Source organism: Cyanistes caeruleus, chromosome 10, assembly GCF_971803275.1.
Source record: "Cyanistes caeruleus chromosome 10, bCyaCae1.hap1.1, whole genome shotgun sequence".
Taxonomy (NCBI): Eukaryota; Metazoa; Chordata; class Aves; order Passeriformes; family Paridae; genus Cyanistes; species Cyanistes caeruleus.
Genome location: NC_141710.1, coordinates 854,299 through 926,387, shown reverse-complemented (window position 1 = coordinate 926,387; position 72,089 = coordinate 854,299). Strand labels below are relative to the sequence as shown.

The window sequence follows — 72,089 nt, the reverse complement described above, 5'->3', positions numbered from 1 at the left end:
TCAATGCCCTGATGCACTGTTTTGAATCCAAAACCAGAGCCAGAATCTTGAAAGAAGATCCACAAAATCTGATCCACTAAGATCCACCCAAAATATGTTTGGATTATAGATGCACTGAAAAATAAGTATAACTGCAAAATTCAAACTTTATACAATATTAGACTTTCTCATTGCTACAATGTCCAAGCTCCATCATTCCTATCCCTACAAATATCTTGTCAAAGCACCCTCACTAACAAATTAAAATGTATTCTAAAATATTTTTTAGTGATTTCTGCAAGATTTTTCCACATGTGACCCCTACAAAAATATTTTCCTGAGCACCTATTAAACCTATTGGTCCTCTCTTAAAAAAGTATGAGTTGCAGTAGTTTTTACCATTTCCAAAATCCAAAAGCAGTAGCCACTGCAAGTAACAAGACAGTCTGGCAAACACAAGTGTCTTAGGGACACTTAACGATTTGCTCCTGAAGAAACAAAGACTATCAGGACAAACCATTAAAGCCATCACTAAAACTGACTCAATTTTCCCCTAACTTTGAGATGCAGAAATGTTTCTGAATGGAAAAAAGGGGGGAAAAAAATATTAACTTATACTATGAAATCTAGTGGGAGGTTGAAACAAACTCTTGGCTTGCACAGCCTTCTTGTCTCCCAGACCTAATCCTTACAGACACTGGAAAAAGTACACTTCATGTTCACTGCCTTGAGATAGTCCAGTGTAACGGCAGTAGGCTGTCAATAAAGTTGGAAAAAAATAAAAAATCAGGTGAAATGAAAAAAGTCTTACATTTTTGGGAAAAATAAGAACTTCTCACAGGTTGAATATAAAATGTAGCATGAATATTAGATACAGCCCTGCCCAGCTAGATTAGACCTAAAGGTTTCAAGAGGCCTTGTTGGAATCCTCTGAAGAAAATGCAAGAAATTTCAACTGGGAGATGAGGAATCTTTTGCTTTCACTGGATCACATATAACTGTTAAAATTCCAGGTCTATAGCTTAGTAGCCTTCTGGAAAACATTAACACCACAATACTGACATTTCACAACCCACATCAATTGCTGCTCTCCAGAGCTCCCAACTTCTATAGCTCCCTGGGCAACAAGTTTCACGGGCTAATTCAATACTATGTTGTCTTTGCTAATTTCATTCAAGCTCCTTATTGAGTTCACACCAAACTGCCACCTCCTGCTCTCAGCACTCCCAAATCTTATACAGTTTTTAAACTTTAGGCGTTGTGTAACTTCATCTTAACCATCTAATGAACTGTAAAAGACTCCTATATAAAACAGCCCTTTGTGACTAAGACTCCATAGGACCATGAAACAGGAACCATGGAAAAATAATTATTAATTTTTCAGCTTCCAGGAACATTGCTGATTCCAGTGCAGCCCACAGAGGACTCATGGATGGTGTTTTGCTAAATTCCTGACTGACTGCAGTCAAATGTATCACCCTGGGCAAAGGTGGGCTCTGGCAACATCACTGGGTGCCTTTGCCTGACACACCATCATTTCCAGCTGCAGCTTGCTGGGGTTTCTGCCAGCCCATTCCCTGCAGATTGTGCTGTATATTATTAGCAGCAATGGAAAAGAATGTTCTTCACACACCATGACAAACGGTTACAGAGAACAAGCGAGCAATTTTCTTGCTGGGCCAGTATCAGTTTGTCTCAATTCAGCTTGGACTCAGCACCCACAGAGAGTGCAAGATCTACTGCTCATATACTGTGGTAAGAAGGTCAGTGTCTGGTGAGCAGGTTTTATGCTGTCTCTACAAAACATTTATCAGATCTGCAATTCCTAGTGCATTTCTCTTGGTCCCATTATGTGCTGACTGCTTTTGTTCCTCAGACACATTATAGAACAGCACAGATATAGGTTAGCCAGAAGTCCATGAGCTGTTCCCAAGGTTTGCAGTCTCATCATATACAGAGAACCCTGACACTTCAGTGGGTAATTTGGTGAATGGAGGCATTACATGGAGCTCAGTTTAGGCTGAGTCCTTGCATTCTGGAAAGATTTCCAAATTCCTGAAGCAACCAGAGCCTAAGTGACCACTCAAGTTATTAACCTGATCCAGATCTTTAAAAACCCTGTACATTTCTGTCTATCCCCATTCATGCTGTATTCCAGCAATCCTTCCAGTACAAGTGCTGTTTCCTATCACATGTTCTGTGACAGAGGTAATTCAGCTTAGAACATCAGCCCTGAAGAAAGAAGTTTAGTGCCTGGTCTCTGTATAAAGGATGAAGGACAGCAGGCTACTCCAGGAGGCAATTTGGTTTTGACCAGGAAATGGCTATTTTATCTCTGTCTCCACATATCCCATTTCTTCAAATGAAGAGTCAGATTTTCAGTGAGACTTAATTGCAAATTGAAATTTGCTTTTTTATTAATAAGAACAGCACAAGATTAGGTTAAATTAGCTGGTTTATTGAATACTTATGCTATCCAATTAAATTTTTTTGAAATATATTAAGAGAAGATCACAATCAAAGCTGAATTAATTTCAAAGATGAATGCCACTTTTTATGCATTGAGTATTAATCTATTAGCAACCCCTGTGAAATCAACTGGGCTTCTTGTAAGGTATAGCAATACTTTGCAGAAGAGGGTAAAGAATAGCTGGATCCCTTGAAACTCACTACATATTTGTGAAGAGTATTTTATGCTGCCATACAGTTAAGCTAAATTATTTACACTGTTGCTAAGAGACTCAGTGGGAGATTTTTTTATCCCCTACCCACAGGATATTGAGGAACCTTCCAATATTTCCAAATGGAAATGTAAGAACCAGGCTCACCAATAAAAGCCCAAAGCAACCACTGACTGTGCACACACAATATTTGCATGTTGCAATGTGCACGTTTGATGTCTCAGCAGCCTTTCCTTTAGCCAGGGTGCAGCAGCTCCTGCAAACACAATTAGCAAACTCAAATTAATTTCACTGCACAATAAAAATCTCCCAAAGCAGCTGACATATGGAGGTCAAAACCAGCTCCCAAAAGCCCCTGGAGTACCTCAGCTATAAGTGCTCCAAGGGCCCTGTTTCAGTACATCTTCTCTGACAACTGTCCCTCTACCCCTGATGTGCTTTAACAGCTTAGCAGCTTCTGTATTTTGTCTGTTATTTTCAATCCCTGGAGGTGGCACCTCTAAAAAGAAGACGTAACAGGTGGAGCAGAATCCTAACCCAGTATAAATCCAAAGAAGTGAATCCAGAATAGTTGAGAACATGGCTGGGAAGCACAAACCTCCCTCCTGGAGGAGGCTCTGTTCCCTTTGCTGAAGGAACCCCAGTAGCACAAAAATGCCAAAGGCAGAAGAGCATCAGCTGCTAAGTTTCCAAATCTAAATAAGTTTCTAAATAAATCTAAATAAGTTTTTAAATCTCTGCCCCTCCACATACAGCTCCCAGCACACAAGCAGATGCAACAGCCCCCCAGACCAGGCCTCCGTTGTCATTGTGGAAGCTCTGGTCCAACAAGACGAAACTCTTCCCTTGTATATTTTTTCATTATATCATGATATCCAAAGGCATTTTAAAAATCCACCCAGAGCTCGCAGCAACCTTCTGTAAAGAATGGCTGGAAAAACCCCAAACTGCCACAAATAGCAAAAAGAACAAAATAATATAATGAGCTGAAGTGACTCAGATCCCCAAGAGATTTATTTCAAGACTGCCAGTAAAACTGTAAAACCCTAATTAGGGGAAGGATATACCCATGCACAGATACCTCTGTATCAGAAGCTATGCTGACCTGGATGTAGGAATTGTATGTAGCTGCATTCCCTGGCCTAAGCTTCTGCCTGTCTCCTACTCATCCCTTCACATGAAAAAACATCTGTCAGACAGGAAAACCAAGTTTTCAGAGGTAAAAAAACCATACAAATAAACCCACATCCAGTGTTAAGGTCTGAAATGATGCAGCAAGCCTAAATCCATTAGGTAAACTCTTGTTCCAGGGACTGCTTCCCTGGTTGAAGAGGAAGGCAGACTGAGGAGATAATGGGTAATGCCCAGCATACTCACTCTGTGGACCACAGTCTGCACACACAAGACCCAGAGCAGGAACTGGGCTTTTGATAAAAATGATATTATGGAAACATAGAGAACAGAGTTGTTTCTGAGACAGTTTAAGGGGTTGTTTTTTCCAGTCCTGCCACAGAATACACATCTGACACTGGGTATCTTGTACTGTGTGATACCTTCTCTTTTTAAAAGATCTTTGTCTGGTCTATTAAAATCATCAGGGTTCCAAGGCAGGATATGATCTAAAATGTGTCTGTGCATGTCACTCTTCCTCCCTGTGCCTCAGGTAAGCACGTAACCTTGAGCTTGGAATGCTTGTTATCACACAGTTATTCCCACGGGCAGTGCTCTGACTTGAGATAAGCAGTCATAATGTGTTCTTCTGATGTACAGGGTGTTCTGAATGGTCAGCAGAATGCTGTGCTGATATACAGCTTTTCCAGAATAGCACTAGGCATCGAAATGCTGTTTCAGGAAATCTGAGCATGAGTTCAATTTTAGAAAGCGACTCTAAAAGCAGTGCCTCCTCGCACAACACGTCTGTCAATGAGTTCCAGAGTTATTTTTTTGACAAGGATAAATTGGGGGGGGGGGCTATCTTCTGCTCCTGACAGTGCTGTGAAAAGCTTTGGGAGCGAGTCAAATGTCACCTTCTGCCAAACAGTTTGCAAATGTGTAGTTCTGTCACAGAAGATATTAAGGGAATCACCCAGGATATCACAACAACTTAGTAAGCCATCTGGGAGAAAATTTAACTCCCTGGGATGTGGCAATAGCTTTCTGCAGAGTAGCTGTGCTGTCAGCAGGGAATAGGTGTGGTGCCTCCACAGGGGAGCCAGTTTCCCTGGTGGAAACACACCCCCAGATTGCAGCAGCCCCAGCCACCTCGTGTCCTGTCCCCAGCTTGGGCTGCCTTTGCACCTCAAAAGCTGCTCTGCTTTGTACAGCAGTGATCAGACCTGGACACCCAGCTTGTACCTTGCTGCAAAATCACTGAGCTATGTGGGAACTATAGCAGCAAGGAGCCCCTTTAGGAGCCTCTCTTGTGCAAGTCAGTCCTGTCAGAAAGGTTAGAAAGAAGTGAGAAAACCATCCACCCAAGGCACACCAGCAGGTGCAGTGGGCAGGACTGAGCCAAAACTCTTGTGTGAGGTAGCTGAGTGTACCTGCCTTGCTCCAGGACAAGCAATGGGAACTGGCAAACCATTTACCTGTGTGCAACTTTGTTCAACCCTGCCAGCTGCAGCCGCTCAGGAAGCAGTGCCAGTGCTTGTGGGGACAGGCTGAGCAGGCACTAAGGAATTGAAGAAAAAATGGTCAAGGAAATTTCCCACTTGCAAGTGTCTCACTACATTTTGGAGCAGCATTTTCCTTCAGCAGCCCAATATCCCTGGCAAGCAGCCACTAGATCACGCCAAATCCCCACCTGCGAGATGCTTAACCCTAATTTGTCACTTGCAGGAGTCCTGGCACCACCACAGTACAACTCAGCTTTTGTGCTGGGGTCATTTAAACTGTTTTGCTATCTCTCAGCTGAGAGAACAACCCCAAGAAAGAATTCTTTGTGCCTGAAGGCACCAACTCAAGATGTTGCTGCTAATCAATGCACCATCTTCACTTCTGTATGGGAACAAAGAGCCAGTTGTGTCCCTAGAAAATTCTTCTGTGTGTTGTATTAAAACACAATTAAAATATTCATTTATCCTGATTAACAATTTACAATCAAGAGAAATGCCTTCACAGTCTCAGGAGCCACCATGTCAGGGGCAGCCAAATCTGGCTCACTGCTGTGCTCTACAGCCTGTTGGACATGAACCAGGCCAGGGGGATCAGGTCTACAGGCACAAATAACTAACAGAGCCTTGACTGGTGACTCTGAGATGCACCTGACTGGGCTTCCAGAGTGCTCCTGTGGCTGCAGAATGCGTGGGCAGGTGTGACTCAAAGGAAAGAAACACCTGCAGAGCACTGTGCAAGCACTGTGGCCTTGGCAGGAGCAAGCTGTCTGCTTCCAGTAGTGTTTGCATCCCCCAGCAGAGCACAGGGCAGCTGTGTCACAGCCTGGGGTCACTCCAGCCTTTCTTTTCTTGCAAACAGCTGTGATTGAGTTAATTTAAACCATTTTTGGCTGTGAGATTGTGTGGTTCTCCTAGAAAAGGAGCAGGAGATGCAAGAGTGATTTGCCTGGCTGGGAGAGCAGAGCACACCCAGCTCTCACTTTCCTTCACTTTGGTATCACCCAGCATCTTTGAAGATTCAAACATTAGAGTAACCCCAAAATTATCCATGTGAAGGATTTGCTCATAGCTATAGAATTAAGTCAGTGAATGCAAAAGGCAGTTTTCTGCCTAAATAGGGAGACAGCTAAAAACTACAGCTTAAAATTCTTACTTAAATTCCATGGAAGTTTCATGAAACTTGAATGACTTTCTGAGAGCAAAATTCTAAAATACTTGTAAAACAAAGTCCAAGATGAGTTTTGTGGTTTAGGCTTGTTGAATTATTTTTTCCACACCCCCCATGCCTTATTCCTATGCCTTTTCCATAACGCCCCATGCCTTATTCTGAATCTCCCACCAGGACTTTGGCACCAGGGGAGACAAAGGTGACGTTTTCCAAGGTCTCTGACTCTCAGGAGACTTGGCCAGTGGGGCTTTGGGGCTTTGGGGTTTGTTGGGTTTGTTTTCTTTTTTCTTTTCCCAGCCCTTATCTCCTGGTGGCAGGAATTCACTGCAGAGCTCCGACCCCTGCCCTGCTGGCCCAGGCACAGCCTGGAGTAACAATTTAAACCTTGAGTAGCTCTGTAGTAGTTGGCAGACTCTCATGGGAGATTTTTTGTGCAGAAGCTGTGCCCAAAAATATTTTTTGACTTCTTTAAAAGCTTTGATTATAAACTCAGGTGTTTTAATCAGAATTGGGGTTTACTGTGGCATCTCTGTTGTGTTTCCCATCTGGAATTGCTGAAGATTTTAGCTCATGGCTTGAGTTCCTAAGTTTGGGGAAGCAGAAACCATTTGGCTGATATTTTTTTAATTACTTTGGTATCTGAAAAGTGTTTCTATGTATCCAAACAAATATATATACCTAATTTATATAGGAAAAGCAGCATTTGGATGGAATACCAAGCATCTGTTGTGCTTCAAATTCAATTAGCAACTCAACAACGTCATAAAAAATACCCAGGACTGTTTACAGTTAATGAATATTTAATTTTATTAAGGTGTACACTTGGGGTGTGTATGGGCATGTGAATCCAGAACATACTTGGAGTTTGCTAATTGTACTCATACTGTATTAAAAATCAGTGTTTTTAGAATTTGTACTGTGACTTTGGCATTTCTGAGGTGTTCATTTTTTTGGCAGCAGTGCTGTTTTTTAATATTTTTTTCTGTATTTGAATTGGTAAGTAAAACCAAGAGGAGTAAACAATCCCAACTATTTTAAACTACAGTAATGATTTGTATTCTAAGATTGCGTGAAAATCAGCTTAAACCTCCTTTGTGCCAACACTGGAATAGCAAGTAAGAGAAGAATTGCCATTTAAAAAAGTGACTATGAAGAATCTGCAAGTGAATTGTTTTGATTAATTGGTACCCCCTTGAGCTGATGGGACTTTATATTAAAATATATTCCTTAGTTTAGAGAACAGATTTTTCCTTGACAAGTGTTATTGTGACTGTAATAGTGCTTTTGCTTTAGAAAATTGCCAGTTTTGTTGTCTTTCATGCTCTCTGTAAAATGCCAGCATAATTTGGTGTTAATCCACCTGGATTTTTTATTTTCTTGTAAGAAAAGATGGAGCAAGTGGAATGGTGATAAACATAGGAAAGGTGATGGGAGCTGGGAGCAGGGAGCTGGGGCAGGACAGGCAGAGCCTCCTCAGGGAGTTGAGTGGTGATAAAAGGTTTGGAGGAGTGGCTGATCTCCTGAGGGTTGTGCAGCCCTCCAGAGGGGCCTGGACAGGTGGGAGAGATGGGCAGAGAGGAACATTTGGAATGCCAAGAAAGGCAAAGACAGGTCCTGCTCCTGGGAAGGAACAAACCCAGGCAGCAGCACAGGCTGGGGGGGACCTGTGGGAGTCACCTCTGTGGAGAAGGGCTGGGGTATGTGAGTACATGGGGTGGAATTTCAGAAATCAGGTGTCCTGGCTGAGACTGAACACTTTGGAGAGCTGCAAAGACAGAACAGTTGCAGTTATAAAAACCAACAGAAAACAGATTTTTTTGGTGTAAAGAATGAGTGTTACTCATTCTTTAGTCAAAGGCAGGACAGGAAATAATGTGTATTAGGGAAGGCAGGCACTTTGTAGGTATAAACCTACTCAGAGTTTGGTTGCTGTCTTGAATTTTCCACCCAGATCTTCCCCTACTCAAAATTTGGCTTTAATATATGCTGTTTATACCTTTGGCTAGAAGTCAGGTGGACACTTCTGGGAGAGACTGGTCCCAGGACAGGAAAATCCTGCCAAGGGTTGCTATTTCCAGTTAAAAGGTTGGTTAGACTCAAACACTGAGGAGGCTTTACACAATCTGTGGGGAGGGAAATGAATGATCCAACAGTGTTTCCAGTTAAAAAGTCATTAAATATTCTTGGCCTTGTCCCTTCATCTTCGGGGAGCAGCTGTTCAAATCCAAGCAGGCATAACTTGAGCAGCTTATCTAAACCAGGTGGCAGGAAAGGAACTGCAGTGTGGAGAAGAAAATAAGTTTTGTCTCTAGGTAAAGGGATTGGTGCAGGGTTTATCTGTGTCCCTGTGCTCCTGTAGACCCTGAGAGCAGCCAGGTGCTGATAACTTTCAAAGAGAGCTGGGGCTGGGTCAGACAGCCTGGTCCTAACCCAAAATACAGCATTTAGTCTAGAGGAGAACTGAAGGGAAGGGGAAGGGATTTTCTGAACCTGAGAGAGTTTCAAGCTCTCAGGGGCTGATCTGTTCCCAAGGGAAAGTCTTTTGGGAACTTTTTTCTCTCTCAAGGACTGCTGTGAAAAACAAGGTTTGGTTTCCCAAAACAGAGACACAGATGTTCTGAGAGTGAAAAAAGTTCCCAAAAGACTTTCCCTTGGGAACAGATCAGCCCCTGAGAGCTTGAAACTCTCTCAGGTTCAGAAAATCATGTTCTCAGGGAAGCTCCTGACAGAATCTGGGAATGCTTGAGGCTGGAAGGGACTCCTCCCATGGATGCCATCACAGAGAGACTCCTCTGCTTCCATAAAGGTGCAAATGAGACCATAGGAGGACAACATATGGATTTCATTGAACATGGATTTTATTGAAGAAGAAATGGCAGAGAGAGAGAGACAGAAATAGGAAAGAGGTCTCAGAGAAAAAGCAGAAGAGACTGAATAAGTAGATAATTTTTACGATCCTTCTCTGCATGCACGGATTCTAGAGGTTGTGTGGATGTGTATTTTAGTTTGATATAATTATTCTAATTTCTACTTACTATGTCTTTTTCTTCATCTTAGTCTCCTTATTCTTCTTATCCTTTCTCTTCTTCTTCTTTTTAGTTACTTTTACTTTTTCTTCTAGTCTTACTCTTCTTATTCCTAGTGCTATTTTTATTCTTATTTACTACTTCTAGTTTTCCTTCTTCTTCTTGATCATATTCTTCTTATTCTTCATCTAATTGTTCTTATTCACTTGCTATGCTTATTGTTATTCTTTTTTCTACTCTTAATATTTGCTATAATTTTTTATTCTTCATCTTATTCCCATTCTAGTTACTATTATTATTCTTCAACCTATTATATTTATTATTATTCTGATCCTTTTTCTTCTTTGCTACTGCTATTTCTTTTTGCAGGAGGCAGCTGGGAGATTATTTTGTGATGGGGGTTTTCTAGTTTGGTGTTTTTTTGTTTTTGTTGTTTTTTTTTTTTTACTACCACTATTTCTTCAACTCAGCTTCCATTTATTTTTTGGAAGAATGGTGTGCATCACAGCCCTTACATCATATCTGTTGAGCGACACCTCCCATCTGTACCCATTCCTCATGGACATAATCCCAAAGTACCTGCATGGAATCATTTCAGGATGAGAAGAAATGGCCCTTGATGCCACCAGCAGAGGTTCTGATTGAGAATTGGAGGATATTTTTCCCTGACAGATGCGTGAGGCACTGGAAGAATTGCCCAGGGAGGTGGTGGGGTCACTGTCCCTGAGGTGGGGAAGAGCTGTGTGCCCGTGGCCCCTGCCGAGTGTTTTTGGGGTGATGGCGGTGCTGCCAGGGTTCCAGTGCCACTGGCTGACCCTCAGGGTCTCTTGCCACCCTGAGGACTCTGTGGCCGAGCCCCCTGGCCCCACGTGTGCCCCATGGGTGCTGTTTGGGGCTGGCCACAGCCCAGACTTTGGGTGTTGGGAGGTGCCCCTGGGCCGCTGCAGAGCGGCCGTGGCTGCTGAGGCCGCGGGGCCGTGTCCAGGCCGAGGCTCCCTGGGCCTGGTGCTACTCCTTGGCCAAAAATGCACTCAATTAACACCTCCCCCGTGCAGGACTTCCACGGGATTACCACGCTTTTTGTTATTTGTTGCAATATTGCAATTTCGTTACAACAGGAAAAATAAAAACCAGCAGGAATGGGTTAAAAGCTACAACTGGCTTAGGAAAGGGAATCTCACCAGACAATGTCTCACAACATTCAAATGTTTTCAAGTAGGCTTTTATCCTTTTACCTTCTTACATCTTTCTGCATCCCGTTGTTAATTCAGTAGTTCACACTGTGAGGAGGCTGTTTACAATCACAATTTATTTTATTAACATATTAAATGAAGTGTCTGAAGTAAGCTTCTAAATTAGTTTTGATAGAGTAGTTTTAATATTATCAATAAATTTCATCATATTCCATAGCACAAAATTTGCTTGCTATTTTGACTATTATCCCTAGGATGATTTGCAAAAGATGCAGAGGTATGACTTGATTAAATATATTTAAATGGCTAAGATTTATTTGAACTTAATTTCATTAAAGAAAATATCAGTTATATATTAATTAACATATCTACTACATGCTATTGTTTGATTCAAAGATCATCCTTTATCTAAATGCATTTGCTTTTGGCATTAAAGCACAAATCCAACAGAGTAACTTAAAATTCCAATCATAGCACAGATGAACTACAATACTGTCCTTGCAGCTGTAAGCTTGCAACATTTGCAGCAAAAAGTAAAAATAAAAATAAAAATTTACTCCTTCCTACAGAATGGGGAGTGCAAAAGGTCTGCTGGGAAAGAACACAAGCTGGGAACCCCCTGAAAGAGCTCAATCAAATGGCTTCTGAAAGGTTTGTCCCTCCGTAAGAATTTACATGCACCTCTGGGACCAAATTTTCTAGAGGTGAATCACCATTCAGGCATGCACAAACTCTTAATTTCTACTGTTAATAGAAGCAGCCTGTGGGGAGAAGGAAAAGCATATCAGATGAAGTTCTGATGCCAGACCCTTAGATAGAGGCAGGATACCAGTTCAGAAGCAGGTCTGTGGAGAGTTAACCCTGGATCCTCACAGAAATCCCTGTCTGCTGTACTCTCACCCTCATGACAGGGCCCTTATTCCTACAGCTTTCTATCTCTAATCCTATTTACTTCACCTCCAACACGGGGGTAAAACTATTAGTGAAGAATAACTAGGGCTGGACTGGGGGCTCGAGCAGGAGAGCTGGCTACTCACCCTGCCTTTTCCAATGGAGGGAAGCTTTTAACATGTCACTTCGTCTGGGCTAGAGACAAACAGCTTCCAAGCTACTGTATGTGGTCTCCACAGTTCCTAGGTGCTTTCCTTGCTATCTGTAATCTGTCTTTTCTGCCTCATCTCCTTCCCTCTCTGCATCTCTGTTACCCCCTGCCCGTCATGGAGGGAACAGGACCAGTTCAGCCTGTCCACACCACACCACTGCTGATCCCCATTTTCACCCCAGACTGAGCTAAAGCCAAACCTTCTGGCCCTGCACTGACCCTCTCCAATGTGCCATCAAAGGGAGATGGGAATGGTCTGCAGAAGGGAAGGAAGGACCATGGGCCAAAATTCCCCATTCCAGGCCTTTGCAGCAGGCAGAGAGGCAGCAGGGCCTCTGAGGATCCTTTCTTGAATTTTTCTGCTTGTGAGCCACTGCTACAGACTGCTACATCTACATAAGGACAGCATTTTGTACTAAGCATTTTGTACTAAGCATTTTGTACTAAGGCCTTAGCCCAAAGAAACTAAGGGTTTCATGTAGCCTGAATAATAACAGCCAAAAAGTGTTTCAGGATGTATGCATTACAAAACTGTTATTTTTACACACCCCAATGAATACACTCTGGCTGAACCTTTCTCTTGGTACCCAATAATTTGCTAGAGTAGTTAAGATCCAGAAGAAAGTTAGAGTCCAAAATTCCCATCAACATCAGCACAAGGGACACAGCCCACTGCTGGACCATCGCCTTGGTCAAACCATAACATCAAAAACCACTTTAACCTGACTCACATCTAGTGACAATACTGCCAACTCTAACACAAAATGTAATTACAAAACAGTCCCTTCCACAGTAATTAATATGACAGAACTGGTGAGGGAGTGATCAAACCCCTCCACACCTGAGGGAAAGTAGGTCCTCTGCCCAGACTTAACCATCCCATGGAATAATGCACACAGTCTACCAAAGAATCAGACTGAGCTGATATTTTCACAGATAATTTCACAGAAATAAGAAAATCACATTGATTAGAGCCCTGTACCATTTTCTAGACAATAATATTCACATTTGCTTAATACCAACTGTGCTACTTAATTGTCAGGGAGCATAATTTTCTACAGCTAAACTGTAACCACCACCAGGAAGCTACAGCATCCAACAACCTGGCAGCACCTTCTGCTGCTCACTGATGGTGAAAACAGAGCCAGGTTACTCACACCATCTGCTGCAGAGGGGAGCTGGGCACTGGGGACTGCTGGGTGAAAGCCCCATTAGACAGAAGATGTGCAATTTAGATGGAAGTTAATAAATTAAAAAATAATCAGAGTGGAAAACAGAAGTCGAGGGAAATCTTCCCTCCAAATTCAAGGTCTTTCAAGTCCCACAGAACAGTCCCTGGGTTATTAAAAGCATTACTTTTGGGTACTTGTGGTCATTTTTACTCTGTTAGGGATTGCCAAAAATAGTTGCTAACACTGAGAAACCATCTTTGACTAGAGCTTACTGTGAATTCAGAAGTGGTTTTGGTTTCTCATGAGATTAAAACCTAAGTAATAAGAAGCCCAGAAAAGCAGATAGTCTGAAGCCTTGGACTGTCAGTCAGACTGGAACCACAGCATGCAGAGGACACCTGAGCCAGCAGTTACACTCCCCATCTCTCCTGTTATCCCCACCTCTTCTCCTGAGAAATTTCCTGTGAAGGTTAGCCCAGTGCCAACCAGCCTTTCCCTAATGTCAGGGGCAAAGCACTTTTTTTCTTATGCATAATATATATATAAAGCAGGAGATTGGGAATACCAGTATCATAAAGTCACCCCAGGACACATGGGAACAGCAAAGTTCCATTTCACCATCTTCAGTAGCAGTAAAATTCTATTGTTCCAAATTGAAAAGCACATTCAGTCAGAGCCACTTTACCACAGCTGGTGCTCAGGAAGGTTCATCTCCTACAGCCAGATCTTGGGATGGTGGGGACAGGTTGGAGCTGTGCTTGCCCATGAACTGAGCAGGTCCTTTTCCAGCAGCATCATCTGCTCATGCCCATGCAGGCTCTCTCAAGCCCTTCTAGTCAGAATAAGATAACAGGCATTTTAATTTGGGCCTAAGAAACTTGGCTGCTGGCTTCACTTACAGTCTCTATCAAATATACAAACAGAACATATAATGCAACTTTAGTTGCTTGCCTGTCTTCCATGGCAACTCTCAGCACAGAATTAATGTTTTGATGGAATAATAAACCTCTCAAAATCTGAGCTGATAATGGACAGTCACGTTAGATGCTTAAATTATAGCAGCATGAACAGCCTTGCAATAATCAACCCTGCAACTGCCAAAATGTTTTCATTGTTCATTAACTGGAACCTTTTTTGCATTGCTAATCCTAATGAGCTGCCATTCTCATTACCATTCCAAGCACTGTCTGTAGCACATCTCTAGATTTCTTTTCCACCCAAACATACAATCTTATTCAACTAGCAGCCTGTTAATGCATTAAAAGCACAGAAATGGCTGCTTTAATGCAACTGCAATAAATCTACAGTGCAAGCACCTTGAGGGGAAAGTTCAGTTCAATCTTCAAGAACTTTTGCTTAAGTAGAAAAACAGAAGGTCTTTTATTGAAGAGACCATATCATAGAGTTTAAGTTCCAAATCCAAAATCCATTGAAGTTAATGTGATTCTTTCCATTGATTTCTGTAGACACTGAATTGTTTTAACTCCATCCCTTCCTCTTCTGCGCCTCCCCAAGCATGAATAACTGAATGCACTGCAGGCACAGCAAATTTTCTTGCAGGGAACACAACTGATGTCTGTGTGGGGAAGGCCCAGAACTCTAATGTACCAAATTACCAATGCTATTTCCTCTACTCTGACTCCACAGTGGCAAAGGTCAAAGAGTCCAAAGCATCCAGCAATCCTTCACAGTCCACAAGATGGGTCCTTTCTTTGCTAAATTTATTTAAACTTTGCACAAAATTTACCCCAGACTCTGAAAAGTTGCACTTCAGCCCTCCATCTGCACCTTGTCTGCAAGAAGGAGCAGCCCAGAGCCACTGGTTTACATAGCATCCATTTTCTGTGGAGGAAAATATGCAGAAAGCACCTTCTGTAGCAACAGAGCCCAGTTCCAGATGTAAGCAGCTTATTCATTGAGGGAGAGCAGAAAATAGAGACTGTCACTTCACAAGCGGTTGAGCATATAAAAAAAAAGTCAGCAACTTGTTAATGGCGGGCAGTTCACCCACATAACCATGAGAGAAGTTTTTGAAGGAAAAGCCAGATGTGGAGCCTGGTTTATTTCCAGTGTGACCCTCTAGTTTTTGAGCATAAGAGCCCCACACCAGAGGATGTTAACAAAGTATTAGGCATCATCTTCCAGCAATTTCAGCCTTGAGCCACTGATTTGTTCCAGAGAAACAGTTGTTTCCTTCAGCTGGGAAGCAAGGAATATATTTCAGAGAATATCACATATGAAAACACAGTATGAATTGCTCAGATGGAGCATTTTCTAAGTTGTTCTTTTGACAAAAAGTTTCAATATTAAAATAGTTCCAAATGGATGTAAGAGCTCTGAGTTCAGAAATGAAGCTGAAGCAAACACATAGATATAACATTGCATTTTCTCTTACTCAGTATAAATTTGTAACCAACTGAATACTTATTCCACATTGACAAAGTATTTTCACTCTGACAAAGGCTCTGAACACATTAATTAAAGAGGAGTTTTGTATTTGAAGACAGCTAAGCTGTCTTTTACAAAAGCCTACATAATTTAATTTATTCCATCTGATTACTTAGAGCAGCAAGAGATTTTATACACAGGCTCAGAATAATTTTTAGTTCTTGTCCTTATTTCTCTCATCTCCATGCATCAACTAAGGTGTTTCTTTATAGTTTCCAACATGCAATTCTTGAAGCAGTGCACACACTGAGTATCACACATTCCCTTGAGACACTACCCCTGAGAAATTTAATAGCAGGCCCCAGGGACAGAAGGGTGAAAGGCAAGTGTAGAATATACCTTGCCTAAAAAAAACCTCTTAAAAACATTCTTTTTAGTCTGTGACATGAGCCACTAGTTTATAAAATAGCTATTTTCAAGAAATCAGCAGGTTGAACTTGGACTCAGAAACCAAAATTTCAATTACAAGAATTAGAATTGTCACCTGAAAGCAGCTCAGGAAGAGCAACACTAAAGACTTCTCCCACAGAAGTCACTTTCAACCTGTGTAGAGCTCTTGAGTGCCAAGACTGAAGACAAACCTTTTTAAAAGAGAATTGCATTTCTAAGTTGGATAAAGAGAAAATAATTCCCATATGTAAGTCAGTATGACTAAACCAGAAATCTCACAGAAAGTCCCATAAAAACTCATCCCAAATTCTCACCAAATCCCAGAGCACTGTATCAGACATTTTGGCACTGAAACTATTTCAAAATTCTAAAACCCCATCCACCTATTTTAGTACTTCTCTATTACCATGGTATGAGGAGAGAGCAGAAGACATTTTTCCAGAAAATTCTGTTACTGCCACGGTCCAAAGGGCTGGTGGTGACCCAGCCTCTTACGCTTTTGAAGCCTTTGTGCCACAATTCTGAGTTCCTTAGTGCAGACTCAATAACCTAAAATTTAACAGATTTTCCCTCACTTTACTGTAAAACCTCAAAAAAGCTGCAAAGCTGGTTTTGAACTAGTCAGAAGGCAGACCCTTGAGACAAGGCTAAAACTTGCATCAAAGAGAATTTCCAATCAGCCTCAAAAGCACATGCAGAGAGTGGTTTATATTCTCTTCCCCAGAGATCTTTTAGCTTAAACAGGCAGGACTAGGGTCTGACTTTGATTTGGCCAAGGCCAGACAGACATTAAACATAACTTTCAAGAATTAATGCTCATGAAATTCATTACTAGAATGTATGGAATTCTCCAAGGCCTCCAGGTATTCATAGTATGGTTCAGTTTCATACCAGCTTCCATGAAGGCACAAGGAATTTTATTATGCAAACTTGATAACATGTTTGTAACAGGACTAATATAATCTTGACAGAACAATATTTCCAGTAAGTACACTTAAAAATCCTTCACATAGGCACAAAATGCTACCATCCCCAGGCTGCACTACACTCCTGTAGCCAGTTAGATTGCAATTTAAGTGGGGACAAAACTCATCCTTAGCCATGCACTCATTAAATGACAGCTGTCTCATGGGATGGCTTGGGGTGGAAGGGACTTTAAAGATGTCTTGTTCCAGCCTCCTGCCATGGCTGGGGACAATTCCCTCCCCTGACCTGCTGGTCACAGCTCTTTTGATGCAGCCCAGGGCATGGTGCCTTTCTGAGCTCAGGCACACACTGCTGGCTTGTGTCCAGCTTCTCACCCACCAGCACCCTGTGTCCTTCCCCTTCCCGTGCCCTTCCCCTTCCCGTGCCCTTCCCCTTCCCGTGCCCTTCCCCTTCCCGTGCCCTTCCCCTTCCCGTGCCCCTCCCCTTCCCGTGCCCTTCCCCTCAGAGCTGCTCTCAGTCCATTCTGCACCCAGCTTGCAAACACACGTGGGATTGCCCAGACCCAGGTGCAGCACCTTGCACTTGGCCTTGTTGAACTTCATGATGTTTGCACAGGCCCACCTCTGCAGCCTGTCCAGGTTCCTCTGGGTGCCATCCCTTCCCTCCACCAGGGCACCACATAGCTTTTCTTTCCTTAGATGAAAACTCAAAGAACTAAGAATGCAATGGGTCCAGAACAGAAAATCTGTGGACATTGCATCTACACTGTCAAGGGTAGACAAAGCCTGGCCACCCTGCCACAAGAAAAGTACCCAGTGAAGCAGATGATTCCATCTCAGTGCAACTCAGCTGATTACAGGCTTGAATAAACCCTGTAATAACAGACTTGTATGACAAGCAGAGGGTAGGCCAGGCAGAGACTACCTGGACCTTCACTAACCAGAATCCAGTGGGCAATTATCCATCCTTTTCTGCTCATCCAATGCAATCACTCAGGGAAGTGATGGGACAAGCACTGATGAGATATCTCTTACACAATTTGACCATCAAACTCCAGGAGAGCACCTACAGAGGAGGGAGGAAAATAACTCCAAACTGAGACTGAGACAATGTGTTGGAAATGGCAGTATACCAAAAAAAAAAAAAAAAAAAAAGAACTCATAGCTCTAAAGTCTTCTACTAGCTCTAAATAAGTGATATGTCTGACAGACAAATGAGAGTTGAAAAGATTGCCTGATGTGCAGCAGGCTGAGAAGGAAAAAAAATCGAAAGTGCTGTTTAACAGAAGTCAGACTGATCCCTGGGTGCTCCTATGAAAGGAATCAGACCACTTCATCATATTTTCTCCCCTTCTACCTGCCAGCTATGAGTTGCACTCAGAAAAAAATACTTGGCATAAGAGGAGCTTTTAAAAAGCAGTAATTTCAATTCCATATTAGGAGGCTATTTTTTTGTGTTTCACAACATGAAATTCCATCTGTTATGGTATAATGAACCCCAAAGTAACTAATGACTGTGGAAGGTATCCCTTCTTGGACTTGACTTTGGCTCACATGGACACTAGTGAGCTGCACAGAGCTTCAGGAGGACCTGTAGATTAAAATTTTCTTAGGTAAAGAGCACCAAAAGGTACCACTGGTGCTTCCCCTACTTTCCCAGGAGAGAGGATCCAGGCAGGAGCTGCTGGAACACAGCACTCTGGGTTGCTCCAGGGGACCTTCTGCACAGCAGGAAGCATTCAGAGTTCTCATGTGTGTTTCCATATAGCCCTTTCCATATTCCTTGGTTTGTAAAGAACTGCTTGGGAGCAACCCCTTACATCCACTAAGAGAAGAGAGACAGCAATTTGCAACTCTTGCTCTTATCCAAATTCCTTGAAAGAGAGAGGAAAATTCCCACAAATTTGTATCACATGTTTCTGTCTAAACCTGAAAAATCTGTAGATTACATTCTGTTGGGAAGGATGAAAATTTTACAGGAAAGTTTTACAGATATGAATGCTTAGCAGAAGGTTCTCTAGAAATGAAAGCAAGCTTTGATATATAAAAGATGCTTTTAGGGCCAGTTGTTGCTGAAACAGCTGAGAGAACAAAAGTTTAGTTGAGTTGGATGGTTTAGAACAAAAGTTTAGTCAAGCTGGGAGGAGGTTTTATGGCTAAAGTCCATCAGGTTAAGTGGTCTTAAAACAAGGTGTTTCCTACAAAATAAAAAAGCATAGGCAGACAGAAAGATGTTTTTTTACCAAAGAAGAATTTTCTACTGCAAAACAAGTTTCTAAGTTTAACATGTAATTACTAACTCAAATGATTAGTTAGTCACTAACACAGTCTGGTAATTTTAGTAGTTTTGATAGGTTATATGTACATGTAAAGTTATTGTGTATGATGCTGATGGGTTGTTGTGTAATAAGATGCACAGCAAAAGAAAAAAAGATAAAATGCTTTGTAAGATGAACAGAAAAGGGGCTTCAGGACACAGGGCTTGCATATAGCCAGCAGCTGTAGGCTGACCCACAACCCCCAACTGCTGTAACCCAGTCCATGTAATAAACAGCATCCTAAAAGAGAGCTGTCTGAGGTTCCCATCTCTCCATCAGGCTCTTACAACATTCTACACAAGTTCCACCAGGAATGCTGCTTCCATATCAGGGAACAGTTTTAGGTTGTGACGGAGCAGAGTCTGATGCTGGGGCAGCCAAAGCAGTACATGTAGTCATTCTGTCAGTGTTTGTCTGAAGCTTCCCAGAGATTTTTCCAAGTAATTTCCTGTCAATAAGCCTGACATAAAAAAACCTTGCCAAGCAATTAATCCAGGTCTTGGATGTCCAGGCTGAAGCATGTAGCCAGTGCAGGAAATGGATCCTTTCTGCACTTGAACCAGCTCTTGGAAGTGGGTAGCCTTCCAGGATGTGCAGTCCCAGACACTTCTGATTCAAACACCAGCTTCACTGCTGTTTATCTGCTGTGTCTGGCTCTTGCAAGCAGCCTGCACTGGGCTTCCTCAGACAAGTATTTCAACTCCCAACCTTAGTGGAAATCCAGCCATTTTCAGCAGCACAAGCAAAATTGGCAATTACACTAATACCCTGCTTATCATACAAACATAACCCCTAAGATCTGCTGTTGAGAAAGGAACATTTTGCTCCCCATGTGGAGATGGCAAGCATATCATTAGACAATTTCCTGTTATTGACAGATACTATATGTATTAATCTTCTTCTAAGAACACTGAAATACACACTGACAAAAGGAGAAATCCTGCCAGCTCCTGAAATAGGTGTTTCATCCACATTATTTAGACAATAATTCAGATCACAGTTGGTGAGTGAACAGTAATTCGTGAATTTAAGCATAGATTTCTGTATAAAGAAAGAAACAGAAGGAAAGACAGAAAGACAGATTGATTTAAATAAAATCAGGACAGAGTGTGTAAAATGGGATTGCTTAAATGCAACATATGTTGCCAGATTCGTTCTGACATATTTTGAGGTTTCTTCCTCAATAGTTCTTTAGTTAGAATGGGATGACCTCATTAAAAGGGCACACTGGGGAGATGTTACTTTTCTAGGTATGTGAGCAGCGTAACTGAAACCTGCACACACTCTTCCCACCCCACCCCCCCCCAAATTAAGTTTATAAGGTCTCTATCCCATACATGGAATTTCAAAGAAGAAACCAAGCACACATTAAAACACAATGTGATACTTATTTAAGAGTATTGGCAAAGGGTATCTTCAGTACCTTCATAAGCACTCAGCATCCAGTGAGATCACACAAATCTCTGCAGAAATACAGAAGCCGGAATCCAAAATATTTTCCTTCTATACAGCTTGAAAGCAAAACTCTCCCTTGTTTTTCACCATAGGAAATGGCTCTTCCAGATGAAAACCTCACTCAAAAAGCAAGTAGCTGATGCAGATGAAGACAGGTTTCAGTAAGTCAGTTCAAGCTGACTCTTGGGTTAGACTGCTCAGAAGCCACCAGCTTCTGAAGACCGTGAAACAGCCAGATGTTCTATCCAAGGAAGTGTTCTATTCTTTCTATTTATTATTCTATTGTATTGGTGTCTAATGTGGGGAAAGAGGAAGGATAGTGTTAGAGGAGTGATAATAACTTATTCAAAATTACGTAAGACAGTCACACATGGAAATAGCAAATATCTCCTCTCCCTATATGGAGAAATTGGTTGGTTCTTTTCCCTGTTTTAAAATGCTAACTAGTCAGAACTGGGCATGGAGCAGTCTCCTATACACAATAGTTACAGCTGGCCCCAAGTCAACCAAGCTCTACAGGATTTCTGCTAGAGATGATAACTGAATTCACTTGACATTTGGAGCAAACTTTTGTCAGAACTTGGGCACCGTGGAAACTTTCCCCTCTTCCCCAGGCAAGGTTTTCATTGCTTCTGTTCTCTAGTTTAGACTCTCACCCATCAGTACCCGCTCCAGTGAGTGTCCCATTAAACAATCTTGGAGGTTAAAAGGACATTTTACTAAAAATCTGAAACTAGTTCTCAGACTTCAAGATGAGGCTCGATTGCACAGTGCTACTGATGAGGGTTGAAATTACTCTTGCTATGTGCAGCAGTAAGGACAGCCAAGAACAGAAGACCTGAAATGCTGAGTGCATTTAGGGTCTGCCTAATCCAATATTCCCAGAATGGTCAGGACCAGGCACTTCATATGATCTGCTTCACAAATGTAACTCTAAACATGGCTTGCATCTGTCAAATAATGTGACGTTAGAAGATGATACTCTAGACAGGGAAGTCTGTACTTAATTAATTACCAATAGTAATTACTTAGCAGGAATGGAATTCTTTTCCCTCTAACATATGGCTTTAGATAAGAGAATTTTTACTTCCACAATCATTAGAAAAGTAGACTTCATTATCTGGAGAACAGAATTGGAGGGCTTGCTTTAATGTAAGCCATATGCTGGGGTGCCGAGTCATCACATGGATACTGTGTTTGGGAAATTCTTGTCACAGTTACCCTACATTTACCCTCTAGTGAGGGTAAACTATTTAACTTCTCATTTATGTTGGCTTTTTTTGTTTCCCATTTTGTAAGCACACTTAAATCTTTCTAACATTTACGTACATGTCTTACTTGAAACACAGTCCCGATCCTTCCAAAAAAAAAAAAAAAAGAAACCAGTACTTAAAAGAAAATTAAAAAGTGCTTCCATTTACCACAGAATACTTAGATTCAATTGCAGCATCTGTTTTTTAAACAGAGTTCCTGATTTCTAACTGAGTTTGCCAGCTGGGCTAAATCAAGTCACAGGAGTCAGCTACCCCCTTGTTTTCAGAGGACATCTCAAGTGACACTCCATGTCAAAAATTAGGAGTGTGTGTAAGTTAAAAGGACAAATTATTCAAGTAACAAATGCCACATGGTGTAAGGATTTCATTTCCAGACTTACAGCCGGACAGTGTCCCCAGGCCACCACAGCAGGGAAGCTGCAAGGCACCAAGAGCCTTGGGAACTCAGATTGCCAAGGGAAGGCCAGGGAACATATGCTACAGCAGCAGCCTTGCAAAGGAGCTCAGGTGTGCTCTGTCTGACACCCTGGAGCTGCAGGTGCTGTTCAAGTTCCCTTAAATAGCACTGACAGCCTGGAGTTTCCTGCTTTCCTCCCTACTCTGCTCTTCAGTCCCTTCTTGGAGCTCCATTCACCACATGGATGCAGCAGCACCTCTCATCTCACACAGGGGTCAACAACTTCTTTATTTCAAACTCTGGAGGAAAACTCAGTCTTTTTATCCTTAAGTAAACAGTGCCAATGCTGAAGGTCATGAATGTGCTCATTTCCCCAGATATAATGGATGGCAGCTCAGGATTCCTCAATTTATTTTTAGGACAGGGGCAATAGATTTAACGTAGTGGCAAGCACCAGTGGCAAAATGATTCCTAAATAATCCCATTATGGAAGCCTTGACTAAGACATTTATGTAACTCTGTCTTGTGAGCTGAGCCTCTCCCTCCCTTAATCACAGGGTCCAGGCTGCAACCTGTTGCTGGTACAATTCAGATCAGAGAGAGTACTGCTGTCATGGAGCAGGGTGCCTCTGTCACTGCCAAGCAAAGCTCCTCTCCAGAGTGCCACTGCAAACCACAGCACACAGTTTGGAGCTTCCCAAACGAGCCCTGAGGGACACAGGCAGAGATCTGGTCCCCCCTGAGCTCACATGCCTCAAGCTCGCTGTGCAGAGATACTGAGCTCCCTTTGGGCAGAAACTTGCTCAGAACCAGCTGTGGGTCTCTGTGCCACATCTGCTCAGGCAGCTGGACTGGATGGCCACTGCAGGTCCCTTCCAACTGCAACTATTTTATATTTTACATCCACCAGCCTTCACTGAGGTTGTACTCAAACCCTGCAACTTACTCAGCTTCTGTGGTTGAGCTTTAAAATCAAGGTGTTTGGAAAAGAAAGAGTAATTCCATTGCACTTGTACCTTCGGCAAAAGAGAATTTTGTTTTCAGCCTAACTCAAAGTAAACTGACAGGTAAATGAAACTGTGACATCGCACAGATCCTGATGGCCACATCCATTCACACCACCTGACAGTTCTATGGAGTAATTAGTTTGATGTGCATAATACCTGCAATAAATCTTTGGACCTTTACAGAGGGGAGGGAGGGAGGCTTTGCCTCTGCTCAGGGGAGCAGAAGTGGCATGTTTGCCTTACCTACCGCACTTACCCACTCAAAACCAAACTGGCATTCCAAAGGGAACGTAACACAGCACTCTTGCCTCAGGCTTTTTCATTACCTTATTCCACAGACATGCTTTAAAGACTTGTTTTGGAGGTCTTGCTCACCTTTAGGTGGCCAAAAGATTCACTCTAAAACACACATTATATCATGCCCAGATGGAACCCAGAAAAGTGCTGAGTGCTGAGTAGCAGAACATTCAGAGCAGAAAAGAGGATTCTTTCACCACAGCCCCTCAGCAAATGGACTGAACCCTTGCCCTTGAGCCAAACATCCACAAACATATTAATGTTTCTAAATGACAATGTTGAGTTAGCTGGCATATCTGGCACAGTTGCCAAAACCCACTCCTGTTAGCTGTCTTTTGAAATGGTGAGCTGTCTTTTGAAATAGCTCCAGATCTATTTTGGTGTGAAGGACAATTTGCTTTCCTCGGTTCAGCAGGTAGGAAGCAACAACATCAACTTTCCAAACAATGTTCAAAGTGGAAATTTAACAGTCAACATGCTTCTGCTTCCTCAGGCTGTATCTCTAGACTTTGAAGTGGTGATTACTTTTGCAAAACCTCATTTTATAGGCTTGCCAACAGATCTCCACATAGATTGCAAATTAACTAGCGCAGAAAGCTGCGACTGGGGTCCTCATTAGCACACAGTCATTTCCAGTGCTTCTCTCCAGCTTCCTAGATCATTACTTGAGCTCTGAACTAAATCCAGCATCATAATTAAACTACCTCTTTTAACTTGAGACCCTATAAAATTGCAGTCTAGTTTATTCTGCAATCTGTTTGTGCTTTGTGTTCTGACTGAAGCACAGGTTTGCTTTTTCTGAGACTTTGTTATTTGAATTTTATTTTTACAACCCAAACAAAGCAGTGAAAATGGTTTGATTTAATTTTCCCTGGTCTGAGCTTAGCTTTAGGCCTTCTTTGATTTTCAATGTCAAATATGGCAAGACTATCCTTCAGGACTTGCAGACCCAACCTGACAGATATTTACTAGAGGAAGAGGAGGGAAGAGAAAGATTAAGTGCAAACACCAAATTCAGAACCTTTCTCTGTGTAGAGAACCTTAATCTAGATCTCCCATTTTTTAGTAAAGGAGCACTCAAGGTTTTGACTCTTTAATCAGTCCAGAACCAAACCTCAAATTGCATCATTGGGGTGAAAAAGAACAATCAAAAAAGTAAGTATTTTATCAAACCCACATTTTCAGCAGCTGAACAGGAACTTGCCATCCTCCCACAATGCCACAAACTCCTTTAACTGCTTTGAAGTTTTGGTCAGCAAAACCCAAAACAAGGCTTTTGGGTAAGGCAAGGCATTGCTGGTCTGGGATAGCTGTTCCAAAGAACACAGAAGATTGTAGGTGCCTTTAGATTTCACACGGAATTCCTCACTCGTGACAACCCACAAGGTAGCAAGAATCACCCTAAAAAAGTTAAAAAAACCACCAAAAAACCCAACCTTAAACCAAAGAAAAAGCTGGCCTTTGATTAATTTCAAAATGATGCTCCCAGTGATTCAGTGAAAATCCCTAACTTTTGAATCTAGCTAGGTGTAAACCAACATGTTGAGTAGTTAGAAGATAAAAAGAAGGAGGTTTTTAGGAAAAAAACAAGTTTGGCCACATGCAGAGAAATGGCCTTGGACACTTCTGCTGGGGCAAACAAAGCTTTGGCTTCTGCATCAACTCATTGTTGCTGCCTCCCATACTGTAGGTAGCAGATGGAAATTAAAGGCATTAAAATGCTACCTAAGTCAGGATTTTATGCTTTCATGCAGTGTCTCAATTAATCAAAGTTTTGCTGTAAAATTCAAGCAGCAATGCTCAAAGCCAAGTCAAGTCATAAAATACAAGCTGATTAATTTCCCTCTAATTTGTATGATAATTAAAATTCCAACTTTTAATTCTTTTAATTGTCCTCCCACAAGGAGGTTGATTGGGCTTTGCTATACATGCTGTGCAAATGCATTTCCCACAGGTCTGTCTTTGTTTCCTTTAAAATGCAACGCTTCTACATAATTATCCCTTAACTTCCATAGATAAATGCAAGCTTATCTCTGGCCTGTTTTGACACAAGTCCCCGTGTAACTTAAGCTGTGTCCATAAATCAAATGCTCAAAGTCATTAGGTGTTTCATCAAAACATTGTGCCAGTGTGTGCTTCTCTGTGACTTTTAATGAGCAATTAAACTTGCAAAACACAGAGGGGCGAAAAAGAATCTACAGTAAAAAAATCCACACACATTCTGACCTGGAAATCAAATATCTGTGAACTGGAAACAGACAAAGTATGTGGTACAGCAGACATCCTGCTTTCCTCACCCTCTGCTTTCATAATCCCAGCAAACTGCGTGTAAGAGCAGAGCTGAGCAGAGCTGGCACCTGCACACAGCCCCACTGCTCACTGGAAAAGAAAGTTTAACTGGTAAAGCTGCAGAAAACCCCCAGCTTGTGCACCTCTGGCTGGCTATAAAATAAACTTATCCTTTATCTGGTAGCCCTGAATGGCAAGTCTTACCAGGCCCTTCCTCGGGGCACAAAAGTTATTTGGGGTTCACAGGCAACACCTGCAGTGCTGTCTGCAGGAGTGAACACATTCTGGACATTGCAAAGAAGTAACAAAAAAGTCCTCTGTGTATTCTTTGTCTCCAGACACATTCAAAAGTTCTGCATAAACAAGGGTTGAGATGAGGCTGTTTAATCCATCACCATTTGCAGGTTATCAGTGTCCATGCAGACTCTTTTTATTCCTCAGAGTATGAAATGACCACGTGCCTTCTGCCCTTCCATGTGCCTTGAATTTCCTGTCTTTACCCTTCCCTGGCTTATACTTTTTTTCTCTATAAATGTGTCACCCTGAAAACTAAACCTTCTGATCTTGTTCTCCTAGTTTTAGTTACTTTCCCAGGAAAGTAACTATAAACATAAGTTGTTTACACTTTCCTTCTAAGAAATGTGCTTTGATGGATGGTGTTCTCAGTGTGATTGGAAAGGTGGTAATTTAGTTATTCAATCCTTGGTCATAGTCAAGAATCTATAAATACTGAAGTCAGAAAATAAAGTTACTTCTTTTTCCTGTCACACCACTGAGACGTGTTTGTGTGAATCATTCTGTGTCCTTAATGGGCATCACATCATAAGGACACAACATCAAAAACCCTCCCAAAGCTGTCAGGATTTCCAGGGTAGATGATAACACTTCTGTCCACAACAAGGGCTGTGTTTCCACCATTTAACCACTCTGTGAAGCCCCCAGATTACAACTATTAAATTCCAAACAGCAGCAGCAGCGAAGCTGGGGCTCAGCTGATGGATGACAGGTTTGGAAAAGCAGAGTCTAAGCCCTCATTCCCCTCAGGAGCAGCAGGTGGCCCAGAGCTCTCCCCTGTTTTCTTAAACCTCCTCAGCACCATCCCATCATCCTGTGTGAGAAAACAAAATGTCTTTCAGGCCTGAACCCCTCATCTGGGACTTTTCCCATCTTCCAGAGCAAGCAATGACAATGCAAAAGCTAATAAATCTTATTTTCCACAGAGAATTACACTTTCTATACCCTAATTTACCTCTGTGTGGGTCCCCAATATCAAACCAAAGCCAAAACCAAATGTAAAAGGGGGCAAGGAAGCTCTGGCATATATCACCCTCTGACTCAAACCAATACAGGAATATGCTGAGTGTGTTACACTAATCAAACAGGCGAGATCTTGGCAGATAAGACAAGAAAATCAATTGTAATTTCTTCGGCTGTTTTCTCATATATTCTCAACTTGTTAGCAGACATTTTTTTGTTAAGAGAGCGGTCAATGAATATTTAATGCTGGGACACACTGCCAATTTTATCTGCCAGCTAATAAAAAAGCTGCTTGGTCATGGGTGTAAGAGAAGAGGTCTATTTTAGCCTCTGTGGCTGGCTGGCTGTAATAAGAAGGATGACAATTTTAAATTGGGAGATTAATGGATAATTTGGAATCACTGTCATTCTGACACAGCCAGTGACCTTTTCAAATTGACAGATAGCTCCATTTCACCCCAACCAGCTACAACAAGAGATTGTTTTAAACAATTGGACCTAAATGCCAGGCTTAGAGGAGGCCAGGCATAGGAATGTGGCAGGGCAGCTTATGAGTAAAATAGGCCTCCCACAGATTAATGGAATAGTTAGGAGGACCATCCATCCAGGAGTTCCAATTCCCAGTTTTTAGCTACTGCAAGGTAAAAGGCACTGGTGTCAGAAAGAAGAATGCTCAGTATTCTCTTTTCCAGCAAGAAAAACAGTACAGCTGAAATACTGAACCTTCTAGGGTCTGTCCAAAATTATATTGTGAAAAGATATGAAATAGGTGAAAGGAAACTGCTGCAGACATCTGTACCCATTTCCTGTGATATTGGGCAGTATTGCTTCAGCAGTAGCACACAGAGCCATAAATCACTTGTGAGAAAAAATAAAATAAAAAAAACAAATAAAAGAAAAAAAACCAAACAAACAAAACTCATTTCTTGCTAGAGCCAAGTTTTGCTCGAGAGTCCTGAAATAATGGACCTTAAAAGTAAGTTATTGCTAACCACAGAAAAAACTACTTTATGCAAAGCTGTGAGAGCTATGTCTTTGTATGTTCTCTCCAGGAATCTTTCACAGTTTGATTCCCAGTGTTCAAGTCCTTGACTTTGGTAAGGAAGTCATGTTTATAAACAAGGAAGTGAGTTGTCTCTTGACAAACTTGACATGCCATTGTGCAGTTAAATACACAACATGAGAAAAAAATTATTCAAAGGTGTACTCTCACATTAATTTAGAATTCTATTTTTAAAACTTAAAATGTAAGCACACATGAGGCTTTGTTTTTACTTGCAGAGGTTTGCTAGATGTGGATTAGAATTTCTTTTCAGTGACAGATCAGCTGTCACACACTGTCAAATACTCATTTGCTTAGGAAGATGGATGGGGTAGCACTTCAGGCCAGCAGCCCACCTTCCCAGTGATCACTGCTGGAAGATCCACATTCCCAAATGCCTCCAGACTCTCACCCTTACTGTCACAAATACTTTCTGAGCAGTTATTTTAAAGCACTGACTGGGCCATTCTCTAAATGCAGAATATGTCACCAAGCGCTGCTCATGGGGAGAGCTGAAAGCCCGTGTTGGAAACAAGATGGGGATGTTGCAAAGCAATAAGCTCAGTTTCCAGGAGGTGGAAAAGCATGTATGAGGCATGTCACCAGCCATGCCAACGAAAGGCTCCCCATGAACTCCGAAGTCAGCAGGGCCATCATCTGCTAGAGCTAATTTCAGCTCGTGTCCCCAGATCAGGACCCAAGTCCCAAATGCAGCACAGGACACAACTCAGGATGCCATGCAGATGTCTGTGCATCCCAATAATCCTTATTTGCTTCAGCAGCATGGCTAAGCTGAGATCTTGGAGGCACGAGCATATTTTAGATTCTCTGGGAATTAAGCAGGACACAGCCCCTGAGAAATCCTGCTTGCTGGTGCTGGCCACAGGGAGTGACAGACCCTGTAACACACTCCAGTGCTCAGGTAGAACAGACTATTCCATTTGGGAGGGACTGGCAATGATCACACCTTGTCCAACTGCCTGACCACTTTAGGGCTGACCACAAGCTGAAACTTGTTATTAAAGGCACTGTTCAAATGCCTCCTAAACACTGCCAGGCGTGGGGCACTGACCACCTCAGCCTGTTCTAGGGTCTGACCCCACTCTTCAGTAGAGAAATGCTCCCTTGTGCCCAGCTCGAGCCACTCCCATATGTCCTGTCACTGGGTCTCAGGAGGAGGAGCTCAGCACCTCCCTCTCCACTTCCTCAGGAGCCCTTCAGAGCAATGAGGTTCCCTCCTTCCCCAGTCTGCACCTGTGGCCAGCACTGCTCTGCCCTGCACAGGAAATTACCCAAATGGTCATAAGAAGGCAAAGCTGCCATAAATCACCCAAACCTTCCCAACAGGAGAAAAAAAAACAACCCAAAACAAACCAAAAAGCCAGCAAACCTGCAATGAGATCAGCACCTACTTTTCCCAAGTCTTCAAAACCTGAAAATGTACTTATGAAATACACATAGCAGATTCTGAACTAGCTATATAACATTTCATCTGGCTCACGTGTAGTATTTATTACATTTAGTCCAAGTGATGCACAAAAAATTCTGCAATTAAACATGACAAATCCACTTCCATTACCCATTATTTGTGAGCACACTGAGAAATACCAGCTAACAGGCTGAATTTCTTGCATTTTTTTCTAAATTATCACAGTATTTTCAAATTTCAGCATAATTTCAGAAAATGTTTCATAGACAATAGGGGAGTATGGGGTAAATTCATCACCACACTGAGATAAATGAGTTACACATTCCACATGCACTAAATCTTGTAGGTAAGCTAGGGATGAGTAAGTAGAGCAATTGGTATGGATAACAGAAATCAGGAGATTCCAAATGTTTGATAATGTGACAAGCTCTGTAGCACAGGGAGGGATGATCAGAAAGTTACCATGGAATGGAATCGTGCTAGGTCTCAGGACAGGATGAAACATCCCAGAGAGGAATGACCACAAAAATCATCCTGAGCAATAGATTTTGGCCTTGCTCCTGCCAGAAGCAAAGAGAAACCAGTGTTTTCTGTCAGAGCCCATCCTGCCTGCACACCTGAGAACAGAACAGACACAATAAAGGGCTGAAGCAGAGCAGCCAAGTGGATCATTTCAATATTTCAATACGTGTCTTTAAATTACATTTTTCAGCAAATGCAAGACAGGTAATTCTGATATTGGAAACAGCTGAAACTTACGATTTTCTTTTTACCCCACAACTAAAAGCAGGAAATTATCTTCAAATTTATAGTGCAAAACCAAAGAGGTGCATTTGTGACACTCCAATGCTATGCCACTAAAAGCATTTACTCAGTCATGCAACTAGAAAATGGGCCACTATAGCCAAATTGCTTCTTTTAGAAATAGAGTGGTTTGAAGAAAGTTGGCTGCTAGTAGATTACAGAATTACAACTTTGATTTGATATTAGCAAGGCTGGAAAGTCTGCACTTTGCTGTTTCTGTAACACATTAGAGCATTCGTGCAATTTCAGCTGAACTAATCTGGCACCCCATTGACATCAAAACTTTGCATGAGAGCTCTATAGCATAAAAAGACTTCAGTTTGTGAAAATTCTTTCATTTGATGGCCTCTGAAAATAATCCTGTCTCAAGCAGACAGGATTACTTTGCAAGTTTTATTTTCTCTTGTTATCAAAATACCAAAACAGATTTTGAAGAGGAAAAACTGAAATGAATCCTCCAGGCCAAATAGACTCCACTTTATTTACAGAAGAAAAACGAAAAAGTAAAAAAGAACAAACAAAGAAAAAAAAACCAACCCAAATCCACACAAACAGAAGAAACCAAAGCAAACAAAGCAAACCACCCCACACTGGAGAAGGTTGATAATGTTGTCTGGCATCTACCAGACTCATCTCTGCCCACTGTTAAAGCACAGGGCACTTGTGTAACCAAGAGAACTGCTCACAAACCCAAATCCCTGCTCACAGGCTTCAGCCCCTGAGCTTTTAAAGGTCACAGAATTGTTATTGGAGAATTATATTAATTATATCTTGCTTTGGTAAGGTCTTATCACAGATTCAACATTTGTTACCTGTGAATTTTTTAACTCCTACTTTGCATGAAGCTCACAGATCACTTGGGCTGAGGGGTGAAACAAACTCCTGTCTTTTAAATCAGGATAATTTCCTTTCCCATTGCCACACCTTAGTGACCAACTGCCTAGAATTTGAAACTGGGCATCCAAAATTATAGGAAGCTTGAATATTTTGGCTTTTGCCTAATCACGTCTGTCAACAGACCACAGGAAAAACCAGCACATAATGAAATTAGTCCCTGCCAAATTCAACAGCTCCTATGAAAACAGCACCACATAAACTCACCTAACAGTGGCTTCATTCTGTGCTACATCTCAAGTGACACACTCAAACTGGACTGTTTGATGGGACAGTTTTACTTCTACATCTCCTCTCCAGAAGTCCACAGATAAAATACATCATCTTTTTCCTGTCCTGATGTAAAGAAAATTACAGGTGAAATGTATTACTCTGCTAATCAAGCAGGGGCTTCCATACACTTGACACACCTTTGCTATGTGAATACAATTCCTGAGACAGTAAAAAACTGGTTTAATACCATATTAAAGTAATGGAGTTAGATGAAAAAATAATTCCACTGAAAAAGCACCTAGGACATTCTATATATGTATAAAGTACAGCAGCATTTGGAAAAAAAAAAAAAAAAGAAACAAGAAAATAAAAATTAATTTTTGTCTTTTTGGTAGTTTTTGAAAGCAGAGGATAAAAAATAGTTTCAGGTCTCCCTTTTTATAGAACATTCCTGCATTCTAACTGAACCCAAGCAGTTACCATCCCAAGGGAGGGCACTCCAGGATTTACTCACTTTTAATGAGAGCTCAGTAGTGAAGTACACCAAAAGAGCTTCATGAGTGGAAGAGCAACTCACAAAGTTTTAATAGCATAATAAAATTATTTACTAGAGGATTAAAAAAAAATTATACTATTTTATAATAGTATATTATATTTTATATAATAGTATAGTAATAGTATATTATATTTTATATAATAGTATATTTTATTTTATACTATTATACTGTTTCTTTTTACTTGAAAGAAAGAACAGGAAAAAAACCATGAAAAATATTAAAGGTGCTTCAAAACATTTTTTCCTTTTGATATTTAATGGATATTTTTATTGCCCTGCTGAGTATAAACTCTCTAGATACATCCAACTGCATGCTCAGTTATGTATTAATCAAAGACAAAATTCCTTAACTAGAAATCACAAAAAGGAAAGGTTTTCAGTACTTCTGTATGGTATTTTAGCATCAGATTCCAAAATTAGCCCTTTTTCTACATGAAAAAAAAAAATCACTGTTTATTTAGGATTAAATATAAGCCCCAAATTAATAAAAAGGGTTTAACTGTTTCAGACATTATAATATTTGGTATACACTTTGGCCCTCAGATGCAGCAAGCAAGGACAAAATTCTGGAAAGCAATTGAAAACCTCACTCTCACTTTGAAAGGTGAATTAGGCAGTAATAAACTGCCATAAAATTTTCACAAGCTTCACTGGCCATTTTCCAGAGGGAAGCTAAGGTAATATCCTTGGTAGAACAGTGTAGTGAAATGGAGAAGTCCAAGGAAAAAAGGAGTTATTTTAAAATGTTACTACTTCGTCTGTAATCTTAAATATTAGCAAGGCTAGTGCACCTTTTTCTTGCTGAAAGCCCAGGTGTGGCAGTCAGCCCATCACCCAGGATTTATGTTCACAAGTGGCTCAGGGACAGTATTTCTCCTCTTCTATAGAAAATTCTTATTCCCCTCTGAATAAACCCAAATCACAGCAGCTCAAACCTGGAGAATTCCTCTAATCCCAGAGCACTGCCCTGTGCTTGGAGGGACCAACCCACTCCCCCAAAGGTTCTTCCTCCCTGAGAGAGGAGGAACATGTCCTGCTTGGGACAGGCTGCTCTATTGGGAAAGCAGTAAATTCAAACCCACCTCCCCATATCATTACAGGCTTCATGGAACAACTCTGCCAAATCGCAAAAACTTGCGGAGATGATAAGAAATTAGATCTTTGCAAGAACTGTTCATTAAGAACAAGCAACACCTTCCTGTCCCTCTCTAAATGAGCTATGTTTCCGCGTGGAATCCATAAACACAGGCAAATCCCTCAGGATTTTTAACTGCAATCCTCAAGTGCTCAGCCAACTTCTCCAGGGTTACCTCCCAGCCTGGCTTTGTGTTCCAGAGCCTTGAGGAGCAGCCTGCATGGAGCCAGAAGCACACCAGATCCTAATTCCAGCTGGAACCCTGCAAGGCTTTGATAGGTCATTTGACCTCTTCATGCCTCACAGCACGGCTTGAAAGATCCGTGGAAAAGCCACAGCTCCCACGTAAATCAACACCTCAAAACGGTGTTTCCAATGCCCATTAGGAGCCCTTCAACTCCCAAAGAGATTACACTGCTGGGAATGGGCTGTGAACACCCTAAAACCAAGGTGAAGGATTTCACATTCTACCAGTCATTTAAAAAACCCCAAACCCTCAGACTGGACAGATTTATTAGTTGCAATTAAATGAATTCTGATCACATCAGTTTTGTGCAGCATCTATTACATAAATATATTACATAATACTACATAATTATATTACATAATATTATGTAATATTCTCATAATATATTATATATATTGTATATAATATATTGTATATGATATATTATATTACATAATAAGTTCAGAATATTTAATCAAAACCATGTCCATGCCATCACACAACACAATTCCTGCTAAAGTGAACAGATATACTCTCAAAATCCATCTCACTTTGTCCATATCCTATTTTGTTCATGAGACAGGCATTTTGGTAGGCCTAGGAGGCTTTAGTCTCTTTATTCTCCAGTGGAACTCCTCCTAAGGCAATTCCAGAAATATTCATCTTCTTGACCATTAGGGAGAATGCATCTAGCAAAGAGGGACAGAAAGATGTCAAAATTACATTGAGAGGAATAAATTACAACCATTCTAAGTTTTATTGCATATAAAAGTTCCTAAGCTACATGGAAAATGAATTGACAGAGAAATAAGGCAGTCTGCTAGGAATCAAGGATGAAGTTAGTAAAGGCCAAACCAAATTGGACTCAATTGCTGTGTGCCCTTTTGCAATGGATAATAATAGTCTTGGTGGTATGAAGGAACCCACATTTAACATTTCCTGCTAAAAGGCTTCCCACAATTCATGGAAACAAAGGAGACAGGCAGTTTTATGATCTTTATTGGAATGGAGTTCGCAGCACAAAATTTCTCCCCCGATGGAATGGAAGCAGGATGGATATAAACCCCATTTAGCTGCATCAAATCTGACCTCCAAAAATGTAACCAAGGCCCAGTTTAGAAATTTTAATATAGGAAGGTAAAAAACCATCAAACAAACAAAGCAACCACCAAGAAAACATGACACCAAGCAGTCATCAATCCAAAGATCCCAAGAGGTGAGCGCCTCAATGGCTTTATGGTTTTACATTCCTGACTGAACTGCTGCACCAGAGGCACCGACAGGGCCACCTGACACTGCTGAAGTGTGAGATCATTTCAAAATCTGAGTTTATTCATCAAAAGCTGTTACTTGGCAAACCAGGCAGCTCTTCACAGCACAGAAACCAAGACTGGGTATGCTCAATCAAATATATAAATATGTTTAGAGTATATACTCACCTTGTAATCTAACCTTAAGAGAACCAAACATTTGATAAACTCCATTATAAAATCCTGACCATATACTTGAGAGGAATGATGAGTTTGTCTTTACAAACAAGCTGTGGGTCAGTTGATAAGATGCAGCTATCAGTGAGAGACGACAGAAACAATGAGATGGATTCCAGTAGAAGATCAAAGAGGCACTGAAAGAACACTATGAATTCCATAAAAGTTAAGAAGGGATTATGCATTGGGGGTGGGGGGGGGAAGGTACCCCAGGTATCAGGCGTTCCGGGAAGCCTGTACCTCTCAAGTACCTCAGCCTATGGGGAAAGGGAGAAGGGACAAGCGGCCGGGAATTAGGATAAAAAGGAGGCTGCGCCCTCCAAAAATTTGAGAGACCCCAGGGGAATGCCCCGTGGCCTCTCCCTTTATTCGAATAAAGAAAAAGGACTCCTCTGTCTCCTTTTTGGACATAAACCTCTGGTGTTCGTGGATTAATTTTCCTGACAATTTTTGGGGGCTCGTCCGGGATATTTCCACCGTCCGGGGCGGCGGGCAGCGAGCGGAGCTGAAGGCGCGCCTCACCCAGTTTCGGTGATCAGCTCCCCTTGGTGGCAGCCAGCACCGGGCGATCGATTGGGTTCCCGAGACTGTCCAGGAGACAGACGAGTGGCGGACCAGGGGGGTCCGTGAAGAGTCCACAGGGAAGGACCACTGAAAATCTCACCGGTGAGTAAAATGGGATCTTCGGGGAGCAAGCCTGGGAGGGCACCCAGGGAGGGTAGCACAGGCAAACCTGGGAGGGCACCCATGGAGGGTAGCACAGGTCAAACAGAGCACCCATGGAGGGTTGCAAGGGTACAGCCGGGAAGGGGTCCTGGCAAAAGGGATGACGATCCCACAATACCCCCGGAGAGTCCCTTGGGGAGAATGCTGAGATCTTGGGACAGATTATGCATTCACCCAGAAGTCACTATGGAGATGATGGTAAAATATTGTTATTATGTATGGCCAGAGTATAAGTTGCCGAATGGACTTATATGGCCATCTTATGGAACAGATAAAATTCATTTGTGCCGAATTCTGTGGAGGTATCTAGAGGAGAATTGGAAAGGATGGATTGAAAGGGAATGTGGATTGATATGGTTTAAACAAGCAACAGGAGAAATCTATGTGTTAAGAAAAAAAGGAGAAGAGGAAAAAGGGGGGGAAGAGGAAAACGGTGAAGACTGGGATGTTTTTCAGCACCTTCCCCCGTCTTGTCCTCCGGTGTTACCAGCTGACCCAGGGCCAGCTGCAGATGCCCTGTATCCTCACCTTCCAGGACAAAAGGATCAGGGAAATGCTGTTCCTACAGCTCCACCTGAAAATAACAATGGTGGTGGGGGGGGGGGAGCAGCATATCATATCACCCCCTAGGACTAGAAGAGGAACTCAATTTAGAGCATCAGAAGCCCCCTGGACCCAAGGGACAAGGGTCCATCAAATGCCACTCCGCCAAGTCCCTTTGGGAGGTCAAGGGGGAGGATTTGGGTTTGTAGTTATACCACTTACTACCCAGGATATAAGAGGATTAAAAAAAAGAATTACCACCATACTTGGATGATCCCATAGGGGTGGGGGAAAAGATAGAAGAATATTTGGGAAATGCAGATTATACCTAGAAAGATTGGGATTTTCTTTTGGGGATTTTGTTTGGGCCATCAGAGAAACGAATGATTTTGCAAAAAGCTCGGCAGCTGTGGGAGGATGAACATCCACAGGCAGTGGGGGGGGGGCTGGACCTAATGTACCAACAGTAGATGATGCCATCCCACAGGTGGACCCCCAGTGGGATCCAAATAACCAGGCCAGCCTGGCTCGCCTCCGTGATTACCGTGCTTATTTGATTAGGGCAATCAAATCAGCAGCTCCTAGAACTAACAACATAGCTAAGGCTATGTCGTTAGAACAAGAGAAACATGAAAGCCCCTCTCATTGGTTAGAGAGGATTAGGGATGCCTTGCGGAAGCATGGGGGGATTGGACCCTGAAGGACCAGCCTTTGACACATTGTTGAAAGTACAATTTGTTACTAAGGCTTGGCCTGACATTAGGAAAGGAGTACAAAAAGATCAAGAGTGGCAGAATAAGCCTCTAGAAGAATTGGTGAGAAAAACACAGCAAATATATGTAAGAAGGGACGAAGAAAAAGTAAGAGCTAAGGCAAAGATGATGGCAGAGTTTTTGCAGCCCCAAAAGAATAAACCACAAGGTCCAAGGGGTCCCCCGGGGCAGAGGGGACGGGGTCGGCCACAAGGAGGTGTCCAAGGCATTCCCCCCTCGACAGGGGAGAACCGACCCAAACAGCGGCTGGGGAGGAACCAATGTGCCATCTGCAGGAAAGAAGGGCATTGGAAAAGGGAATGCCCACAGAAAGAGCTGGACCCACAAGAGGAAGAAGTCCAGAAGATAATGGAAATAGATTGTTAGGGATGTCAGGGGCTTCCATTATACCAGGGACCCACCACTCAGGAGCCCTTGATAACTTTTAAGGTGGGTCCGGATCGAGGGGAGGTGTGTTTTCTAGTAGACACAGGTGCCTCTCGATCCACCTTAAATTTTATACCTAAAGGAGGGAAATTGTCAAAAAGGTCATTGGTTATTCAAGGAGTAAGCGGAAAAGATGAGCGAGTGCATTTTATTCAACCGCTGTTAATAGATATGGGGGACAAGTTTGAAATGCATGAGTTCCTGTTTGTTCCTAATTGTGATTGTAATTTACTGGGGAGAGATTTGATGGCAAAAATGGGAATGCAAATCAGTATTATAAAAAATTACACTGAGTCCAGCACTGTAATATCTTTGTGTAAAATGTCTGAGAGAGCTTATGCTGAAATAGATCCGGAAGTGTAGGCAGCCCCGGGGAAATATGGAAATTAGACATAGAGCCTCTCCAAATTACTTTGAAGCAACCAGGACAAGTTGTGTCAAAAAAACAATACCCTCTTTCAAGGGAGGGAAGGAAGGGGTTACAGCCTATCATTGAGTCCCTGCTAAAGGCAGGTCTGTTGGAACCGTGCATGTCTCCTTATAACACCCCTATCCTGCCAGTTAAGAAACCAGATGGAACCTACAGAATGGTGCAAGATTTAAGAATAATAAATAAAATTGTCAAATCAAGGCATCCCACAGTTCCGGATCCCTATACAATCCTGAACCAGGTCCCCTCCTCACATCAGTACTATTCAGTACTGGATTTAAAAGATGCTTTCTGGGGGTGTCCGATTACAGAAGAGAGTAAACAGTATTTTGCCTTTGAGTGAGAACAAGAGGAAGGAGGTAAAATGGTAAAACAGCAATTGACCTGGACAGTCCTCCCACAGGGTTATACAGAGTCACCTGTTTTGTTTGGACAAGCTTTGCAAAAAATACTAAGAGAATTTACTCCACCCTCCGGAGTTAAGTTGTTGCAGTATGTGGATGATTTACTGTTATCAGGGGAACAGGAGGAGATGGTTGAAAGAGCTACTGTGAAACTGCTTAATTTTCTCGCTAAAAAAGGACTTAGAGTGTCTGAAAAGAAAGCACAGTTAGTAGAGAAACAGGTCAAATATTTGGGGCATATTTTAACTGGAGGGTTAAGGGGGGAGGTTACCGGCCACCTGGTCAGCTCAGATGGCCGAGCTGTATGCCCTCGTGAGAGCTTGTGAGTTATACCAAGACAAGACAGTAAATATTTTTACTGATTCTAAATATGCATATGGTGTGATACATGCATTTGGGAAACTGTAGGAAGAGAGAGGTTTATTAACCTGCAGAGGAAAAACGTTAGCTCATGAGAACTTAATCTCCCGCCTATTGGAGGTGGTGAATTTACCAAAAAAGGCAGCAATAATACACATCAAGGGACACCAGGCAGGGTGCTCGGAAGAGGCAGTAGGAAATAGACTGGCTGATGAAGAAGCTCGAAAAGCTGCATTGTTGCCAGAAATCTCTAAGTTACTTCCCTTGCTCCCAGTAACTGCCCCCTTGCCAGAGAAGCTGTCTTTTTCACCAGAAGAACTTGACATAGTTAAAAAGAGTGGGGCAGAAGAAAGAGGGGGTAATTGGTTTACAAGAGATGGTAAGCAGTGGATACCGAAAGCTTTAGCCTCCCAACTGCTAAAACAGCTCCACGAAGGGAGTCATTGGGGCTCCCGAGGGATAGCAGAAGCCTTCCTCAAAATGTATGCTGCTGTGGGTCTTTTTGTTCTGGCAAAACGAGCTGTTGATGGTTGTTTGATTTGTGCTAAGACAAATAACAAAGTTACAAAGAAACTGGCGAGGAGCGGGAGGCCTTGGGCTGTACGTCCCTTCCAGAGGTGCCAAGTGGATTTTACTGAGATGCCCCGAGTGGGGAAGTTTAAATACCTTTTAGTAATAGTATGTCAATTAACAGGGTGGCCAGAAGCCTTCCCAGCTGTTTCAGCAACTACAGGGTCAGTTATTAAAGTATTTTTAGAACAAATAATCCCAAGATATGGGATGGTGGAAGCGATAGACTCAGATAGAGGAACTCATTTTACTGGAAAAGTTCTTAAAGGAGTAATGACTGCTTTAGAGATACAATAGAACCTCCACACTCCCTGGCATCCCCAAAGCTCAGGCCAGGTTGAAAGGATGAATAGAGAAATAAAAAAACATCTTTTGAAGCTAGTGATAGAAACGAAAATGCCATGGCTGCGGCTCTTACCACTGGCTCTAGCAAGAATAAGGGCCAGACCCAGGGAAGATATTCAACTGTCTCCTTTTGAACTGATGTTTGGAATTCCTTATCCTTGTAATTCTCAGCCTGAGGCGGGGGTAGAGATAAGTGATGTATATCTAAAACAGTATGTGGCTCGGATACTGTCTCTTGTGAAATCTCTTCGACAGGAAGCTCAGCTGACGCAGACCCTGCCTTTGGACTTTGCTGTGCATAATATCCAACCAGGAGACTGGGTCCTAGTTAAAGAGTGGAAAGAAGCACCCCTGGTGGCTAAGTGGCGTGGACCTTTCCAGGTGTTGCTGACCACAGAAACAGCCGTCAAGACAGCTGAACACGGGTGGACACATCACACTCGAGTCAAGGTCGCTAAAGCTCCAGAGGTTTGGACATCTCAGCTGGAAGAGAAGGATGGGAAGCCGCGACTGACACTCCGCAGGAGTGGACTGGAGCAGTAGCTGGTGCGTCGACATCGGGGGAAGCCCTGAGTGCCTACCCACAGACTGCCTGCTGAAATAGTCTGTATGGGCATCCCTACTCTCAAATCTCCAGACACTGGGAGCCAATCCATGCTGTCATTGCTTTCTTTATGATAAGCTGTTTTTGTGCTTTTCACTTGCCACAGGTGGTGTAGAAGACAACGTGAAATTGAAAATTAGAAATTAAGTTATAACACTATTAGAATGTTTCTCTTAATAATTTTACCTTTATATTTTCAGTTAAGTTGGGGTCTAAAGTGAGAAAATAATTTTTTTACTTTAAGAGAACAAGTAGCAAAGACCTTTAACCTTAGAAACTGCTGGGTCTGCGGAGGGCCAGGGGGATCTGAAAGCTGGCCATGGGTGGCCAGCCCAGTCGAGCCTAAATGGTGGGTTAGCACCCTGAGTGAAGTCCATAATGGAACCGGATTTTGGGACAAAGAAGGAAGTCCATGGCAGCTTCATTCTTCTGAAAGAGGCATTTATTGCTTAAACAGAACAGGAAGCACATATGTAGGAAAGAGCGTTTGTGACTGGACTTTATCTTTGAGTTTAGATTGTTGGACCCCCAACTGCCCTCCTTATGACTGTTCCAGATATAGAGGCAGATAGAATCAAACGCATGTTAAGCTCACTAATGGTAGCTGGGTAAGGTGTTCCTTCCATAATTACCAAAAAGATTTTGAAGGCTGTAAAGCAGTGGGGAAGGATAAGTTTTTTAACCCTTTATTTTTAAGCTGCCCCCGGGATAATTCCACAAGTAAGACACATGTTGTCCGAGACTATCAGTGGAAATGGCAACACCGAAATAGAACTAGAACCCTTTTTAACAGGTTCTGGTCCAGATCTAATAAAACAGATCTGGGATGTGATTGCAAGTGGAAACCTCATGTAAGAGCTTGGAAATGTAAATATTGTGATTCTTATGGCGAGGCAACTATTGTGGGTGGACCACTAGGCCCTGGAAGCAAGCTGTATTTTGACCCGCCAGTTGATGATGAAAATTGAAAAGGTCCCTTCGCTAATGAGACCTGGGCTCTAAAGGGGCATTACTAGATTTGTGGCCAAAATGCTTACCGCAGGCTACCCCCAAACTGGTCAGGAATATGTTATGTGGGGTATATTAGACCATTGTTCTTTCTACTACCACAAGTTCAAGGAAATCAGTTAGGAATCAAAGTATATGATGATCTAATTAGAGAGAAGCGGTCTATTGATACATCCCTGGTTGGAAGGAGCACCCAAAAGTGGGGAAAAGATGAATGGCCACCTGAACGGATCATACAACACTATGGACCAGCTACCTGGAACCCAAATGAATTAATATCAGGTGCCAGAGAACCCATTTATAATCTAAATCGGATAATTAAGTTGCAAGCTGTCTTTGAAATAATAGTCAACCAGACAGCTACAGCTCTTGACCTTCTTGCTGACCAGTCTACTCAGATGAGAAATGCAATATTTCAACATCGGATGGTATTAGACTATTTATTAGCAGAAGAAGGGGGGGTGTGTGGAAAATTGAATGACTCAAACTACTGTTTGCAAATAGATGACAATGGAAAAGTGGTAAAACAAATAACAAAAGGAATAAGAAAGTTAGCCCATGTACCAGTCCAAACATGGAAAGGATGGGAATGGGACATGTTTTCATGGTTACCTGGTGGCCTATGGGTCAAACAAATGCTTTTTTTCCTCTCATGTGTTGTAGCAACCCTAATCTTTTTACCATGCATGATCCCTTGCTTAATACAACTTATTCAACATGTGATCAAAAGAATGCAGGTAGTAGCCGTGCCTACTGACCCAGAGATGGCTACAAAAGGGCAGAAAGTAATGCCACTACAAATAATTGCAAAGCCAAAAAAGACACAAGAACAAGAAATTAGGTCAATGATAACTAAGGTTTGTAAAGACAATTATTAACAAAAATTAAAAGAGGAGGGATTGAGAGGAATGATGAGTTTGTCTTTACAAACAAGCTGTGGGTCAGTTGATAAGATGCAGCTATCAGTGAGAGACGACAGAAATAATGAGATGGATTCCAGTAGAAGATCAAAGAGGCACTGAAAGAACACTATGAATTCCATAAAAGTTAAGAAGGGATTATGCATTGGGGGTGGGGGGGGGAAGGTACCCCAGGTATCAGGCGTTCCGGGAAGCCTGTACCTCTCAAGTACCTCAGCCTATGGGGAAAGGGAGAAGGGACAAGCGGCCGGGAATTAGGATAAAAAGGAGGCTGCGCCCTCCAAAAATTTGAGAGACCCCAGGGGAATGCCCCGTGGCCTCTCCCTTTATTCGAATAAAGAAAAAGGACTCCTCTGTCTCCTTTTTGGACATAAACCTCTAGTGTTCGTGGATTAATTTTCCTGACATACTGAACAAAACAGAATGCATCAGCTTCTAATAAAATATACCTCCAAGTTTCTACTGTCAGATCTATTTGCAGCAGATATCATGTTCATTAGAAAAGGAGCAAATCAGACAGAAATCACAGTCATCCCAGTTATTTAAAAAGTATTTTTATTTTTACTACAGGACTTTCAGCTTATTGGAGGAGGTCAGGAATTATATTACCTTTGACAAGGTATTCACTGTTTCCTCCCTGCCTTAGTTCTAGTTATCAGCTGAAGAATGTGGGCTAGATTTATTATAACTACTAGAGAATTCTCCCCTCTGACTCATGAGAGATGCCTGCACTTATTCCACTCTTCTTGCAAACATAAGTCCAAAAATAGACCAAAATACACTGAGACTTTTGCCCCAGGAGCCTCATGCCACACTAATGAAATCAATGGGAAATTCACCACTAACTTCAAATAAATGTAAGAACAAGCACAAAATTATCTTCTTAAGATTTCATACTTATTCAGAACCTTGCAGAAGACCTGAAATTGCTTTAAAACCTTTAATAAATTAAGCTCTACGTAAATCTTGTGAACTTGAGCATACCCAATCTGAGCCATAAGCAAGAAAAAGGATTTTAAAAAATGGTTTTCAAATGCAGCTACTAAATTTGTACCTGATTGTGCATAAGACCATTGAGCAACGTGAACTTCATTTTTAGCATCATTACGAGACAACTGGGACAAAGTGGTTTTCCAAAAGATCAGGTCCAAATTTTCCAAACTGTGGCCTCTATAATTTCATGCCAACAGAGAAGAAAAGTCAATAGTCACACTTGGAAATGCAATTGTTTTCAGCTTTACCAAATCATGCCCAAAAATATTTATGGCAGAGGTCAGTCACGGCAGTTTTTGTACTCTCTGTACAGTTCACTTTTCCTTCTGCTGCACTGGAATTCTTTCTTGTTACTTTGCATTATGGCACAGTCAGAACTGCTCGGTTTTATGGGGTTTTTCCTCCCCTAAGGTCACCTTTCTGTTCTTGAACCAACCTTCATGGCACCTTAATGGTTTGGGGTCTTTCTGTACATTCTCTCACTAACGAGATTCAGTTCATTTGTCTCATGAAATAGAGTTTGACACCCACTTTTGTAAGCCCAAAGCAGAACATTTAATAGCAGATATTATCCATGATGTCCTGTTTTACCTCTTGTTAACTATTGCCCCCCATAATCTAATGGAAAAGTCATGGGAAATTATAGACTCAAGATGCTTGGTAAAATAGACCATGATCCACGAATTCCTTCGCCTGAGATAAAAGCTTTCCACCTAATCTCTACAGCATTTGTGCAGATACTGTAGACAAGAATTAAGGCAGAAATCACAGCTGAAGTGCATTAAATGATTCACCATCAAACTCAGGCAATTGCCACAGAGATTTGCTAACAAGGTTCCAGACTCTGAGGACAGGTGTTGGAGTCTGTGACATATGTTTCAGGGCTAATACAAAAAAACACAACATTTACAGGTATTTTCTGAGCTGCTGCTTGCTCCCAATTTCCTTTTTCACAGCTCAAGGACAGACTGCTCATTTTCAGAGCAAAGATACCTGCATGTTACTAATGCCCATGATGCCAATATCAAATATGGTGTTTAAATTTTTTACAACACTTTGCAGTGCTTAGAAGACTTAGGTAAAACCCTTCCAGAGCACCTTCAGGAATAAACTTTCAGCTGTTGGGCCCTGAAAATACAAGGCATCTGGCTGTAAAAAGAGCAAGGAGAGCCCCAGAAGACTTAGAACCATCAGGGGCTGCTTGTGGGTTGTTTGGCCCCAAACAAGGTCATACCAGCACATCTCTGCAGATCAAAAGGGCCTTAACAAGCAGGAGAAATGAGCTAAGGAGCATCACACGCTTCAGCAGAGCCAAATACAAAATGCTGAACTTCAGACATAGCCCCAGGTACTGCCACAGGTTAGGGATGGGCTGGTGAGGTAAGAGTAGTGCAGAAAAGGTCCTGAGAGACCATTTGTTCTGTTATCGACACAAATCCCCAAATACTTCCTCCATAAAACATCAAATTCTTTCTTTCTTTAATGAAGCAGCATCATATTTAGCAGATGGTGAGTGGGTGACCAGGTAATTGTGTGAAGCAAAGGTTTCAGAAGCAAATGAGATTTTGTTGGTGATAAATAAAGTATCACCCAAATTCAGCAAAATCCCACAGAAATTTTTCTATTCAGTACAAAACTAATGGGAGGGTCTAGCTTTTTACTTACCTTTAGGAGTTTCTTATCTACAGCTCCTAGACAATCCTCCCAACAAGACAAGAAATATCCTGCCTCAGAAAGTGAAGCAGCCCTTCCTTAGTGAAACCAGGAGCGCTGTTTGCACCGAGATCCCACTCTGGCAGCCTTTCTTTGACATCCCCCTGTTAAAACAACAGCAGGACAGGAGCTGTAACCTCAGCCAGTGACAGCTCTTCCACCTTTGAAACAGGGCAAGGTGCACAAGCAGCCTGAGTGCAGAGTGAGGAGCTCCAGGTGAGAGCCCCCACCCCTGGGATTGTCTCCAGGTGGGGAAGAAGAAGGTGAGGGAAACCAAAACAAACCAAAAACCCCAATCTCATTCAACTCTTATTTATTTATTACACAATTTCAGGAAGAATGACACTGATCATCACACAAAAGGTAATTTCAAATAAGGAATAATGAACTACAGTTGGAACCAACAGGAGAGCAAGGTGCACGTGCATATTTGGCATCTTCCATCTGTTTTCCAGAGGGAAAAGAGAAGGCTGGTGGTATTCCAGCCTGTGCAGAAGAGGGCATACTCTAGTGGCCAGAGCCTGAACAACTGTTATCTGACAACCCAAAATAAAACCATGACCAGATCTGGATAAACAAAAATCCAGTGTCACAATCTTAAATTACAACATGTGCATCAGATTAACATCTGAACATGATTAAACAGAGCTAGAGTGCAGAGAGTTAACTTATGGCAGCTCAAGAGACAATCAGGTCCACTACAGGTATATGACAGATATCATCTACTAGAAATAAACCTGCACAATTTAGCAACTATATATTTTTAAGGCATCCCTTACTACATAATTTTATACAATTACAGATTCAAGTAACAATTCTGAACATATACACTACAATGGGAATAAACGAAGAACAGCAGAATCAAATTCAAAATAAATAAACCCCAAGTAAAGCAGCTTAGTAGGCCTGTTAACTTGAACATCAGAGTAAAAAAGTATGCTCAGCTTTCACTCCAAGAGATGTCCACAATGTTTCAGTGCAAAAAGAGCTGGGGCAGTTAAGACTCACTAAAAATAGTCAACTGCATATTAATTCAGGAGGTGAGAACATTAGACTTAGGCTAAAGTATTTCTGCTGCAGGGTAGGGGAAAAGGATGTGCTCATTCCATAGGCAGAAACATTGCTTTTCTGTTCTGTAGAGCCTTTTATCCTTTTATTGACAGGGAACACAAGGAATACTGGAAGACCTGGCCTTTTTGCCTCCTGTGGACAGCTAATCCTAGACCTCTGCTTTGTTTCAACTTGTCTAAGCTCACACAAGACACCCCACAGGACTTGTCCGAATTGCTTTTTGTTTAAACTTAAACAAATATGTAGATTCTTCACTTTAGAGCTGCCAGAAATTAATATTACATCAAAATTTTTAAGACCCATTCATTGACTATGATTCTTTTAAAACTGGATGTAAAAGAAGTTTCAGCCTAACTGCAATTCATGTTAATATGAATTAGCTGAATGCAGCACTGCTGATGAAGCTTCAAGGCACTTACTAGAGGAGAAGCAAAGTTCTGTTTTTGTAAAAATCATTTTTTTCAAATGATCCCTGGCAGCCTCTGGAACATTTCAGGTTATTTGCCAGCAGGGAGTACAGTCCTGGGTAAAACAGCAATCCTGTGCCTGGGGATGTCTGCCCCTGGGTAAATTAGTCAGAACTGAAAAAAAAGAAGAAAAACCACTTTTCAATGAAGTGCATTGGATAGCAGGGCAGCTCTTCAGTGTTGCTAGTTATTTTGTCTATGTGTTTGCACCCATAAAAACCTATAAACAGTCTGCAAAAGCGCAGTGAGGACTGATTGGTGTGGCAAAGATGAGCTGTGTTTTGTGATGGGGAGTCTCTCTCTGTGCAGCAGCAGCAGAATAGGAAGTTGGCACCGTGGGGCTGTGAGTGGCAGCTCTGGCTGCAGTTCCAGGACTGGGGACAGATTATCCTCCCTGTGCAGCTCAGCACATCACTCATTAAATTGGACATTCTATTTCTCCTGGTATGCCATGTCTTCAGTCAGGAGACCCTAAACCCTCAGTGATCTACTACACACAGACACACACACACCCCTCCATCCTTTACAAGGTTACCTGTCTCCTTATGGACTTCGTGGTTAGATTCTTTCTTGAACTGAAATTGATGAGAGAGAGGCAGTTTTCTCTCCTTCTGTTTTGGTTGTTTTGGGTTTTTTTAATCAGCATTACATGTATACAAGGTACAAGAAGTTATGTGGACTAAGACAGGCACAAAATGGTTAACAAAGATTTTCTTCAAGGTCTTTTATATGTCTATTTATTTAATTAACAGATGTTAACTAAATTATTTTTCTTAGTGACTCAATGACTTAACACTTATGTACTGCACTGTGGCATTTTCTATTCAATCACCTACTACTATTTAAAAACTTCTAAAAGAAGATGAAGAAGAAAGAAGGACAAGAGACAACACCTTAAATCCTCCATCTTGTCTTCTGTTCTCTAAATTACTTTAAACTCTAACTTTTTCACTCAGTGACATAAGAAAACCTTTTAATTTACACATTTACATTCTCAGCTTTTCTATTTAACAGTTGTTTTCAGGATGTTATATAAAATTCAGTGTTTTCTTGGATGTCAGAGCCAGGTATCAGAGATAAGGGCACACTTTCTGTGCCTTTGACTCCAACAGTTACCTTCAGTTTTCAGCTCTTTATAACAGGTAAAGTGTGACAAGTCATCACCACCTGCCCACCAGTACCAACCAGTTCATACAGTGTGTCCTTACCAGAATGCTGAAGCACTTTGTTGTACTTGTGTGCTTAACTTCCCATTTTCAGTGTCAAATCAGGATATGAATTTCAGGTCTAGTGAATAATGGGATCTCTGGGATACATCCTTGAAATAGCTCTCACATTGATTTCTCAGCAGAGCAAATATCTTTCAGCTCAAGAAGGTCCCAGCAGAAAAGAAGGCAGCTCCCCACTTCTCCCAGCACCACACTTGGAGAATAACACATAAAAATTCATTACTGCAAGTTTCCTGTGATTCTTTCACTCCTGAGGCAAAGCCTTCACCATGCACTGAAGTCAGCCTTGTCCTTTCAGTCTCCCTGCAAAGATTTACTGGATTATTTCTTTGCTCTATCCCACTCCTATCAATACACCAAAAATTCAGCAGAATAGTGCATATGACATATCAAACTGTCTCTTTCCAGTTAAGGATTAGGTGTCCTTGAAGTCTTGTATTTTTTACAGCTGCGCATACATCACGTTCCAGTTGTGCCAAATGAAACTCTACATAAATATAGAGAAGATTGATTGAGATCCAGCACTAAAAAAGTCTAAAAGAGCAAATAAATTATCTCTGTATTCAGATGGAAACAAATTCTTGGGACTGGGACTGTCCTTCCTGGTTAAGCTCAGGTATCTCATATTTCCTTAACAAATATATAAGGGAATTTGTTATTCCCTTTACAAATACATGCATTTTAGTTCACTTAACCCACACATCAATGTAACAACCTCATCTTAAGCTCTTTTGAATAGGAAATTCAAGTGTTCTTCACGTCAGAAGAATGCTTTTGCCTCTCTAATTTCATATTTGGCAAGGATCATGCCCACCACAGCAGCTTCCCATTAATTTTGAAGCCGCAAGATATCTCAAGGAGATATCTCACTGCTTCAAACAGTAGGTTCAGAAAATCACATGGACAGAAAACTCCAAAAAATTAATATCACAGAACTGACTGTTGGTCAGACTCTAACTAAGAGCAATATGGTACAATATGAATTAACCCAGGTAACCTGATAGAATTCCAGACTGTATTTGTGCAGGGTGAAATAACTAAGCTTTCTACATTCCTCTGAACTCAGTTACCTACAGGATCTTTGGTTTCACATTTTTGCACATGCAGCTGGCAAAATTCTCTCTCCCATTTGCAAACTGAAAGCTAAGCCTGCAGCACTTGAGCTCGCCTTCTGCCATATGTTTCAGTTTCACAGGTTTGGTCTTCTGTTTGCAGAGTCTGAGTGTGGGGTTTTCTATTCTTAGCATTTCTGCCTGATGGAAAGCTTTTTTTTCTGGAGACTTGTAGCAGAGAGATCACAAAAGCTCCAAGACTCAGGTTCCAAGCTCCGCAGCATGCACTTCTCCTCTGATGGTTTTTACCTTTTACTCATCCAAAGCACAGCTCAGGCAGCAAGAACACATGCTGGACTTATCCACAGCTTCCCATATGCACTGAAAATGGGCTTTCTTCTCCTTGGCAACAGTAAATAATCTAATAAAAAAGACTGCATCTTATAAACAGATTGTTATTCCTTTGCAGATCTCTCCAAGGGCCAGCAAACTTTGACCCAGCAGATTGACATCTCCAGGTGTATCAGATTTAAAAAGAAAGTACCCAGAATCTCTATCAAAATACCTCTCATTTGCTTACACAAACCACATGCCACCTCAGCTGTTTGAGAGCACTCTGAACCTGATGTCCAAATCCAAATGAGAATGTAAATGTTCTGAGGTGGCCAGTAGCAGGGTGACAAAGGGCAGCTTGAACTAAGGTCACACTGTGGCTGCCAACAGGGAGACAGAATGTATTTATACATCTTAAAGCAGCCACCACAGCTTTAACTGATGCCACAAAGGAATCGATTGCTCACTGTCTCTCCCAGTGCAGGAGAAGGGGGGCAGCAAATGAAGCTGCAAGTTACTGGTTAAAACAACCAGTGAAGAGACTTTCAGGCAGCATGCAATTGATCTTAGATAAAAATTACCTTAATCTATCCTGTCTCAACCATTCGTTTTTGGGCTCTCATCTAATTGTATTCATGCAAGACCATTAAGTTAATTAAGTTTAGAAGATCAAAAGCATCTCAGTTCCAGATGAATCTGATGAATCCACATAAAAATATCTTTGGGAACCAGCTTTTTAGCCATGGGGATGATTCTCCTTGGTCAGTGCAGGATCATTCTTCAAAGTATTAAGACCATCCCTATCTACTTTTCAATACTCCCTTCTTTCATAAAACAAAATATTCATAGCCTGCATGTGGATACTGTAACTCATGACCCAGTGATGTTAGTTACTTTTTCAACTTCTGAGACATTCTAAGGCAGTTAGAAATTTCCCAGCTTCCTCATACCATTTGCTTTGATTAGTTAGACCTGGAATTTAGGAACAGAGCTCAGAATCCCTCCCCGTTCTGTGCCTCAGAGAGCTCTGATACCTTCCTGTTATATGGCACTATGACCCTTTAAAACAAAACTGCTCAGAACTTCCAAGTTCCCTTTTCACAGAACAAATTCAGCTCCAAAATTCTGTCCTCCATCAGACCCAGCTCTAACATTACTGATTATAGGTTTCTCTCCTCTCCTCCCTCCTACTATTGAAAGTATGTTTCAGATTAATTTCCCTACACAGGTATTAGCTGTAGAATTAAAAAAAAATAAATAAATGAAACATTTCATCCCAAATTTCTGAGTACTGGAGATATTTCCAAACAATTTGGTAGAAAAGTACATTTGGAATAAGAAAGAGGCTGCTTGCATTTCACTTCAAATTACCATTTGCCACTTTGGATTTATTTTGCAGTCTACTTCATTAACATGCTCTGCTGTTGCCAAACACACCCATGCAATTGTTGCTCTATAGAATGAAAATCCAGCTTTACACACAAGGACCCAGGTGTCAAGACATATTTAGAAGAATAGCAGCTATTGGAATTGATGGAGTCGCACACTTAAATACTGCAATGGAACTGGGGTCAATTTTTAGACACAAATTAAGACAATGCAGAAGATAAAACCACTCAAGAGGAAAGTTTTTCATGGTCTTGGCTCCACTGCCAGTGTTGTGACCTCTTGGATGTTGTCAGTGCTTGAGAATGTCAGATAAGACTCATTACAGAGCAACCTGCCTGAAATCCAGTGACCTCTGACACCAAGTGGATCAGACTAGACAATCTGATTATGCCTTCTGTGAACCTCCTAAGAGCCATGGATTAGATCCCCCAGTGAAAAGGCTTGGCAGGGTCTCCCACTGCTCTCAGAGCAGAGGTCTTGCCATCAGCATTTCCAGACAGAAATCAAAGTCAACCTTTCAGTCGCCTCCCTTAAAGTTGACAATATTATTTTTTTCTCAAACAGTAAGAACCAGAAAGCAGCTTGGAATTTCTGTTTTCTAATAGTTCTGCTGGAAGTATTGAGTGGAGAAGCTTGGAATTTGTGACTTGGAATTTAGACATGAATCAGCAAAGTTGGAATACTCCACTTGGCAGAGTGCCCTTGAATTAGAGGAAACTGTAAAAGGAGCAATTCTCACAGTCCAAGCTATTGAGGTTTGTGCCCTAATTCTGCACAGATCCACACACATGGTGCTGCTCAATGAATAGATGGTGCTAGTGATTCTTGTCTCTCCCATCATTAAGTTTTATCCATTAAAAACACAAGCTTCTCCATGCAGACCTATTTTTATGGTAAGTAATACAAAAGAGTAACTTAGCAAAGAAAAATGGTGGATTGACATTTGCTGTATTTAGCCAAGGACTACACAGATAGGATTTCAGGTACATGAAAAGCAGGATGAGTCAGTGCATGAAAATGCTCAAAGGACAATGAAGTATGAGAGATCCACAAAGCAGAAGCTGTGAATTGTGACAACTACTTGGTTTTAAAAATACTTACAAAACAATTGCCTGCATTTTCTAGCATTCTCTATAAATTAAAGTTCAGCAAAACAAAGCCTGTGTGCCTGCAAGACTGAGCAGTAGTCCTTCTCCAGATAGATTTCTTTTTTAGGAAACAAACAAAAACCCACCAACTAGGAAGCTGGTAAAGCCAGGCTACTTGACAAGCACAAATCCAGCTGTGCACATGGACTGGTCACCTGCCAGGGATGGAGAACTTCCCACTGGGCAGTGAGGCTCAGCAGGAGCAATCACTGCTCCAGGCAGAGGAAACAGGCTGCTGCTACATGAAGATAAAACTTGTAGTGCTTCACAAGGAAACCCAGAACCAAGGCTGAGTGCATGGAAGAAATTCTTACTGCAAGCCTCTTTCCACAGATTGCAGCTGCACACACCTGAGCTGAGCAGGGAGCCAGCCCACAAACAGCTCCTGCAAACAATCTGGGTGCATTCCAGCACTTCCAATGGAGCAGGTCAGAGCTCACAGTTCACTTGGTCTGGATACGACTTCAGTGAGGGCAATCAAGAATAATTCTGCAGACAACTGATACCAGGGTCCTTTAGATCCCATTTTAGCCTACTTACAAGGATTGGTGGTCAAACAACCTATTTCTCTGGCTTTGGGAATTCTAAGACTGGGTATCCAGTTAACAGTGCAAACAGAAACGTAATGAGGCACCACATTGCATGGCAGGGCTGGTAAAGTGCTACATTTCTCCTCTAACCAATCTAAATGTGCATGAAGACACATTTGCTTTTGGGAGAAAGAGAGAAAAGGGAAAATTGTCCTAACCAGATGAATAAGCCTGGCTGGCTGTGGCTGTGCTGGTACACTTTGCCAAGTGCCACCAGGTGCCAGCCACATTGATGCTCCCAGTGAGTCACCACTAGCCAGATGTTCTCCAGAAGAAGCTGTCCTGTGACCAACTGCAGACTTTATCCACACAAGTCCAGCTGTGCCCCCAGCATCTTGCTTCAGAAGCTCAGACTACGCATCCTAGCCCTACTAGCCCCAGGAATCCCACCAGGTCTCTGGACACAGAATATCAGCAAATCTGTTCTGTTTTACTGCAGCTTGATGTCTCCATCTCCCTGCCTTCTTGAGATTGTTGTCCCAAGAGATGCTTCTACCCATCCCTGACTCCTGAGCAGCACTGGGGTACTCAGTGTTTACAGAAAGGAGAGTGTGTGTGTGTGCTCCAGCTGTGGTGCAAGCTGGCTGAACAAGGAGTTGGCAACCAGGCCCGGTGGTCCATCCAAACCAAAGTTCAACTCACAGCTCGGAGTCTTCGCCCCTTAAAATGTTTTCCTGCACCACTGTGTGCCAAGAAAACGAGTGAGCAAACTGAGAGAGGCAAACAGAGGAGGCACTGATTGCAGAAGTCTCTTTCTGATATTCTTAATGTGCTTCGTGACATCGTCCATCACGGCCAGATGTTCGAGATTTAAGCTGAACAAATTAAAAGCCTGCTTTTTGCCCTCGGCGTATTTTGTTTTGTAGCGCATCTCATTAGTGTGGTTTCCTTTAATGGCTCATTTAGTCTCTGGACTGAAAATTAGAAACTAAGCAAAAGCTAATTTAAGCAAACATTTTTTGTACAGCCACTTGCTGGCACCTCAGAACTTAGGGGTTTGAGAAGGATAGGGAAGAAAGGGCTTTCTGTTTATCCACCTCACCACAAGTTTTTTGACTCTAAAATATTCAGGTTCTAAATACTGCAAAGAGATTATTTGTTTTCTCAAAAAACACTTCCATGAGAATTCAGAGGTCTGAAGCTGATATATCTACCCTCAGTGGCCAATTTTAATTGGCAATATCCCTTTAAAAACAAAGGGCCTTAGCTGCAAAGAGGTGCTTTGAGTGAGAAAACAAATTTGGTTTTGAGGAGTTCAGATGCCTGGAACCTGACATCTTTAAAGCAGAAAGAGTTTTCCTCCAGAGATTCAGCTTCCAAAGAATCTGAACTAAAGGCCAACAGCATTTGGAGAGGGAATCTTAAGAACTGAACAGAAAGCTTCCAAGATCTGTCTACGTGAAAGAATCAAGTCTTTAAAGTTTGAAATAACAGCATTATATAAAGAAAATTAAATTCTTCCCTGTGAAGCTAATCACACTTTAAACTGCAGATGAAGAAAACGCTAAGGGTTTATGTTAAGCAATGAACCAGACAAAGCCCTCACCCTTCTGGCCTTATTAAATATCAGGCAGACATTCACAAATGTATTCTAAATACTTCAGTGTTTTACATTAATGACACACAATCTGACATCCCGAAGATGCTCCATGGGACTTCAGTCTTTAATGCTGCTGGGCTTCTCTCCCCACATTGTCATTGCAGAAACATTTATCTCCTCAACAGCATGATGCCAGCAGCATCTTTGGAGGTGGGCACCAAACAATGATCCCCTTAAACACAAGTTACACGTGTTTTTCCATGTCCCTTAATCTATCCAGTAAATTCCATGATGCCATGGAAATACAACTCAGGTCTGACACTCTGGGGGAATCAACAAAAACAAAAATGGCAAATTGCACAAAGAGCTGTTGTTTTCCAATCCACAGCTTCCTTAAATAAGAAAATATGTTGGAACTCCTCCCTGTAGAAAGTCACATGGCAAGCAATGCTTTTGTAGTCCTGGAAAGTTCTGGAGAATCTCTCACAGAGGATACTGCTCATGTGGGTGTGCATTACAACATTTTAAATCTGCATTAATTTATCCACATCAGGAAACTACTTGTAAGTGATCCCAGCTATCAGCTCCCTTCCCCTCACAAATATATCTTGACAAAAAGCAATTATCCATTTCATCCAAACAACCCTTCAATGAGGCATTCCTGCAGCTAAAATCATGCCTGCCCATTCTCCCACCTCTTCAAAAAAGACTTGAACACTTGTCAGAGTCTAAGTCACACAAAAGAGCACAAAAGATGAAGTGAAAAGTCTTACCCTGCAATGCAGAGGTACGACAGGTACACAGGACACTTATTTACAGAGGCTTTTCCACAAGATCAGTGTGGTGCTGGTGGAACATCCTCCCCACAGCACGTGCCTAGGGGTACCACAGATTGCTTTCTCCCAGGTTGAAAGGATGCTCTCAGATTTCAGAGCTGTGAGTGACTTTCAGGTCCACGAAGGCTCCTCTCTCAGAAGATCAACCCCAAGCTGGCACTGATGCCATGATGGTTTTTGCCTTTTCTTTTTATATACCTTCATGTATTCTCAATATTCTTAGCATACATACTTAAAATTCTTTAGCCCTAATATCTTAACACAGTGCTGCTATTCTGCTAGGCCAGAAGAACAAACATCCTAAAGGCCTCCCAGCTGGAGGCCGAAAAGCCTCACGTTATCCTGAGAAACCAAGGTTCTCTTAGAACATATTCTATAAACGAGGATTCAGCCCATCTGGGGAGAAATGCTTGAAAATAAGGAGATGCCATGCCCTTCATTCAAGCTTCTCATTGGGAAATCTTTGTCAAATATGCTAATTTGCAAAGTCTATAAAATTATATATGCTATGTACCGTGTATGTGCGTTTCAGCATATTCCACCTTGACAAATTGTTGCACAGAAGAATCCTAATTAAACACCGAGGTATTTATAAAAACCCTTTTATCCCTTAGCCGTGTTTGGCTCATCATTCTAAGACCAGGAGAAAAGGCATAATCACGGAGCTCTGTGATTTCCATGAGGACAGAGGAACATAAGCAGGCCCTGAGAAGGAGCTGGGCCTGGTCCTCAGCCTCACATGCTAAACTTGAGAACTGATCTGCAACAGAAATTGTCTTGAATTTTTTAAGATACTGCTCTTTCAAGCCACTCATAGGTAGCACGGATCACACTCTGCAAGGTTCTCCCAAAACTCCATCTGAAGCTGTTTCTGTGCACAGCATGAGAAGGTCAGTAGGCACAGGCTGTGTTGAAATGAACAAAATAAGTTTAGTTTTCTTTTTATCCAAATTTTCTTTGCTATGCTCAAAGGAAAATGAGATGAGTAGAGCTTGCCAAGTTTTTTTTTCCTTATTATATTTGCTTTAAAAATCCATAATTTGATATCGAAATTGTTTGTATATTTGGACTGCAAACAAAGAGCTTGAGGGAAAAATACAGTTCAAAAGTTGGTTGGGTTTTTTTTTTTCTAATATTCTCAATGAAACATTTTGGACACTTTTCCCAAAGCTGTTTGTTTATACCTTAAAAATTAAAGGAAATGTTTTAAATTAAAATATTTCTTTAATGTCTGAATGTTTTGGATTAACTAGAAAGGATTATACACCAGTTTCATAGCTAAATAGGAAGAACAAAAAAAATCCTGTTATTTCAATAGCTTTAAAGAATGTGGATTAGAAAGACACATCATGTACAGCACTTTATAATTTTTGGAAAGATGTTGTGAGAAAAGCTCTAGGAGAGCTACCTACAAGGAAAGCCATAAATAGAACTGGCATCCTGTCCTTCAGTACTGCTGCTGGGAGGCTGTTTCTGTATTCTGTATTCACAGGTCCCCAGGAATATCACTCTGTCTTGTGAATATCACTCAGCTTTTGAGCAGGTGAAGTCACTGCACTGAAGCAGCTTTAGAGGAACTTTCTGGACATTTTTTTATTGCAACAAATATCCCATGACAGAGAGGTTGTTTTTTGGTGTGGGGGTTATTTTTTGTTTATTTTTTTGTTGTTGTTGTTTATTTTTTTAGTGGATCGGTACCCCACTTTGGTAACTTCCTAGAGATACCACCAGACTAATTGAAAAGGCTCAAAGTAAATAAGTAATGAAATTAAAGTCTGAGAACTGATTCAGAAGGAGTCCTGTTGGTTTTGTGGTTTGGAAAAGTATTTTATAGGTTTTGGGCAGAGAGCCCATTGACTGAAACTTGCAAGTTAAAAGCTGTAAATCCAGAGCTTGTGGTGAATACACAAATCCCTTTTGAAACAAACTCCTGTAACTGGAATAGTCTTTAGGTGTAAGCAGTGTGCTCCACAGAGGCTGTTTCAATTCTTATGACTGTATCAGTTGCACAAAAAGGTGCTGTCCCTAGAACAATTTGTTATCTGAAAGCTTGGGGCAAGCTTCAAGGAATCTATCTGAGGACAAAAATCAAATCAAATCAAATCAAATCAAATCAAATCAAATCAAATAGTTCAGATTCTTCAAAAATTTGAATTTAATTCAGTGCTGTAGTAATGTGAGCTACATTGAGAACACATCACAGAGGAAATTTAGCCACTACTGTCTCAGCAGAGATGCTGGAACTCATGGATGTGCGTGACATCCCAGTTTGAGCCAGAACCCAAAATCTGCCGGTTGCAAAGTAATTCCATGGATGTCATTACAAAGAGCAGCAGCAGTTTGGCTGTGCCAGATACAGGGTCAGGTTTGTGCTATTGTTCAAAGCCAGAGCCACACAGTTCCCTGGCATGATTTTCCTTACGTGTTTAAGTCTTCTCCATGATTGTAATTGTTGTCAATAATGCCTTGGAATGTTTATTAATAATGCCAATAACTTGGAATGTTTCTTTCCAGCCTCCAGCAAGCGGCACAGAGCAGAAACAAATTAATGGCAACAGCCAGTAATCTGACTTTTATTTATAGTGGTGAAAAATAGAGGTAAAGTTTGAGTTTGGGACAGATACAACTAAGAGCACCATCACAACCAGTGCCCTAGTCCTGCAGAGTAGTGTCATGCATGCTGAACTGTTTGACATAATATTGTGTGAAGGTAAGTTTATAGAAATAGAGTTTCTAATACCTGGTTTTTCAATGGTCTTTTTAAAGAATTTTGGTTCATATCTTAGAAATCTGCATTTGCCTATGGAGCTATTTGAAACTCAAACAAGCCTTTAATCTTATTTCCGCTGAACAGAAGGGAGGCAACAACTTCATGTTAGATCAAGGATATGGATGTATAAACAGTAAGCAGCTGAGTTTAATTTTTAGAAAGAGCTCTTCAGTTCTCTGCTCACAGACTGCCCTAAAAACATATCCCTGCTCAATTCCCAGGCTGACTTCTAAAGCCAGCTACTTTAAAGGTTCAGACTTAGCTAATCAGGCAGTCAGCACCACTGTCCCTGTAGCTCTTCTAATCAAAACCATTCCACAGTTCTCCATTAGGTATAGAAAATATATCACACTTCTACAAAACCGCAGAGTCCTCAGCAGCTGTTGGTTTCCAGATTAGTAAACTGTAATTGGAGGGTAGGTGCTGATCCCAAATCATTAACAAAACCTCCACAGATACTGTGGATGGCTGCCTGCTGTGCTCCTCAGTGCAAATGGACCAGCAAAGAAACATTTTCTGAAGACCAGAGATAACAGAGGTCACCAGCATTAGGATGAAGGTTCCAGATAATCTCCAAATTAAAGGTGCAATGAAGCCCAACTGGCACACATCAGGGTGATAATCTAAACACAGTGCACAACCTGCCAAACTGAAGACTGAATTAATTATAACACTGAGGGGCTACATAAAAGACCAGAGATTACTGAACTCCTAATTACTGGATTTGATTACCCTGGAAACAACATAGCTATTCATTTCATTTTATCACCCTCAGTTTTGCTTCGGACAGACACAGTTTTGTTGAACTGTTGCTGCATCTCAAATTAAGCCTCTGCAAGATTTGGCATGCAGTAGGAACCTTGGCTGAAAAGCCTGAAAAATTGACAGCTAGGTAAGCTACTCAAATCTTTTAGTTCTTTTCTTTAGAATATCAAATTCTCAGAACAGGCTGCCTCACGAGTATCCTGCCATGCTTCATCAGGTGCTAAAGAACCAAAGAATAGTCACATTCTTGCAGCACTCCGGCTTTTTATTAGCTCCATCTTAAGTGGACAGTACTAAAATAATAGGCCAAAGCAACAAATAAAAATCTAGGAAGATTCATGTTTAATTAATTTCAGTTTTAGATTTATCTCAACTGGTTTACCGAGGCCTAATACACTGTTATAACATAACTCAGTTCCCTGACAGCGAAATTCTCTACATCTGCAAATAAATAGCCTGCTCTTCATGCATTCCAGGAATTGATGCACACTGCTTAAAGAGGAATGGTCCAAAAATACACCAGAAAAAATGTTCTGTTCATTTTCATAAGCTAATTTTTTGCAAATCCTTGTTAAAATGTTTTAAATAAACCCACATGTCATGTCACTTATGACCTATAATACAAAACTGGAGAAAAAATTTATTAACGGAGTACAGTGGTTCACTAATCTTCCCTCTTCCACCTGAAATTAAGGTGGAGCAATCCATTTAAAATTTCTCATTGCTTACTGAATTGAGCTTTCCTGTTCTGATCACACCCTCCTCTTCCAATAGAGCATTTTTAAAGCAAAGGATTTGTTCCCAAAATACACCACCATACCATGATATATCCAAGTCCTTTGAGCAAACACATCATCAGCTTATCTCCAGAACCCAAGTCATTTCCTTCCAAATTTGGACCGAACAAGAATGGAAATCCGCCTCAATTTGCTATGCTAATTTGCAAACTTTATTAGCAATACATCTTCATTTGAAGCACAAAGTGAGCAACATTAAAACACTGTCTGAATACAGCATTTCAACTCAATCTCTGTTCCTATGGACTTAAAGCACCTTCTTCACAGACAGTATGAAACACTGTCACAAAAACCACCCTGGAAGAGCTGGAGAGTGAAAAATAAACTTAACAATCAGGTCCCAAGGATGACAAATACTGCATTCAAATGCAAGAGATTAAGGCTTTGGTGGAGCTGCAGTTGCACCTTTTTTTTTAAGAAAAGTAGTGACCTGGTTGATATTAAGCATCACTTTTACATAATTAACCAAGAGAGACTTTCCCCCTACTTGAATGTTTGCTCTGCTTTGAGCAGCATCACTCTGACCTGGATGTCTGAAAGTTTTGTCTGAAGTCACACATTTCCAAAATTTCATTCAAGGCAGACTTTGAAAAGCGCATTAAGTGTCAGAAAGTCCTCCTCTCAAAAGTTTACTAGTTTTTAAAAAAGACAAATTAGATATAGTTTTGCAGAAATCTACAATTATTCTTTCCACAGGTAAGGAATATGAGCATGAATGAACCAGGATTTGTTTGAGGCTGTAAGAAGTTGTAGGAAAGGGACAAGGACACCAATCTCCTGAGACCTAATTCACAGCTGAATTCTCAGGAAACTTCTTGGTAATAAACATAAACTGATATTTTTAAAAACACTTCAGAAGAATTCTAGGGCTGCTCCCTTCAAAAAGAAAAACCATAATGAGGATGCTGCCTGCCATGCCCCTTCCTCCTCTCTTTTATCACCACACTGTTTCTTAAATGCTGGAATTATCTAATTTTAATATTACTCATTATTTAAAAAGAAAAAAAAAACCTCAAGCTTTGGCACACCAAGTATTCTCAAAAGGAATCTCACATATTTTTGGACTAGATCACAGTTTGTAAAGTCCCCAGGGCATAAACATGGAAATAAAAAGCACTTTAAACAATCAAACTACAAATATGCTGTAAAATGAGCATGGGCTTTGCAGTAATTATGCTCATAATCTAAAAAAAAAACCAAAAAACAAACCCTTAAATATATTTGTAAATTATTTTAGATATAAATTATGTAAATAAAACTAATAAATAATCATATAATAATTAATAATCTTATAACTATGATCGTATTATAATTATATAATTATATATTGTTACATGATTATAATATATTATTATTATTATTATTATTAATAATAATAATAATAATAATAATAATAATAATAATAATAATAATATAATGACACACAGAACTACTCACCATACCTTAAAACTTCTTACAAATTAGCTTAATGTTTTTCCATCTAAACTACAAACCAAATTCTTGCTCATGGTCTCTAAATCTGGGAGCATTTTCCAAGATCTCAGGTTGAACCCTGTATTCATTTCTGTGTTCCAGCCTGCATATACAAGATTTTGAGAGTTTTCTATGTTTGGAATTCCCACAGTCCTGTGCTTTTCCCCTTGTAAGAGCTTGGGCAAATCCCAGGCTCCCCAGAAACCAGCCCTAGGGAGGTTTAGGAAATGCCTTAAGCCAAGACTGTGACCCTCTGGCTCCATTCCTGCTCCTTTCTGCACTGACCCTGGGGGTTCTGATGCCTGGAGAGGCTGCCTAGAACAGAGGCTGGCCAGAGTTAAAGGAATAAAGTGGGAATTATTAAAAGGCCTTCAAAGGATACACCCTGGGCAATGCAAGAGCCTGGCTGAGGATACACCCAGGATGGAGCCAGGATGGAGCCAGGATGGAGCCAGGATGGAGCCAGGATGGGCCCAGGATGGAGCCAGGATGGAGCCAGGATGGAGCCAGGATGGACCAGGATGGAGCCAGGATGGACCAGGATGGACCAGGATGGAGCCAGGATGGAGCCAGGATGGAGCCAGGATGGAGCCAGGATGGCGCCAGGATGGACCAGGATGGAGCCAGGATGGAGCCAGGATAGACCAGGATGGGCCCAGGATGGAGCCAGGATGGAGCCAGGATGGAACCAGGATGGAACCAGGATGGAGCCAGGATGGGCCCAGGATGGAGCCAGGATGGGCCCAGGATGGAGCCAGGATGGAGCCAGGATGGAACCAGGATGGAGCCAGGATGGAGCCAGGATGGAGCCAGGATGGAACCAGGATGGACCAGGATGGACCAGGATGGAGCCAGGATGGAGCCAGGATGGAGCCAGGATGGGCCCAGGATGGAGCCAGGATGGGCCCCGGATGGAGCCAGGATGGAACCAGGATGGAGCCAGGATGGAGCCAGGATGGAACCAGGATGGACCAGGATGGGCCCAGGATGGAGTCAGGATGGAGCCAGGATGGAGCCAGGATGGGCCCAGGATGGAGCCAGGATGGAGCCAGGATGGAACCAGGATGGACCAGGATGGGCCCAGGATGGAGTCAGGATGGAGCCAGGATGGAGCCAGGATGGGCCCAGGATGGAGCCAGGATGGAGCCAGGATAGACCAGGATGGACCAGGATGGAGCCAGGATGGAGCCAGGATGGGCCCAGGATGGAGCCAGGATGGAGCCAGGATGGAGCCAGGATGGACCAGGATGGAGCCAGGATGGAGCCAGGATGGAGCCAGGATGGAGCCAGGATGGAGCCAGGATGGACCAGGATGGTGTTTCATGAGTTCTCACACTTTTATGAGTTGTGCTCCATTTCCATCCTGGGGTTAATTGTGCAATTCCAGCTCCAGGTTTGCAGTCCCATCCTCCCAGGTTGCTCTCCTCAATTTCCTGCTGTTTGCACCTCTTGGGCCTGGAGCTGCAGCGGTGCCCTTGGTTCTGGGGCTGGGAAAGGATTGTTGTGTCTGCCTGAGCTGTGAGGAGAACTTGCTACCACGTTCTGTGGAGCTCAGAATTATATATTAATGCAGTACAGAATCTGGAAAACATCAGAGCTAAAACTTAAGGCATCAGTTGTGGTGGACATCAGGCGGAAAGTGACCCAACAGTGGGCCCCAACAGAGGGCTAATGGTCTCCTGGGCTGAATTGGGCAGAGCATCACCATCAGACTGAGGGAGAGGATCCTTCCCTCTGCTGAAGGCCTGCTGAGGCCACACCTGGGCCCACAAACTTCTGGAGGCAGCACAGGGTCATCAAGATGCTTGAGGGAGTAGAGCACATCACATATGAGGAGAGGCTGTGAAAGCTGGGACTGCTGCCTGGAGAAGTGAAGGACCAAGGGGATCTTACTAATGCACATCAAGACCTGAGGGAAAGGTGTTGAGAAGGTGCTGCCAGGCCCTTTGCAGCGGTGCCCAGTGAAAGGACAAGATCAATGGGCACAAACTGTGACACAGGAGGTGCTGAACATAAGGAGTTGCTTTGTTAGTGTGAGTGTGACTAGCACAGCTCGCCCCTGGAGTTTGTAGGATCTGCACCACTGGAGGAATTTAAAAGCCATCTGGACACAGTTTGGGCAGCCAGCTCCACGCAGCCCTGCTTCAGCCTCTCTGCTGGGGGACAAATGACCTCCAGAAGCCACTTCCAACCTCAACCATTCTGTATTATATCTGTGATACAGTACTCATGTTCTTCCCGAAGCTGAAAAAAGGAAATCACACCCTCAGACACTTCACTTTTGAGTTACTTCAGGAAAAAACTTTGGTGCCTGACGCTGAGAGCCACTGCAGGTATTTGGAGCTCTGGTGAGTACAACAAAAGGTTATGTGGGGGCAGCAGCCCTCTATGAGAGACCTGCAGGTGAGGTCTCACCCACAAAGGTGCTCTTAGGAGCTGCACAAGCCACAGGCAGCAAGGGAGAACAAGCCCTCCTGCAGCACCAAGCTGGGCACTCACAAGCTGAAAGCCACACAGAACCAAGACATGAGTGTGGCATGGGGAGCAGCTCACTGCCTGAGGCTGGAGTAATGAGCCAGGACTATCAGAACTGCAAAGAGAATCAGCCAGGCTGCAGAAATTTTTTCAGGCTCCTCTGACCTAAAGAAGAAAGCACTTTTCCCATTCAATGCAACTTACATGTGACCATATCTAACTTACAGAGAGCAATGCCCCTTACCACTGGACTTTACAAATATCCAGTGTCAAAATGTTTATATGTTCCAGAATCAGTGTAAGGTGTAAGAGGCAAAATTTTCCATTGCCTTGAATCTCCAGCAACCACTTAAACCAGGACAAAATGGAAGTATCTACACTAATTTCATATATGAACACACATTGAAAATCGTGTCCAGTAAAGACTGTAAACCAGTAATGATTAGTCTTGTTTGTGCTTAATGCTTATTTTGTCCCCATTTGTCATTTAATTGCTTATGTAGCTGGTGACAGCAACAAAACAGAGTTCTCATGAAGTGGGATTAACTTTTACAAACCTGAGCAAGACAAAAAGTCAACAGGCCAGTGGTGGTGACAAAGAAACACCCCTCCACACACACACACAGACCACACCCCTAGCCATAGGGCAGGAAAAGATTTTAAAATGCAAATTAGATATCCACGTAGTAACAAATCATTGTAAGCAGAAAACCTTTCAGCCCAGTACTTTAATTTCAAGATGACATATAGTTTAATGTTGGTGCTATAAAACCTCAGTGCTGTTTTTAACTTGCTGTTCTGCTCTCCCCACAGATTTACTGCAACAGAATTGAACCAGGGTTATAAAGAGCATGTGTAGTTAAAGAAATTCTATTTGATCCTGGAAATAGTTTCAGAATAGACAATTAAATCCATTTTTCCAGCAACTTAGATAGTCTCAGCAGTCAATGTTGCAATTTGTTGTAAAGCCTACCACACATGAAATATTGTGGCTATCAGCTTCTGGCTTTTTAATGGTGTGACACCAACCACAAGAGCTCTTTAATACAGTAAAGCTTAAAAAGAACAGAAAATGAACATTTTTTTCATCTTCATTTTTCAGAACTGAAAAATTCTCAGACTCTTGAGATGAAAGGCACCACAGAAAGACTATTATATTAATTGTCTGTGATACACAATTTGGATATTCCCACTTAAGAGTGATATTAATATAAGCATGACTTAAGACACCAAGTATGACTGCACATGGATCAAACAAGACATTCAAGAAGTTGTCTTCTGTGGCTTGGGCACGAGGATGGGCAGAAACATCTGACATTTGTTTGTATTTTGAAAAATCTGGACAGAGCATTTTGTTCCTCCCTGACATAACCTCTACTCTCCTAGCAAGGGGTTATACTTCTTTCCCTGCATTCTCTCTCTCACTTGAACTCAAGACATGCTGTGGATTTCTGCAAAGTACCAAAGCAGACAGATACAGAACAAAGTTGTCATATCTATACAGTATGATGCTGCAAAATAGAAAGAAATATTCCAAATGGGAAATACAAAATTTAGTGTATAAGGAAGTAAATCTCATTCTTTTATATAAATATATATATATACACACATATAGAATTACAGAATCCTTTAGGTTGGAGCAGACCTTGAAGTCCATCAAGTCAAGTAGTTCCCTCAGCACAGCCAAGCTCTCCACTACCCCACATCCCCAAGTGCCACATCGAGACATCTTTTAAATCCCTCCAAGGGTGGTGACTCCAACACTGCCCTGGGGAGCCTGTTCCATTACTTGAAAACCCTTTCCATGAAGATTTTTTTCTAATATCCAATCTAAACATCTAAACCCTGGGGCAATTTGAGGCTGATTCCTCTTGTCCTGTCATTTGTGCCTTGGGAGAAGAGACTGACCCTCGCCTCACTACAATGTGCTTTCAGACTGTAGAAAGCAGTCAGGTCCTCCCTGAGCCTCCTTTTCTCCAAACTAAAGAACTTTCCCCAGCACCATGGTCAGGCTGGCAGGTCTGTAGTTCTCAGATTCTCCTTCTTGCTCTTCCTGTAGATAAGGATAATTCACAATTGCTCACCTCAGGTCAGCTGGGACCTCCCCAGTAGCCAAGGCTGCTGGTAAGTGCTGACAGTGAGCACCAGGTCTCCCAGCAGCCTTGGCAGGATCCCATCCAGCCCCACGGACTTGTGTGTGTGTCTGAGGGGCATGGAAAGTCAGCGAGCATCCCCCTGGATTATGGTGCTTCATTCTGCTCCCTATCCCTGTCTTCCCTCCTGGGGAGTCGTGTACCTGGACAATAACTGGTGTTCCTATTAAAGACTGAAGGAAAGAAAGTTTTAAGTATCAGCCTTTCCCTCATCCTTTGCCACTGTGTTTTCCTCTGCATCCAATAAAGATGGGAAGTTCTCCTTAGCCCTTCTTTTGCTGCTATGTATTTACTTTTTACTGCCTTTCATGGCACTGGGCTGATTAAATTCCAGCTGGATTTCGGCTGAGCTGTATAGCACATATAAAGGTGAGTGTGTGCATAATACAAGAGGCAGAATGAATCCACATCCTCCCTGTTCCATTCTTCCAAGTTTGGAAATCTTTATAGCAACAGATGAAGAAGCTTAACAGAGGTAAACAAAAGAGACAATGCTGGAGAGAATTGCTGTGGACAGCCATGCCATGTGTTGGTGTCACCTGGAGGGTCACTCCAAATCCACACACTGCAAAAGACACTGGGGCAGGCAAAGGAAAAAGGTTTGAATTGTAACTGACAAGCTGTTTGAATTGGGCCTATCTGAGCAGATACTGCTGCAGAAATATTTACCAAATATACCTCAAGCCCCATGTAATTAAGAAAACCGAGTAAGATGTTTTTAAGAATTTAATTTTAGGAAAAACTTCAACTCCCACCAGATTAACAGATCAAAATCTGACCTTTTATAACTGACACAGTCAGCAACTTGCTTAGTGTCTTGCCTGACCCACAGGACTTGTGACAGCACACAACCTTTCCTTTTCTGTTGTGCTTTCCAGCTGAAAGATCATACAGAAGTCCCTCAGCTGAACTTTACCCAGAGCTGATCAGGTGGCCTACCAAGCTCTCTGTGCTTACTTAAGGAAAATGCCATCAGATCCTGTTTTTTTTTTTCCAGCACTACAGTGGTCAGGCATGATGCTGAAAACTGAAATAGCTGTAACCTGTGCATAGTGGGAAGAAATAAAACCCAGCTGTAATTTTCAGGGCTTCAGTTGTCCGCCCCACCTTTAGTTCAGGAGTTTACATTTTTTTAAGTGAAGCATCTTGGACTGCCCTGAATTTCATCTCATGTCTGGATGGGCTTGGCTATTCAAAGGGCACATTATCAGTTCCTGATGTCCAGGAAGAAAACTGCCTGGAGAATTTTTAATCTCTATCTAGGGACAAAAAACCACAGTCAGAAATATCCTCAGAGGCAAAAATATTACATAGCAATCCCCATGTATGTATTAAAGGCCCTGACTTCTTGGTGTCTCCAGCTATGTATTATAGAATCTAAATTTATCATTAAAAGCCATAACCTTTAGCTAAAGAAAATCTAAGGATCAAAAGAGCAAAGCAAAGGGATGATAAATTCAATACAATCTCCTGTGTAGCACCGGACAGGAATTTTGCACTGCACCATCTGCCTCCAGTGAGCTGCCCAAAAATGAGGCAGATATTACTCTTAAAAATATGCTTACTTCCAATTTGTTCACCTTCAGTACTCAGAAGAGTTGTGTGCTGTTTAGGAAAGGCAGCACATCTTGAATACAGCCATAACATTTCCTCATGTAACATCACACCCCTGCTCACAGCCATGCACGGCACAAGCACAAACATGCTGGGGTCTATGGCTATGAAACCTGACAGCAGCAGTCAGCTTGAAAACTGCAAGAATCAGTATCCAGCTACCAGGTTTATCCCTCAAAACTCTCCTCTCTTTGATGACTGCCCCATTATTTAAGGGTCAAAAGCCCCAGTTTAACCCGAGAGAAGAGAATAAAATCTGTCTATAGAAAACATAACTGGTGAAACTCGTTCACTCTCCTGTTTCAGAATACTGAAACATTTATTTTTAAAATAGCAGTGATTTAAATCCTCTAATTTATTGTGACTTACAAATGCCAGGATACTCAGCCTTAGATCCCTGTGTTCTGCAGACCAAACCAACACTGGCCAGAGTATCAAAAAATGTAGACAAACACCAAGATGAGGAGGAATCAGGGAAGAAGAGAAACTATAGCAGCCAGTCAACAAAATTTTTCAGGCACTGAGGCAAAAAGTTTCAAGGTTGGATGTCAGAACCTGGCTAAACCAAGTTACATTTGAATGAGTTACACTTGAATGTTCGAAAAAACTTATTGCTGAGAATTTGCACGGAATACTTCTGTCGAGTTAATTGCCTTGCCACAGGTTGCAGTGATGACTGCATGCCTTGAGTACTGCTCACACTTGTGCTGGGGAAGCTGAGGCTTTACTAATTTATACACTGAGTTGAGCCTTTGCAAGATTCTGCCATTCAGAATATTTGTTCTTGACATGTGTGGATAAAGATTTTTGTCAAAGCCTGATTTTGTTCTTTAAGTAATGAAACACTTAAGTAATGAAACTGTCTGCCTTGTATCATGTGCAATAGAAATAAACACTTAATACTGTGAAGCATGAGAGAATTTCCAGCAGTTGTGCCTCATCTTACTAGACAGAGCAGAAATGTCTAAACAGTCCTCTGCATGCTGCTTCAGTGTGTTCCATAAGTGAATTCCCCTTCCCCCCACTTCACTGCTCATTTTCTTTCTAAGCTGATCACATTAATGGTTTCACCCTTGTCTGTTTGTGTGGGTTTGAAATTGGACAAAGAATCTCTCATACCTACTTTCAGAACATTTTACTTCTCTTATCTTGATAACATGCATTAGGAGTGTGATAAAGTGGTTTCTATCAGCACTTTCCTCTGTATTTAGATGAGATCATTTGAGCAGCAAGGCAGAAGCAGAACTTCCAGATGAGATCATTAAAAACGATGCTGCTGAATGCCAGGGAAATCCAATCTGAACAGGTCTCATTATCACACAGGATACACACCTATCATGAGCAAGCTAAACTATACACATTGTCAGCTTTCCTTTTGATAGTCTAAATATTGACTGTCCTTTGCTCATCCTTGCCTACCAAAGTGCTCAAAAACAAATCTGACCTTATTCCAGAATCCTGCTCATCCCTGACTTCAATCCATTATTATGAGAAAGGCTACCAAGATGATTAGAGGGATGGAACACCCTGCTTTCCTGCTATGAGGAAAGGCTGAGAAAATTTGGGTTGTTCAGTCTGGGAAGTTTCATGGAGACATTAATGTGGCCTTCAGTACCTGAAGGGAGTCCACAAGAAAGATGGAGAGGGGGTTTGTACAAGAGTATGTAGAGACAGGACAAAGGAGAATGGCTTCAAACTGAAATAGAGAAGGTTTAGATTAGATATCTGGAAGAAATTGTTGACTGTGAGGGTGGTGAGATCCTGGCACAGGTTGCCCAGAGAAGCTGTGGCTGCCCCATTCCCAGTGGGAGGAGGTGGAATGAGATCCTTAAGGTCCCCTTCCAACCCAACCCATTCTGTGACTCTGTGATTACTTCTAGTGAGTTTAGCACCTGAAATGTGTTAGATGGAAGGTCTAGAGAATCAGCCTAACACACCATTATTAAGGTGCATGATAAATAAACAATCATTTACAGCCAGGTTTAGCCTCAGCTATATTCTGAAATGTTAAGTTCTGGGATAGGCTCACTCTAAATCTTCTGTTCAAAAGCTTCCCAAGAACTCAGGAAAACAAAGCAAGCACAGCAAAAGCAAAACACAAAGCAGATAATGTGCATTCCAGAACCTAAGTCCTGATTGTGCATGTATGGAATATTAACTGAAATGCAAAGCTCCATGAGAGCTGATACTGCAGGGCAAGGCACTGACTCACACAGATGTGCAAAGGATCACTGCATCCAGCACAGATCAAGTGCCAGCAGCTGAAGGATGAGGCTATGAGGATGATGGGGGAAACACAGAATATGAAAAAGTTTAATACTGTCAGGTATATCAGGGACCAAGACAGAGATTACACATTCAGCCTTACCTTTGTCACTTCCACAGTGCTTTTGACAACCCTTAAAATAGCAGTCTTTGGTGCAAAGTGCTATAAGTCTTCACCTCTGCAGAAAGAAAAGCATTGACATTTTGTTGCTGATGTGCTTTCCCACAAAAGGTGAAAGAATGTCATGGCAGATCTAAATAAATTCTACTTGCAACAATGGTTGCACAATTGTACATTTTATAATTTAAAGAACAATTACAAAATTATATCTCAACTATTTCATTTTTCTTTATAAGGAAAGAACTGAAAACTCTGCCTGCCTTTTCAAAACTGTAACTAATAGTAGTGTATACAGAAAATAATTTGTTGAAAACACTTTCAAAACCATCTGAAAATATAAATGCTGTTAAAGTACGACCCTTTGTCTTACTTTGTTATGATTGTGTCAGAGCAAATAAATTCCTCTCGAATTTATTTATTTACTAGTACCTTAGCAGATTTTCATTTTGTTGACACCTGCCCCTAAAAATGATAAAAGCACACCCATTCTGCCTCTCCCAGTGCCTTATTCTAATGCATATTAGGGCAATTACTACTAGACAACTCTGATGAATAACTTTGCTCTTTGCTAAGCTTGTCACATTGATCACTGGCCAGCAATATAATTAATAAAGTGTTGCTGTCCACACAGCACATTAATAACTAGCCTGAACTAGAGGTGGCAAGTCTGGTAGATCCAGGGCATTTTAATCTTTCATACCCTGCCAGCTTGGAAGATTGAAGGAAATCTCCAAGACAGTCTCCACATGCCTGCACTGGGTTCCATGACATCCCAGCCAGGATTACAAGCTTGAGACCTGATGTTTCATTAAAAACAACTCAGTTGGACATTTCAAGCCTCATTTCCAAATGCTGCACTGCCTTGTGGTCAAAACATTATTTATTTCTTTCTCCTTCCTATTTATATTCCTGAAAGGTAGAATTGATTAAAGTTGTCAGTTCAACCAGAATTCGTTAGAAAATAATGGCCATAAATTTAGTGCACTCTCAAAGATTGCTTAATAGTTCTACAACATTTAGAATGGAAAAAATCAATCTAGGAAAGGTCCCACCTCTTTAATACAGAAAAGGATGAGTTAAAGTTCAGTCATGAGTCTGGAGTTTTCCCACAACATTTCAGAGTATGTTTTTCTGCTTTTAGAGTTTTGCTGATGAACAGGCTTCAAGAAGATTATTTTTTTATTTCTAGGATATATTATGATCTGTTCTTTCAGACAAGTCCACAAAGGACATTCAGCAGAAATATATTTTCAAGAACCCCAGCAAGCTACTTTGTCATCCTTGGAAATATCTGTGCCTCCATTTCACATTATGAGAAAATTCCACTTGAATCTCAAGCCTTGGATCAACAACATCCACATCTCTGCTACTGCCTGTCCTCAGCTTTGCCCAACTTCCAGTCACTCAAGGCTGATCATTCCTGGCAGCCACAAGGAAATATGGGATCAAATAATCACCCATTAATTGCCCTAGCTTTATTAAGCAGGAGAAACACAGGAAATGTAAAACATTCTAAGAAAAAAAAGAATGTGATGTTCTCCCTTCTTTAAGAGATATGAGAGGCAGGAGAAATGCTTGAAAAGACCTCACTAATCCTAATCACTAGTCATCAGCCAAGAATAGTGAAATGGGATGAAAAAAGAATCCATATCTCTAGCAGAGCCCACCACGATTCACGTGTCCCACCACTAAGATTACTCACCTCCAACAGGCACTGCAAATCTTTTCCATTTTATTTCCAGCTTTAGAGATTTTGCAATTCTCACACCTGGCACAGAACAGTTCTTTTCCACACAGTTCTAGAGAGAAACACACAGATTTTTATTGTTTATGTGAATTTGACCTGCATTGTCCTGCATAACAAATATTCTTATTGTTCTCCCATTTGTAAGTGGTCTGCCTGACATATCCATTCCAGCTTTCCCTCGAGTGTTCCCTAGAAGTACCAGGAGTGTTCAGCACAGCACCTCAGGCAATGACCAGATCACCATTGAAGTATCTGTTCCAGCGGATAAGCACAGTCCCACTGAAATACCTGTTCCTCTTTAGGCTGTCAAAGTACAGAAAGCCTAAGGATAAAGCTTCCTAGGCAACCTCAAGTGCTGAATCTCTGTCCCAAGGTTATGGGTGACAGGGAGGTTTGCTATTAGCTCATCTCATTGTGAACTCAGCCCTAGGAATGGGTTACACCCATAGGCAGTTTGCTAAGGATGTTCTCAGCCTCCCAAAACCCTTCCCTTCTCAAAACCTTGCTTCACAGGCCCAAGAATGGAAGCTGTGCCATCAGGCTGTCTTGCTATGGTGTTTTTTATTATACTTTATTTTGCCTTTGGTTTCAAGGGCATATTTAACATCCGTAGGCAAACACAATGGGATATCTTATTTGTCTATGTACATTACATTACAATAAAAGTGACAAAACAGAAGCAATGTGGACTTTGGAAGCTTTTCCTCGTTCTGTTTTAATAGAAAAGTTTAATAAAGGAATCTTGACTCCTATAATGAAATGAAAGTCTATTGAAGTGGCATAATAGACTGGCAGTGGATGGAATCACAGTTTGCACTTAATAACAAAGATGGCTTTCATAAGATTACCCATGCAAATTAGTTGTCTCTTTCCTATGAGCTTAAGGGTTGCAGAACCAAAAGATATTTGTATTGTAAACTGTGAACAGAAAGATGGCAGCTAGTTAAAGTCATCTCTTAGGAGTGCTTTTTCTTTACACACACCACTTGCCCGGCTAACAAAGCAGTTCAGCTGCAGAGATCCATTCTACCATTAAATTTTGCATGCAGACTTTTGGAGAACATAATATGCACGTAAAATGTCACTAGAAAGCATTATCACAGGAAACAAACTTATAACAGCACACTGAGGATGGATAGATGAGACCTGTCAGAAGGAATAACACAACTGACAATCCTCAAAGACTGCTGAAAGAGGTATAGCATTAAATTCCAGATACTCCTATCAAGTGTTTTTCAGCACAGACAATACCAGGGCAGCGGGAAGTGGTGAGATACCTCAGTGCCCAATGCTGGGGTTCAGAAGGAAGGGACTGTTGGTCCAAGCCATTTATCCATTAGCCTGGAATGGATAAATAAATATAAATAATAATATAAATAAATAAAGCCATATCTAGCTCTATACAGTCTGTTCTCCTTAGCTGGCCAATTTTGTTTCTAAAAGAAAGAATTTGAGCTAAACACTAAAAGTAAAATTTACAAACTTTTGAAAGAAAACAGTTAAAACAAGCTCTTTTCAAATGCATTTATCCTTTTGGTTTTGTGAAAGAGCTGTTGAAGGGAGTTATCACAGCAGGAGAGTTTCAAAATGCTCTTTAGCAGCCACCCTAGCAAAAGTCAGAGGAAGAATTTTTCCAAGGAAGCCTTCAGAGTGGTAACA

At 41.7% G+C, this 72,089-nt stretch overlaps 1 long non-coding RNA gene across 2 annotated transcripts; it reads right to left on the bottom strand.

Annotated features, from left to right (window-relative positions):
- Nucleotides 1–29,520: 29,520 nt before the first annotated feature.
- Nucleotides 29,521–46,247, bottom strand: LOC147651175 (uncharacterized). 2 transcript variants are annotated; one of them, XR_015274346.1, is made up of 5 exons: nucleotides 46,086–46,247; nucleotides 44,548–44,699; nucleotides 33,845–33,982; nucleotides 31,371–31,499; nucleotides 29,566–30,082 (listed from the first exon to the last, which is right to left on the bottom strand). It is a non-coding gene; the product is annotated as an uncharacterized LOC147651175 (long non-coding RNA). The 2 variants fall into 2 exon arrangements; XR_015274345.1 differs by lacking the exon at nucleotides 46,086–46,247 and having other exon boundaries at nucleotides 29,521–30,082; nucleotides 44,548–44,760.
- Between the last annotated feature and the right edge of the window lie 25,842 nt (nucleotides 46,248–72,089).